Source organism: Zingiber officinale, chromosome 2B, assembly GCF_018446385.1.
Source record: "Zingiber officinale cultivar Zhangliang chromosome 2B, Zo_v1.1, whole genome shotgun sequence".
Classification (NCBI taxonomy): Eukaryota; Viridiplantae; Streptophyta; class Magnoliopsida; order Zingiberales; family Zingiberaceae; genus Zingiber; species Zingiber officinale.
Window position 1 is genome coordinate 105,822,643 of NC_055989.1, and position 70,658 is coordinate 105,893,300.

Genomic DNA, 70,658 nt, shown 5'->3' on the forward strand with positions numbered 1-70,658 from the left:
CTTCCTTATAAAGCCCATTGAGGGCGCCTTCAACCTCCTTGAGGGCACCCTCAACTCCGCTGATTCCGCAGCGAAGATAAGGGCTGAAGAAGTCACCGCTCATCCTCTTGAAGGCGCCTCTAATACCATGGAGGGCGCCTTCAAGCCCATCCGAGGTGCCTCAACACTCCTTGAGGGCGCCTCCAACTTGACTTCACGCGCTCCTTCTTCCAAAGCATCTGAGGCGCCTCCAAGCTCCATGGAGGCACCCTGGACACTGTTCATTCAGGGATTTGAGCTCTTTCTTCGTCCTGCAAGCTACGTTAGTCCATAAAACAACAACATATTATGCAAAACAAAGTTAGCACATAATAAGCATGATAACAGAAGTATTTGACAATCCCCGGACTATCCGGTTCTAACTTTGGATTTCCGACCGGAAACCCTAGGTTGAACCGATATCTACTGTTCCCTCAGCGGGGGACGCGTCCTCACCTACTCCACTCAGGAGAGTATACCTGTTGCCAGTTCGATCCTCCATATCAATTGGGCTTTTGTTCAACGCCTGAGTCTTCAGGTCTTTTTGTTGGACGTTCGCTCCACGACCCGCCCAAACTTTCCACCCGATCCGTGACACCAGAATTTTCACTTAGGGTATCCGACTCTAGGACTTTTGCCCGAAGACCTCGACCCGCTAAGGCTTTCCACCTAGGGTTACCACCCCCTAGGATTTTCCTGTCTGTCTGACCGTGGCTAAGACTTTTACCTAAGATACCTTAGGACTTTTCCTGCAAGCTCATTCAACACATTAGATCACAAATAATCTTAACTTTGGATCCTTTTCCATTATCAAAATTCAAGTTCGATCGTCGAATGCTTCCCGCACCAACAATAACAGCACTGAGCTAGCAACAAAATGCTCAAGAAAATAAGACACACTTGGATTTACCTTTTTCAGCTTAGTGCACTCCCGAGTGAAGTGACCCTTCTTGCCGCAGTTAAAACAAGTCAACTTATTTTTAGGTTTCTTTTCAATCTTCTTTACTATCTTCTTGATTGAGCCCTGTCTCATAGCAGCAGCTTCCCTCTTCTTTCCCTTCCCTTTCTTGAACCATTTCTTTTTCATGGATCTAGATGATCTAGCAGAACATACAGCCACATAGGCTTGTCCAGAAATCCTTGCAGATTCAACTCTCTCCGCCTCCAATTCTATATGGCGTGAGACGTCAGTTAAAGTCTTAATACTCTCACTGTGAGTTAGGATCTGCTTCATGGTCTCCTAAGAATCTGGAAGTGAACGAATAACTGCTTGAACCTATTGTTCATCGGTCAACTCATGACCAACAGTTTTAAGTTCATAAATCATGTTCGACATCTCCTTGAGGTGTTGAACCATTGATATATTCGGATGTTTCTTGTAACTGTCAAACTTGATTGTCAATTGTCGAAGCTTGCTCAGACTTACTCCACTGTATTTTTCTTTAAGGGCTACCCAGACTGCATGAGCTAAAAGATATGACTCATACTCAAAAGCTAGGTCGTCTACCATTGAACTAATCAATATGCCCTTTGTAGTGGAGTCCTTTTTCTTCCATGCCTTATAGGCATCAAGATCTTGTCTGTGTTGTGTAGTAGGACCATCTACAGGTTCTATCATAACCTGATTTACAACCTCCAGGACTTCTTGTACCTCAAGTACATACTGTATCCTGAGGTGCCAGATCTTATGTTATCCCCATTAAGTTTTTCACCCTTGTTGAGTTCAGCTCTAATATTTTTGGTTGTCATAATCTATCATAAATAAACACATTATTTAGTATTCAGTGTAAATCATATGCATGCAATTTATGATTGATTCAATATTAATTTGAGTTGGTTTACAAAATCAAGTGACAATCATGCTTTCACTCATCATTCGTATACCCAATCAAATCAATATTAATCAATTCTATTGCACATATCCCAACAAATGAACTAATCATTTATAATATCATGAATTCTTTAATTAAATGAACTAATAATTTAATATATCATGATTTATTTAATTAAATGAACTAATCATTTAATATATCATGAACTAATCATGCATCATGTCGAGTAAACAATATAAATAAATGAACATATCATTAATATAAAATTATGCTACATATTGTTAACATATAATCGACTGACATGAATGAAATGGACTAAAATTATTCACACATAATAAAAATAATAATAACAGAACTCTAGTAAACTAGATAGGCTACTACCACTCCCACTAGGACAGACCTTAGTGTAGTGGCCAACATTATCCCTTTCAGCCTGGACTCATTTGGTATAATATCAGGCAGGACAGTTCCAGGATTCTTTATTGGATCCTCTTCTAGATTCTCCTCGATCATTTCCGGGTCCTCTTTGAAATCTTCCGGATCCTCTTCAATCATATGGTGAAGCAGTTCCTCACATAATACTGAATATATGACACGCCCTTGATGACACCCCCAAATATAGTCTGCTATCATCCTAGGATTTTCTGGCAATGAACACATCAAAGCCCAAATCCTATAACTGTCCAGGACTGGAAACTCTTCTCGCTCAAGTTTCCAAAATAGATAATCAAGTCGTTCATCGTGTCCGTCGACTCCATAAGTAGAGTTATACTCTATCTCCTGAATTTCCTCCCTGAGTTGATTTCATCGCACTTCGTGACGAGTCAATGTGGTAATCGTCCGTGCCATCTGAAAAATTGAAATTAAATAAGTCGGTACAAAATCAACTAACCAGTACAAAATCGGCTTAATTAAATTTATATAGGCATAGTACCAACATAATCAATCAAGAAAAATAAATCTTCTCGATTTTCAGGAGTTTAAGTCGACTGATCCATTAGATCGATTGATTAGGAATTCAGATCCTAAGTTTGGTTCATTATCCACAATTAGAACTAATCTAATTGGATAAGGATTTTCTGTACCTATGTTCTGTTATTTTATAATTTAAGTCTATTTCAGTCAATTTCAGACTTATTGTTCAAACTCAGGTCCGTTTGATCAAATCAATGTCCATTGGTTTAAGTCTGACCAATTAGAACAAATCTAATCAATTTATCAAATCTCACCCAATAGAACAAATCTGATCATTTGATCATATTTGGTCCAAACCCAATTAATCAACCCAAATTGATTCGAGTTTGGATCAAATTGATTCAGTTGAATCAACTAATAATTTAAACCTGAACCGGGTCTAAATGGACCAAAACTAATCTAGTCCATTAATTAAACCCATTTTTCAATTAATTATTGAAAAAAATAATGCTACATAAGTATTAGTTGACAGAAAAAATATATAGGCTTTAATTAAGTAAAAAACATATTATTTTTTTTTACATGCATGCAGTAAGTAAAATTAATGAAATGGGTTTTTTTTAAAAAAAATATTTTCTCACGAACACTGTGCTTCATGTTCACTGCGTCCGTTTTCTTCGCTGCACGCCACCATGCCTCCCACGCCGCCTCAACTGTTCAACCACGCAACTGCGACAGACACGGTCGCCGGCCACGGAGGCCAATCTCCGGCCTACTGAGGTGGTTGCCAGTCCTTTCTAGCATCGGAATCCAGTCGCTAGCTTTTGGCACGACGAGGTCACAGGCGCCTACTTTGCCGGCCATCCGAGACACCATCGTCGGCAATGGAATGCCTCTGTCGGCATCTTGATTCTGTCGCCGACGCTCTCCAGCCACAAAAGTCGATTGCTAGCCTTGCTTGCGATAAACGGAGAGAACGCATCCCTCTGTTGTGATACATTCCCGACTTTAGGAGCAAAAGAACGATGCATGGCCGCGCTGGCCATGGTTCACAACGTCTATTACCTTGAGACGATAGTAGATTGCAACAAGTTCACAATCATCAAAGGCAGCAAAGAGGCACAGATAGTTTCATGCAAGCATTTAGAATTAACAGCGAGCTCTAATATCATTGTTGATAATTTTAAATGTATGAATTAAAATGAATTAATATGGTAAAAATTTACAATGATCTTCCGTAGATCTGTAATCGACGACGACAAGACTCGTTATCAGAAGAACGATCACAGGATCAGAAAGCTCTCCATAATTCCACGAATCAAATTTCATCGTCTCATATGTTCTCCTTCACTTATCTTTATTTTTTTCTCTCTTGAATTATCTTTATTGGACGTACCTTTTATAAAAGGAAATAACCCAAGGGTATAATGGACTTTTCCATTAAAAATAATAGATAATGTGGACATGTTCTCATATTTTTAATTACTTTCCTCATTTCCTATATCATCATCAATTAAGAATAATGTTTACAAATGATTCAATCTGTACAATCAATTACTAGAACTACTAGTTGTCATATTTAGTTTGTATTCGAGTTTGTTAATTATATCTAGATAAATTAGTTAAAAAATATAATTTATTTTTTACTTTTGTGTCCTACTTTTTACCATTAAAAAATTGTCTAATAGAGTGGTACTAATTTTCTAAATAGTTTAACTTAGTTTGATGAAAGCCATGTTACTTGATTGACTATTTAGAAAACTTGAATATTTTATTTGTATATAATAGGAAATGTAAACATATACACCAACAACCGTAAAAAAAACCCCACATATTAAGCATAAGTCAGATTGCAGGAGTAAATTAGGTCATTTTGTAAAATTCTTTTATCAAACTTTCCCAATGGGTAAGGATAAGGGAAAAGGGCATTCAGGAGTGAAACTCAATAAAAAAAAACACATTAGCATTATAATCAATAGCCCCTTTATGTCTTTCCTTAGCATACCAAAAATTTCACTTAGTAAATTACTAGTTAATATCTTTGAGAACTAGATTCAGAAGACAATTTTTGAATTTTTCAATGTAGGTGTGACATTCACAATCAAAGATGTAACACTATTGCTTGGAATCCTAAATAGAGGCATGCATGTAAAGATATATTCTAATGTTATTTTTTGAGAATTGTATAAAAGATATTTTACAAGAAAGTTAAAAAGATCTAGATTGGAACACATATTGAAGAAATATTATTTCCACGTGAAATTATATGAGGATGTTAGGTCATTTTATAAATTTTATATTTTATATATTTTTTTCTATTTTATTTACTTCTACTACTTATAAACTACCTATAGGAATTATAGATATTGTCGATAATATCGACAACCTAGGAAATTATAATTGGGTTGAGATAATATATAATTATATAACACCTCAACTCTTGATATTTGGAGAAGTGTTTGCCGCAAAGAGTCCTAGCCATATCGTCGCGATGTCGTATATAAAGAGATTTGTTGGTGTACTTGCTATAAGTTATGTAGTTATTTGCTTATATAAATAGCTAATATCATCCAATGATTTATTTATGACATATGTTTGATTTCTTGACCATGTCCCTATTCAACGACCAACCAGCATCATAGGATTAAGAATAAGCAAGTTGAGATCTACTTATTCTCATATTAATAAAACAAGAGCTAAATTAGAAGAAGTCTCACCTCTTCAAATAACATTAGGTGTATGTGAAATAATGCTACAATTATATTATCTATTTAAAGGTATTTAATTGAGTATTTATTATTATTGATTATTCATATTATTGTTGATATTCTCTCTACTCTTGAGTAAGTCTATTTACACTCCATCAGAGACATAAATTGTACTGTTCGCAAGAGAAAAAGCTCACATACAATAAGCTGAAAAGTTTGTCGGATATGAAACTCTACCTGAAAGGTTGTCGGATATGAAACTCTACCGAAGCGATGATTTTTACCTATGCTCCATTCCCCGTTTTCTCTTTCAATAAGCTGCATTGTTCATTAAAAAATATTCGACGCCGATCCACGTTTGTCAGCTTCTCTCCATTTGATTTTTTCGTAAAGCAAAAGATCTACATTCATTGAAAAATAAACTGCACCATTCGTAGGTCATCTCACTTTCTCCGAGAAGATGCAAGCATGGTTCAAAGTGGTCTTTGCTTCATATTCATGCGACATTTTTTATTTTTGGGAAAGGTAAAATAGGAAATGAACCCACATGAGGCTACGCGATTTAGATTGTAGAAATTGATGCCAAGAAAAAGTAGCTATCTTTATTGATGAATCCAAAAAAAGTTGTAAGAAAATAAAGAGTACAAAGTCTTATATAGTTAATTATCAAAAAACCTAAACCTTAAATTGAAAAGGTAAAAGACTAAATTACCCTGCTATAAACAAATAATTTTAATTATATAATCTAACATTCCCCCTCAAACTCACGATGCTATAGCCAGAAGCATTGAGAGTTTGTCAGATAAAAATTGGAAGTGCAAAGCGGAATGAGCCTTGGTAAGCATATCAGCTATCTGTAGTGAAGAAGGAATAAAAGACAATGTGATAGTGTCAATATATAGATGTTGATGAGTGAAATGACAATCTATCTCAATATGTTTTGTTCTCTCATGAAAAATTGTATTACGCGCAATCTGAATGACACTCTGATTATCACAATGAAGAGCAGTAAGTTTCTGAAGAAAAATTCTCATATCTGCAAGTAAACAATGTAGCCAAGCAATCTCACAAGTAGTGGTAGCCATGACACGATACTCAGCTTCTGTGGAGGATCTCGAGATAACATCTTGCTTCTTATTTTTCCAAGAGATAAGAGAATCTCCAAGAAAAATACAGAAGCCAATGGTCGACTTACGATCCATAAGGTCACCCGCCCAATCAGCATCAGAGTATACACAAACCTTTAATAAGGAAGTAGAAGGGAATAAGAGACTCTGAAACTGAGTTTCCCGAAAATACTAAAGAATGCGAAGAATAGCAGCCCAATAAACTGTGGTCGGTGTAATGACAAACTAACTAACCACATGTACAACATACGCAATATCAGGATGAGTCATAGTGAGATAAACCAAACTTCCCACAAAAGTACGGTAGAGGTTAGGATCTGGCAAAGTAGAACCATCTGATGGAGAGTACTTAGCATTAGTCTCAAGGGGAGTATCAACTACCCTGTTGTCAGTGAGACATGCACGCTCAAATAGATCAGCTATGTACTTTGACTGAGACAAGAGATAACCTTCAAGTGAAGAGACAATCTCAATCCCCAGAAAATAGCTCAGTAAACCCAAGTCTTTCATAGTAAAACAACGAGCTAATTCAAACTTCAAAGACTCAATTCCATCAAAATTATCACCAATAATTAGCATGTCATCCACATATAAAGATAAAATTATACAACCTGCACGTGTGCACTTGACAAATAAAGTTGAATAATGATTACTAGGATGAAATTCAAGCGAGGTAACCACCATAGAGAACTTGGCAAACCAAGCATGTGGTGCTTGTTTGAGTCCATAGAGAGCTTTGCGAAGCCTGCAAACTTCACCAGATCGGTGAGCAACTCCAGAAGGAGGCACTATATACACTTCTTCTTGAAGATCGTCATTCAAGAAAGTATTTTTGGCATCCATCTGAGATATCTTCCATTAACGAATAGAGGCAACAACAATTAACATACGAATAGTGGTCATTTTAGCAACAGGGGCAAAAGTTTTCTCATAATCTATGTTATACTCTTGAGATTAACTTTTAGCAACAAGATGAGCTTTGTATCATTCGACAGAACCATCAGATTTAGTTTTAATTTTATAGACTTAACGAGAACCAATGACACATTTCCCTAGTGGTAGAGGTACCAAATCCCAAGTATGAGTATGATGTAGAGCGTTAATTTCTCGTCCATAGAATTCTGCTAAAGAGGATTACCAATAGCTTCTCTATAGGACAATAACTCAGAAAGATGATGAATAGAGGCAACAAAAGAGGCAAAGGAAGTAAAATAACAAGAATAAATAAAACCAGGTAGTTTAGTAGACTTACAAGGACGTGTAGGCCAACAAATAGGATTGCTCGCAATATCTGGAGGTGAAGGAACAATCTTAGGAGGGGGAGGTGGAGCTGGAGGTGGAGCAGATGTCTCGAGAATACTAGATTCAGTGAAGCTATCATGTGGAAGAGTAGCCATGGGAGAGGCTTCGTCGGTGTCGGTACTGAAGGAATCAATGCGAATAAGATCTGCATGAATCATGTCATGTGATAGAAGAGGTATGAAGAAGAAAGAAATATGCTCAAAAAACATAATATGACGAGAGACATGTAATTTTTTACTAACTAGATCAAAACAACGATATTCCTTTTGACCAACACTATAACCAAGGAAGACACATAAAGCAGACTTGGAGGACAACTTATCATGCTCAACGTGTGGTTGGAGAACAAAACAAGTATAACCAAAAACATATAAAGAGGAATAATCAGGAGCATAACTATATAGTTTTTGAAAAGGAGACAAATCTGAATTGTGAGAAGTTTGAATCCTATTAATTACATGAGTAGTAGTAAGAACTGCTTCTCCGTAAAAAATACTAGGAACATCTGTAGACAATAAGAATGAACAGGCTGTCTCAACAAGATGTCTATGTTTTCTCTCTGCAACCCCCATTCTGTTCAGGTGTCTCTTGACACAATGTTTAATGTGTTAGGGTTGAAATATGCTAGAGGAGGGGGGAGGGGGAGGGGGTGAATAGCTCTTCGCGCTTGTTGATGTGCTTCTTTGATGATATGCAGTAGAATAAACAACAAGAAACACACTCGTAATGCTAACACTAAGGATTTACTTGGTATCCACCTTAAGAAGAGGTGACTAATCCAAGGATCCGGCCCTCATCACTCATCTACTATGAAAACACTCCTTTACGGTAACTACTGGAGGCGGAGAAGCCTTGTACAAGATCACACACAAAGATATACAAGAAGAACAAAATACAAGCTAATACAATATCAAATCTTACAAGATTTACACGGCATAAACCCTAGCTTGCTTTTCTTCTTGCTCGAATACACCTCTTAACTTGCTTGGAAGTGCAACAACACTCCTCTCTAAGCCTCCAAGATCTGGTGTGTGCCGGTGAGCTCAGTGGAGAATAGATTGTGAAGATCAGGGAAGAAGCGCTCAAAGCCGTGTGGAAGAAATCGCTCGCAACGGCTTTAAAGCTGCGCAACGGTCGGATCCCAATGGATTGAATGACTCTCAATCGATTGGGGAGGCTTTGAATCGATCGGTCGATCGATTCAGAGTGCCTCTATGCTCTCTGGAAATGACTGAATTGATCGACCAATCGATCCATCATTTCTTGCGTCTGCGCGTGAGAAATCCAATCCCCAATCGATCAACCGATCGATTAGAGATGCCCAATCGATCGATTGAGAGAGGTTCTGTGCTCACGACATTTGTTCCAAATTGATCACCCGATTGATTGGGCCAAACCTTCTTTGCGGTACACATCCAATCGATCAACTAATGATTGGACTACGATTCAATCGATCGATTGATCGATTGCCCCACCTTTGACTTGTCTAAACTCAAGTCCAAGGTACCAAAATCCAACATCCGGTCAACCGTGACCTGTTGGAACCTCATGCCTAACATCCGATCAATCTTGACCTGCTATGACTCCTTCACTAAGTGTCCGGTCAATCCCTTTGACCCACTTGGACTTTTTTCCTCGTGTCAAGTGTCCGATTAACTTTGATCCACTTGAACTTCCCAACACCAGGTGTCTAGTCCACCTTGACCCACCTGGATTTTCTACGTGTTTGGCTTCACTCACCAGGACTTTCACCTAGCTTCACTCACTAGGATTTTCACCTGGCTTCACTCACTAGGATTTCCCACTTCCCGGCTTCACTCACCGGGACATTCACCTGCCTGGCTTCACTCACCCAGACTTTCACCTAGCTTCACTCATAGGATTTTCACCTGGCTTCACTCACCAGGACTTTCACCTAACTTCACTTACTAGGATTTTCACCTGGTTTCACTCATCAGGACTTCCCATCTGCCTAACCTCTAGTTAGGACTTTCTCAGTCAAGTATCCGGTCAGCCTTGACCTTCTTGACTCTTCTTTATATCAAACTAGTCAAACCCTACCCAGAAGGGAAATGCACTAGCAATCTCTCCAATCAGATGATTGCACCTGCAATCTCCATGTATTGTTAGTCTTCATGTATTGTTAAATATCGAAACTCGAACATCCAGACTTAGGCTTGAGTCACCTCAAGCCTAGTCAGCCTGGTCAACCTTGACCCAGGGGATATTGCACCAACATGATGTATAGTACCTTCCGATGCAAGTAAAGGAGAAAAATTATTGGAAGTATACTCTGTTGGATTGAAAGGGCTAGAGGGGGGGTGAATAGCGCTCGTGGCTTTTACTTACGTTTCGGAAAACTTTCTAGCAAACGTAGCAGAAAAGTAAACAATAATGCAAACACGCAAACTCCAAGTTTTGTACTTGGTTTGGAGCCTGGGACGACTCCTACTCCAAGGCTCACGCTCGTTGAGTGTTTACTTTGGACAATCACTATCAATCTGGAAATATTACAGTTTAGATTTACAATATTAAACAGTAATGCAATTATATCGACAACGAAAACAGTAATCTTTGAAGCTTCTGGTTATCGGAGACTTGTTGTTGCTTCGCTGGATCGATCTTTGAGCAGCACACGGAAGAAGGGTTGTCAAATTGTGTTGCCCCCTTTACTGATGCTTGAGATAGGCTTATAAAGCCCATTGAGGGCGCCTCTAACACCATGGAGGGAGCCCTCATCCGCACCGAATCCGCAGCGTGGATGAGCTCTAACCACTTCGTAGCTTATCCGCCTGAGGGCACCTCCAACCGCATGGAGGGTGCCCTCAGCTCCATAGACGGCGCCCTCAAGCTCCATGAGGGTGCCCTCTGCCCTACTACACGGAGGTCATCAACCAGTAACCTGAGGCGCCTCCAAGCTCCATGGAGGGCGCCTCATGACTATTCATCTGAGGCTTTTGCTTCTTTTTCAACCCCTTGCAAGATGGGTTAGTCCAAAATACAAAACGCATCCTACAAGACAGAGTTTAGCACAACAAAATAAGTTAAACATAAAAATTTGACAATCACCGGACTATCCGGTTCTGACTTCGAATTCCCGATCGGAAACCCTAGGTCGAATCGACGCCTACTATTCCCTCATCGGGGAATACGCCCTCACCTACTCCACTCAGGAGAGAATACCTATTGTCAGACCGGTCCTCCAGACTGACTGAACTTTTGCTCAGTGCCTGAGCCTCCAGGACTTTCTGCTGGACGTCCGTTCCACGACCCGCCCAGTCTTTTCACCTGGTTCGTGACACTAGGACTTTCCACCTAGAGTCCTTGACTCTAGGACTTTTGCCCCAAGCCCTCGACCCGCCAAGACTTTTCGCCTAGGGTTACCACCCCCTAGGACCTAAGGCTACCACCCCTAGGATTTTCCACTTGCCTAATCGTAGCTAGGATTTTTACCTAAGTACACTTAGGACTTTTCTGCAAACTCATTCAAACACATTAGATAACAAGACAACCTAACTTTGAACCCTTTGACATAATCAAAATACAGGTTCGATCATCAGATGCTTCCCGCACCAATATATTCTTCCCCCAAATCATAATAAAAACACTTGATAACTGCTGAATGTTGAGTTTTGACAAGAGTTTTAAAGTTATTGAAAATGGTAAGATAAATCCAAGTATAGCGAGTGCAATCATCAATAAAAGAAACATAATATCTTGATCACCCCTTTGTAGTAACAGGAGAAGACCCTCATACATCAGAATGAACAAAATCAAAAGGATTAGGAGAAAAATATAGACTTTTATTAAAAGGTAATGCAAAAAATTTTACCAGTTTACAACCACTACAATCTGAAATATTATGACTTTTTAAAGTTCTTAATACTCCAAACAAAGCTAAAAATTGTAAACGAAAGGCTGGAACATGACCTATATAAGTATGCCACAAATAAAAATTATAAGAAGAACGACTCAATAAGAAAAATGAGAAATCGACATTAGAAGCTGCAACATCTAGTACTTGAATCTTATCCAAGACATAGAGTTCCCCTTGCCTACAACTTATCCCAATCACCTTCTGAGATCACGAGTCCTGCACATAACAATTGGACAAAAAAAAAAGAGATTAAATATCCAGACTTAGACAATTGACTAATAAAAATAAGATTAAGTGTAAGACTAGGAATATAATAGGCATCAGGAAGAGACAAGCAAGTTGTAACAACAGAACCAATACCTGTTAGGACCAAAAGTAGCTAGAGGGGGGGGGGGGGGGGAATAGCTCGTCGCGTTCGCTCGGTGCGCTTCGTTGCTTGGCGTTGCTTGGCGTTGCTTGTTTCTTCAAGAATGCGCAGCGGAAAATACAGAAACAAACACAAAACGCTAACACTAGGATTTTACTTGGTATCCACCTCACAAGAGGTGACTAATCCAAGGATCCACACCAACGCACACACCCTCCACTATGAATAACACTCCTTTATGGTAACTACCAAAGGCGGAGAAGCCCTACAACACTCTCAATACAAGAAGAAGAAAGGGAAATACAAGTTAAGCAAAAGCTTACAAGATGTGCAGTAAAAACCCTAACCCTAACTTCTTCCTCTTGCAATAGATCCGCCTCTTGACTTGGAAAGCCTCCAAGAACCTTCAAGAACTGGCGATCACGTGCTTGTAGAGAGCTGTGGAGGAGCTGGAATGAATCTGAGAAGAGATTGTAAAAGCATTGCCGAAGACCACGCTCGCCTGCGGCTTTAAACCCGACGCAACGGTCGGATCGATTCGAATGTTCGAATCGATCGGGAGGCTTTGGATCGATCCACGGATCGATCCGAGCGCCTGCTCGAGAAGCGCTGGATCGATCCACGGATCGATCCGGCGCTATCGCGCGAAGCAGATCGTCCCATCGATCGGCTGATCGATCGAGACCTCGATCGATCCACGGATCGATCCGAGCTTCTGTCACTGGAAGAATCGGATCGATCCACCGATCGATCCACATCTGAATCGATCCACGGATCGATCCGACTTGATTTTGCCCAAAACCAAGTCCCAAACCTCTCAAACCAACATCCGGTCAACCTTGACCTGTTGGTACATCATACCTAGCATCTGGTCACTCCCTTGACCTGCCAGAACTCCCCACCAAGTGTCCGGTCAATCCCTTTGACCCACTTGGACTTTTCTATTCGTGCCAAGTATCCGGTCACTCCCTTGACCTACTTGGACTTCCACCAGATGTCTGGTCAACCTTGACCCATCTGGATTTCCTCGTTCCAAGTATCCAGTCAATCCTTTGACCTACTTAGACTTCCCAACACCAGATGTCCGATCATCCTTGATCCATCTGGATTTTCCCTTGCCTGGCTTCACTCACCAGGGCTTTCACCTAGCTTCACTCACTAGGGTTTTCCATCTGCCTAGCTTCACTCACTAGGACTTTCACCTGGCTTCACTCACCAGGATTTCCTTCTGCCTAGCTTCACTCACTAGGATTTCCTTCTGCCTAGCTTCACTCACTAGGAACTTTCACCTGGCTTCACTCACCAGGACTTTCACCTAGCTTCACTCACTAGGGTTTTCCATCTGCCTAGCTTCACTCACTAGGACTTCCTTCTGCCTAGCTTCACTCACTAGGACTTTCACCTGGCTTCACTCACCAGGATTTCCACCTAGCTTCACTCACTAGGATTTCCTTCTGCCTAGCTTCACTCACTAGGACTTCCTAGTCAAGTATCCGGTCAACCTTGACCTACTTGACTCTTCTTCGATCAATATCTTATTGTCAAACATCTAAACCCAAACCAAGACTCAGCTTGGTTAACCAGGTCAACCTTGACCTGAGGGATGTTGCACCAACAATCTCCCCCTTTTTGATGTTTGACAATACCACAATAACACTTACAATCCCACATGTAAGTTAGGCTAATCCTATAGCCTTCTTCTTCATGCCACTAGGTAATGAACACATAAGTTAAGCTTTTCATTCTCCCCTAAGAGGGCAAACTCCCTCTAGGTAATGAAAACCTAACTTACTTCCTTTCATTCTCCCCCTATTGGCACACATCAACCCCCTACTCATAAAACACATCAACCCGTCTTTGGACACACATCAACCTATGCTCCAATTTTGGGCACACTTCAACAACTCCATTTGTTGAAGACTCTCCCCCTGAAGAGTTACTCATCGTGATCACAATTTCACTCATTGTGATCAACTCAATACTGAAGGTCTCATACCCTTCATTATTCTTACCCCTACATTCTCCCCCAATGTAGGCAAATGCCCATCCTTGAGCATTATCCAATGAAATCACTGAACAATGAGGATATACACTCCTCATTCAAGTTCAACCCATGCTCAACCTTGAGCATATTTTAAACAGAAGGTAAACCACCTTCCAAGGTTTATGAAACATAATTTTTCATGTCTTTAAAGAGTACCTCCCCCTAAAGACATGGTGGTAACTTCTGTCATTGCACCAACAATGACTTGGAATCCCTAAATCTTTAGGAAACTCAATTGTAGAAGTTTTGAGGTTCAAATATTCAAAATTTGAAACAAACCTCAACCTAAACTTCAACTTAGCCTTCCTTAACCAATCCATCCTTGTTTTCACATGAAAACACCCTCCTTATGTATACAAATGTATATTTAGGGGTTTGGAAAGGTTACATTGACTAAAATAGGTTCAAAGTGCTGAAATCAGGCTTTCCCAGCCAAAATCAGCAACTTGGATCGATTGGAGTTGGGTTCCAATCGATTGAACCTTGCTGAATCGATCCACTGATCGATTCAGCCTACCTGGATCGATCGGTTGATCGATCCAGCGAGCTTCTGAGAATCGCCTTCTGAATCGATCCATGGATCGATTCAGGCACTCCAATCGATCCATGGATCGATCGGAGCTCTGATAGTTGCTGAAATTCCATTTCAGTCAACTTCAGAAACCCCTAGAAAATTCTACAAAAATCCAAAAATTATGAAATTTCGTGTAGACATTAGTTAGGGCATATACTATCAAGGAAAAATAGTTTTCTATGAAAATACATCATATTTTCAAAGATTGACACAAACTTGAAAACTTCCAAAAACTTTAGTGTTTTCTTCAAGTTTGTGTCTAACTATTCAATGGTGATTACTATCAAAAGATAGCCTTCACCAAGGTTTTCCAAAATCATTTTGAAAACATTTTCAAAACCAATATCCCACCATGTTCCTTGGGCATAATGCACATGACTTGTACATTAGCTTTCCCAATGATGGGAAAACACATATCTATGTGTTTTGATGAAACTAAAACTCAAAAGAATGCACTAAATCAACATCTTGAGTTTTGTTCATCATCCTAACATCTCACTTGTATCTAATGTGCACTAAAACACATACAAGTCATCTTATAGGTCTTTGTGAGATGTAGATTTTGGTTTTGCCCTAATCTAGGGATCATGCATATCTATCTAGGCATTTTGGAGATATTAGACACCCACCTAGGATGTCACTTGTTAATAAGTGTTGTTGAATGCCTTTTGTCCTTAATTACAAGGAATTAAACTTAATGCATGATAATGTTATGACATACATCAAAAAGAAATAATTTTCAAAAGAAAATATCCTATAATTACATGATGTATGAATGTCATGACATGGTATTTTTGTATTTTTCATAATAAGTCATGAATGCAAAAGTAGACATGATGTCATGGCATATGATGGGCAAACAATCATGGCAAGATTTAGCATAAATAAAATATACCTAGATTAACTATCTAAGTATCCTTAAAACCTTAGCTAAACTTACAACTTAAACCTAGATTTTTTGCCCTAAAGTGCTTCAAGAAAATGTCAAAGCCTAAATTGGCATTTCTAATTCCCTTGATTAATTTATGCCAGTCGAAATTAAGCATATCCTCAAATGTTGGCATATTTCATTTTTCCACAAGAGTAGCACTTCAAAGTTAAGGCCCGGATTGCCTTAAATTTCCTAAGAACATACCAAAATCCCAACTTAGTAGCTCTTATGAATTTCCCAATATGTGCCTTTTAAGATTAAAATCAAATTTTCACCACTAGGCACATTTTACTCTTTCAAGGAGTAAATAATAGTTCCATTTCATTTTCAAAGGTTAACAAAAACCTTGAAAATGCTCCTTGAGTGTCAATTTCCTCAAAGTTGGGTTAACTACCCTTCTAATTGGAGTTGACACTCTCTAACCCATCTATGGGGTAGAGAAGATGCTCCTAGGAACCCAACACCTATTGGTGCTCCTTGGATGCTCTAGGTACTCACTAGGGATAACTTCCTAGATACCTTCCTAGTGACCTTGTTGGGCTTCTTAGAAGCCTTGGTCACATTTTCTAGGTCAACCCTAGGGATAGCCTCCCTTGTGACCTTGTTAGTGACTTTCTTAGACTTCTTAGAAGTCTTAGTCACTTTGGTTGCAAAAATACTCTTAGGGATGACTTCCCTAGTATTCTTGACTTGACCACTAAACCTAGGGTTTGTTCCATAACTATATGGAACCCTATGATAACTAGGCACATCCTTCTTAGCCTTTGGTTTGTATCCCAAACCTCTATGGCTATTTGATGACTTTGACTTTCCTAGCCCTAGGTTTTGCTCATTTTGCCCTTTTAGGATATTTTCCATCCTTTTTAGGGTCTTTTCAATTTTATCAAGTCTTGATCTCAAGACTTGATTTTCTATCATTAAATCCTTAGAATTTGGTTTTTCATTAAGTCCATGAGCATTTTTGTTTCTAGGCTTGTATCTACAATCCTTAGAGTTCTTGCCTAGACTTTTACCTACATTCCTAGCCTTAGGTGTAGTAGTTTTGGCATGTAGGGCCACATGCTTTTCCTTAAAGCCCTCATGCTTCCTATTCTTATGGTAAATCGCATTAAAATGATAAAAATTAGAACTATCATGCTTTTTACCATAATTTAAAGGAGTAGGCTCAATAAATGTTACCTTCTTCTTTACCTTGGAGGCTCCCCCTTGACTAATGCCTCCTTGAGCCTTGACCATCTTCTTCCCCTTGAGGCATTGACTCTGGTAATGCCCCTTTTGATTGCAAGAGAAGCATATAATATGCTCCTTGCTCTTCTTTGTGTTGGGGATGGTCTCCTTGGGCTTCACCTTGCCCTTTTGTGCCACTTGGCCCTTCTTCTTGGCTAATTTAGGGCACTTGCTCTTGTAGTGCCCATGTTCCCTACACTCAAAACATATTATATGATTTTTATTATTAATTGAAATATTTATACCTTTGCTTGTAGGGGTGGCACTTGTTTTGGATGTAGAAGCTTCTCCATTTGATTTTTCTTGACTTGTGGAGGTAGAAGCTTCTTCCTCCTCTTCTTCTCTTGACCCGGATGTAGAAGCTTCTCCTTCTTCTTGATCCGGTGTCACCAAGGATTGCTCCCCCTCAATCCTAGAGGTGGAGGCTTCATCATCTTGAATATGAAACAAGGAGTATGCTCCCTCCTTGTTCCCTTCGTTGCATTCCCTTGAGGATGAAGCTTCTTGGATTTCCTCTTCTTCGGAGGTTGAGCATCTCTCAACCTCGGAGTCCTCCTCTTGGTCTTGCTCCAAAGAGTCACCCTCTTTAGATACTTCTTGATTCGATGCAGGAGGGGATCTCTTCATGAAGCTTGGCCAATTTGCTCCATAAATCCTTTGCATCTTCAAATTCTCCAATTTTGCAAAGGATGGTGCTTGGCAATAGATTGACCAAAAGCTTGGTCACTCTGTTATTGGCCTCGCACCTTTGGACTAGCTCCGGGCTCCATTTGCTTTTCTTTAGAACTTTGCCCTTGGAATTTGTTGGAGCTTCGAAGCCTTCCGTAAGAGCAAACCATTGCTCTATCTCCATCATAAGAAAGTTTTCGATTCTTGATTTCCAAGAATCGAAGCTCGTGGAGGTGTATGGTGGAGCCACCCTTGTGTCAAATCCAAGTCCATCTTGGAATTGCATCTTGAAGTTGAGCTTGATAAAGTCTTGAACTTGAAGAATTTGCTCCAACTTCTTCACCCTCTAGCTTTTCTTGTTATGCTTGACCCTTCCGGCGATGATTCCGGTGAAGAGCGGCCTTGCTCTGATACCACTTGTTAGGACCAAAAGTAGCTAGAGGGGGGGGTGAATAGCTCGTCGCGTTCGCTCGGTGCGCTTCGTTGCTTGGCGTTGCTTGGCGTTGCTTGTTTCTTCAAGAATGCGCAGCGGAAAATACAGAAACAAACACAAAACGCTAACACTAGGATTTTACTTGGTATCCACCTCACAAGAGGTGACTAATCCAAGGATCCACACCAACGCACACACCCTCCACTATGAATAACACTCCTTTATGGTAACTACCAAAGGCGGAGAAGCCCTACAACACTCTCAATACAAGAAGAAGAAAGGGAAATACAAGTTAAGCAAAAGCTTACAAGATGTGCAGTAAAAACCCTAACCCTAACTTCTTCCTCTTGCAATAGATCCGCCTCTTGACTTGGAAAGCCTCCAAGAACCTTCAAGAACTGGCGATCACGTGCTTGTAGAGAGCTGTGGAGGAGCTGGAATGAATCTGAGAAGAGATTGTAAAAGCATTGCCGAAGACCACGCTCGCCTGCGGCTTTAAACCCGACGCAGTGGTCATCGATTGAATGTTCGAATCGATCGGGAGGCTGGATCGATCCACGGATCGATCCGGAGCGCCTTGCTCGAAAGCGCTGGATCGATCCACGGATCGATCCGGCGCTATCGCGCGAAGCAGCCCCGTCGATCGGCTGATCGATCGGGACCTCTGAATCGATCCACGGATCGATCCGAGCTTCTGATTGGAAGAATGGATCGATCCAGCGATCGATCCACATCTGAATCGATCCACGGATCGATCCGACCTGGATTTTGCCCAAAACCAAGTCTCAATCCTCCCTAACCAACATCCGGTCAACCTTGACCTGTTGGTACATCATGCCTCGCATCTGGTCACTCCCTTGACCTGCCAGGACTCCCCACCAAGTGTCCGGTCAATCCCTTTGACCCACTTGGACTTTTACTCGTCGTGCCAAGTATCCGGTCACTCCCTTGACCTACTTGGACTTCCACCAGATGTCTGGTCAACCTTGACCCATCTGGATTTCCTCATGCCAAGTATCCAGCCAATCCTTTGACCTTCTTGGACTTCCCAACACCAGATGTTCGATCAGCCTTGATCCATCTGGATTTTCCCTTGCCTGGTTTCACTCACCAGGACTTTCACCTAGCTTCACTCACTAGGGTTTTCCATCTGCCTAGCTTCACTCACTAGGACTTTCACCTGGCTTCACTCACCAGGATTTCCTTCTGCCTAGCTTCACTCACTAGGATTTTCCATCTGCCTAGCTTCACTCACTAGGACTTTCACCTGGCTTCACTCACCAGGACTTTCACCTAGCTTCACTCACTAGGATTTCCTTCTGCCTAGCTTCACTCACTAGGACTTCCTTCTGCCTAGCTTCACTCACTAGGACTTTCACCTGGCTTCACTCACCAGGATTTCCACCTAGCTTCACTCACTAGGATTTCCTTCTGCCTAGCTTCACTCACTAGGACTTCCTAGTCAAGTATCCGGTCAACCTTGACCTACTTGACTCTTCTTCGATCAATATCTTATTGTCAAACATCTAAACCCAAACCAAGACTCAGCTTGGTTAACCAGGTCAACCTTGACCTGAGGGATTTTGCACCAACAATACCTAATAATGACATTGGAGTACCATCAGCCGTCATAACTAATAAAGATGAATTAGAAGATAAGGAGATAAAAGATGATAAGTTAGGTGACATATGATGAGAGGCTCTAGAACCTAAGATCCATAAAGAGGATGATATACCTGATGTACCGGAGGATGACAAACCTATATGAGAAGAAGCAGACATGGGAGAGGGCTGTGAAGTAAACAATTGTTGAAACTGCTCAAGTATATAAGGATCTAAAGAGGGGGCAACCACTGCATTACTAGACTGAGATATTCCATTTGGCAACTGTTGTGGTTGATTACCAGATTTCTATGAAACATTCTGATGTAGCAATGGTGGTTGTTGAGGTCATTGCTGCTGATATTGCTGTTGTGGTGGTCATTTTTGCTGCTGCGGTAGTTTACCTTTGTTCAACAATAATGGACATTGAGACTTCCAATGTCCTTTTTCTTTGCAATAAGCACATTCATCACTGGAAACCTTCAAAGTCAAACTACTTTGATTATGTGGCATAGACCGTTGTAATGCTACAAAAACAGATGGCGTAGATAGTGCAACAATCCTCTTATCAACCTGATACTTAAGACGAATCTCCTCATCTAGCAATTCATGTACTATTGAATTAACGGAAGGGAGAGGATTACGATGCAAAATTGTTCCACGTAATCCTTCAAATTCATCACGAAGAGCCATCAAGAATTGGACCAGACGTTGCTCTTCTCTACGAGTGACACAAGCTGGAAATGCTCGCAATTCTGAGGATTTTATGAGTGCTAACTGGTTCCATAGTTCCGACATGGTAAAATAAAAATCTTGGATCCCCATATCTTGCTACCGAAGTACACGTATATCTGCTTCTAATTGATATTGTTTGGCAAAGTTAGACTGTGTGTATAATCTTGTCAGATGATCCCAAACCTCTTTGGTTGTCTTGTACTTGTCCAACTGAGCACCAATGGAGTGTGAAATAGAATTATTGATCCATGTAATAATCTTCGCATTATCGGTCTCCCAAACATCTAATGACTTTGCATAATCATCAACATTAATGTCCGTAGGTTGAACTCGCACACCTGAAATATATTCCCACATAGATTTTCCTCGTAAAATTTTTCATAACATATCCCCAATACGAATAATTTTTTCCATCCAATCAGACACTGATCAATTGAAGAGAATATTCTGTGCGACCACTCATGATGATAGAATAAATTGTGTTCAGTAATAACTAAATACCAAACAAAATCAAGTATTGTGAAAATAAAAGAAACTCAATCAAAACTGTACAGTTGCACCATACAGTTCTTCAATCTAATTATCAAAAATATAGAGATAAAGGTTCTAATATCATGTAGAAATTGATGCCAAGGAAAAGTAACTATTTTTATTAATGAATCCAAAAAAATCCGTAAGAAAATAAAGAGTACAAAGTCTTATATAGTTAATTATCAGAAAATCTAAATTTTAAATTAAAAATGTAAAATACTAAATTGCCCTCAAGACTATAAACAAATAATTCTAATTATTTAGGTACGTGATTTAGACAAGCCCAAAACACCTAACGATTTGAGTAAACTTATTACAAGCTATGCGGTTTAGAAAATCACCAAAGCATATGTGGTTGTAGCAGTGGAATTTTAAATAATAAATACAATTGAGAATGAATAATAAATAATATTGAAATTTACTAGTGTAAATGTGACAAATGATGACTCGCTTACCCAAGCACTCCTTCTAAAGTAATTGGAAGGGAGGTAAATCATGAAGACTAAGTGAAGGGATTTTATTCCCCAGGGTATTATTCTCTAGGGATTCAACTCTTATTTTCATATAACACTCCACTATCTGAGTGCTAATTTGATCCTCCGTTGTAACTATTTAGTAGTGTAAATGAATCAATGTTTGTCAGTAAATTTAATATTTGATTTAGTAAACTTTTGATTATATTTATTTAATATAAACAAAATTAACTAAATGAATAAATTTAAATGATGATGAATAAAAATTATAAATTATTCATAAATAATATAGTAGATTATATACCTCAATAAAATTCTTATTAAATTTATAAATAAATAAATTAATTAACAAAACAAACAATTAATCTAATAATATTTAATTAATTAAATAATTAAATAAATATGAGATTTAAATAATTAAATAAATTTAAATTGAGAGTTCAATAATATTTAAATAACATAAGCTTAAGTTAAAAATTAAACCAAACTCAAAGTTTATATAAACAAAATCAAGTTCTTTCAACGACTTAGTTTAATTCAATGTTATTAGACAAACTTAACAACATTAAAATTAGCTTGCTTCTGTTGTTTACAGCGCTATTGGAACTAAGCTGAAAGCAATAAAAGGCAATTTTATTATTCATGTTTTTGGGATAAGGAAAGGAAATGTCTATTATCATTAAACAATAATAAAACGTAAAAGGAAGTTAATTTATATGAATAAATAAATATTTCTAAAGCCCTCGGTATCAATCCATTGTCGTCTAGTCCGGTTAGGATATCTGGCTTTCACCCAGGCGACCCGGGTTCAAATCCCGGCAATGGAACTTAAATTTTTCACTACATGAAAAGATTTTTATTAAATATTAAAATTTCATCTAAATTTGTCAAATTAAATAGATAAAATAATCCCAGTAGGAAAATAGTCCCTTCGAGAAACTAATTCCTTTTTTGGGAAACAAAATAATTAATCAAGTTGGATAATGTTGAGCATGGGTGATCGGAAGTTTTTCATCGACCATAAGGGTAAATCGGGAAGCGTTCGCAACAGGTAGCTTAGAAGCCCAACATCTTTTAGTTACGTGTCTCATTTGGAAGAAAAAGTCCTACAAATTCACCATAGCTGGGGCTCGAACCGTGGGTGCTTGGGTGACAATTTAGATGCCCTACCGTTGCACCATAGTTCGGGACAACTAATTCCTTTTTTGGGAGCTCTATCAGGATGGGAGGGAATTATCCGATAAGGCAGCCAAGCAAATCCCCAGCAGCGGTAGCGGCCCGACGGTGGTGGTTGCGGCTTGAACAAGGTGATGGCTTTCTACCTCTTTCCTGTAACACGTTCCTTTCCACACCTCCACTCTTCCCCCCTTCCTCTACCTCCCTCTTCGTCGTCCTCACTCAGGAGGAGTAGAAGAAGCCTCATTTCTTTCCAAAGAGGACGACAAGGTCTATGCCTCATTTATTGAGTATGTCTACTTAGAAATCAAGAAACACAAAGATTGATAAGAAGATGACAAAGTCTATGCTTCATTGATCAATATAGATATCAAGGATAGAAGAACTGAGTCATACAAGATAATAGCTACGGAAATGTTAAGTCGGATCTCAACATTCTCATCACTTGAGTAGCAATGATGTCTTGCTAGATGTCACTCATTGCTTATGTATCTAAAATAGTTTTAGAGACATTGTCAATGCTATGAGAACCTATTGGGTCACACACAAAGAATATATTGATTTGGAAATATGTTCATTTTAGTTTGACTAAAATGTGATGAACCAATGGAGGGGATTATTTTAGTGATTAACACTTGAGCTAGTGGAAGATTGTTAGTATTAGTTCTAAGAGTCAATTATAAGATGATTGACATATCCGGATTAGAATCATTGAGTTAGATTCAAGTGAATCCAACCATATGAATTCAATCTAATCCGAATTATACTTGAGTTAGACTCAAGTTAATTCATTCACTAAAGAGGATTAATGAAGAGTTAATTTCGAAATTCATTCAATTTTGAAAATTGAATTCAAAATGAAGAGTTTCAAAATGGCCTTAATGGAGTGTTAATGCTCATTAAGTCTCATTAAGTGAATTAATGCTCATTAAGTATTTTCATTGAATGAAGTACAAAAGTATTTTTCTCTCATTTTTAGCATGATTTTTCATTCTTCTTCCTCTCTTCCCTTTCTTTGGCCGAAACTCACTAGAGAGTTGCTAGCAAAACCTTGAGTGTTGGTCTTTTCCATTTTCTTGTGTTCGTGTGGATACCGAAAGAGGCACAGACACGTGATCATGCTGAAATCCTAACTGTCGGGTGATCGAGTACACGCATCAAAGGTATAACTCTCTCATGTAAAATTTAGTATATGTATTTTTCCTTTCGTATGTATCTTTTGGATGAACTAGATATTTTCTGTTGCGCTTTCGCGTGTTTAGCACCCTAATTTCTTACACAGACAAAGGCCACTTTCTCCGAGAAGACGCAAGCATGGTTCGGAGTGGTCTTTGCTTCATATGCATGCGACATTTTTGATTTTTGGGAAAGATAAAATAGGAAATGAACCCACGTGAGACTACTCGATTTAGACAATCCCAAAACACCAAACGATTTGGGTAAACGTATTACGAGCTATGCTGTTTGGAAAATCACTGAAGTATATATGGTTGCAGCAGTGGAATTTTAAATCGTAAATACGACTGAGAATGAATAATAAATAATATTGAAATTTAAAGGTGTAAATATGACAAATGATGACTCGTTTACTCAGACGTTCCTTCTAAAGTAATTGGGAGGGAGATAAATTATGATGACCAAGTGAAGGGATTTTATTCCCCAGTGATCCTGTCCGAACGGTGAGTCGATGGACGCTGGGGACGTGATGCTCTCCGCTGTCTTCGATTGGCTGCACGAATCTCCGGCGAACCTACAAGGAAGTCGAGCCGGGAAGGGGTTCCCGGCGACGACCCTCCAACGCTCAAGTCAGGCAAGAGGAAAACGATGAAGTGGCTCCAAAGATCAGAGATCACGTACCTCCGGCGAAGTCTAAGGGCTCTTATATAGAGCTGTGGGGAGGCTTGTGCACATCTACCGAGGCATACACTTGTCATGTACCATACCTTAGTATGGGCTTGCCAGAGGAGCATGTCTGACACCATTCTGCTACAGTCTGAGCACCTCTCTGATGGGACATCAGAACCTTCCGTGGTACGATTTTGCGTATGGCCTGGTCGTCGAATATGCCTGCTGTCAGAAGATGATGTCCCCCCATGTCCCCTTGTCCTTGTCTCTTCTTTCCCCGAGCCGAGCGTCCATCCGCTCGGCAGGCATCGGTCCGACCGGGTGTAGGTATCGGTCCGACCGGGAAGGTTTCATCCCATCACGTGCTCGGCTGAGAACGCCCCTTCACAGCATTGATGCTTTACGCCTCGGCCGAGCGGGCTACTCGCTCAGCCCGGCGACCCTGTTCACCATGAGCGTCGGAAACCCGACTCCCCGTCGGGTTGTCTTTGATTCCGCCCGGACCCGTTCGACCGGTCGACCCAACCCTTCTCCAATCGGCTGGACCTCATGCTGACCCTTTTGACTTTTGACCACCACGTGGCGTTGACTCCCCTCCAGAGAGGGTCCCCCGTCCTTACTGCCGGATCACCCAGGATAGGGATTCGACTCCTATTTTCATTTGATAATCTACTATCTGAGTACCAATTTGATCACCTGTTTGGACTATTTAGTAGTGTAAATGAATCAATGTTTGTGAGTAAATTTAATATTTGATTTGGTAAGCTTTTGATTATATTTATTTAATATAAACAAAATTAACTAAATGAATAAATTTAAATGCTCATAAATAAAAATTATAAATTATTCATAAATAATATAGATTATATACCTCAATAAAATACTTATTAAATTTATAAATAAATAAATAAATAAATTATCAAAACAAACAATTAATCTAATAATATTTAATATTTAATTAATTAAGTAATTAAATAAATATGAGATTTAAATAATTAAATAAATTTAAGAGTTGGATAATATTTAAATAATATAAGCTCAAGTTAAAAATTAAACCAAACTCAAAGTTTATATAAACAAAATCAAGTTCTTTCAACGACTTAGTTCAATTCAAGGTTATTAGAGACACTTAACAACATTAAAATTAGTTTGCTTCTGTCGTTTACAGCCCTATTGGAACTAAGCTGAAAGCAAATGAAAGGCAAATTTGTTACTCATGTTTTTGGAATAAGGAAAGCAAATGTCTATTATCATTAACCAATAATAAAAGGTAATGTGGAAAAGAGTTAATTGATATGAATAAATAAATATTTCTAAAGCCCTGGGTATCAATCCATTGTCGTCTAGTCCGGTTAGGATACCTGGCTTTCACCCAGGCGACCCGGGTTCAAATCCCGGCAATGGAACTTAAATTTTTCCATACATGCAAAGATTTTTTTTTTTTTTTTTTTTTAAATATTGAAATTTCATCTAAATTTGCCAAATTAAATAGATAAAATCATCCTAGTAGGAAAATAGTCCCTTCGAGAAACTAATTCCTTTTTTGCGAGCTCCATCAGAACGGGAGGGGATTATCCGATAAGGCAGCCAAGCGAGTCCCCAGCAGCGGTAGCGGCCCGGCGGTGGCGGTTGCGGCTTGAACAAGGTGATGGCTTTCTACCTCTCTCCTGCAGCACGTTCCTTTACGCACCTCCACTCTTCCTCCCTTCCTCTACCTCCTTCTTCGTCGCCCTCACTCAGGAGGAGCAGAAGGAGAAGCCTCATTCCCTCCCACCCTGTTTCCTTCCCCTTCCTCCTTCATCTCCATCGGCATCCTCACAAGCCCCTCAACGTCTACCTAGAAGATCCCAACACTTCTCCTCCTTCTACTCCATCTTCCAATCCGACGCCCTCCAAGAACTCCATATGGGTCAACCCCAACAGCCCCCGCGCCTCCCGCCTCCGCAAGCACACCTCCGGCTCTCGTTATGCCCTCCTCATCCGCCTTGCTGCCTCCCTCGACTCTTCGGATTCCTCCGACCTCGCCATCTCCACCGTCCTCGCCTCCCTCGGCAGCGCCGCCTCCGAGCAGGACGCCGTCACTGTCCTTAACTCCATGTCCAACTCTCATAACGCCGTCCTTGCTCTTCGTTGGTTCCAGAGCAACATTAGGATCAAAAGGGAGGTAATTCTCCACAACGTTGCACTTAAGGTTTTCAGAAAGTCCAAGGACTGGGCTGGCGCGGAGGCTCTATGGTGGAACATGCTGGAAAAGGGAATCAAGCCGGATAATGTGACGTTCACGACCATGATTAGCTGTGCCAGGTTCTGCAACAAGCCCGAACAAGCAGTCAAGTTGTTTGAGAAAATGCCCGAGTTTGGATGCTGCCCAGATGATATCACCTACTCGGCCATGATTGATGCTTATGGTCGGTCGAGTAATGTGGAGATGGCTCTTGAGTTGTACGGTCGAGCTCGTGAGGAAAAGTGGCAACTTGATCCTGCGACTTTTGCTACAGTGATAAGGGTCTATGGCATGTCAGGTGATTTTGATGGAGCATTGAATGTGTATGAGGAAATGAAGGCTCTTGGTGTGAAGCCAAATGTTTTTATTTACAATACATTGTTGGATGCCATGGGCAGGGCAGGAAGGCCATGGCAAGTCAAGACTATTTACCGTGAAATGTGCAGCACGGGGTTGGCTCCTAACAGAGCAACATACTCAGCTCTTCTGCGAGCATATGCTAAAGCTAGATATGCTGAAGATGCACTCAGCGTGTATAAGCAGATGAAGAAAGAAATGGAGCTTGATGTCATCTTATACAATATGCTTTTGTCAATGTGTGCTGACGTTGGTTTGGTTGATGAAGCAGTGAAAATATTTAATGAAATGAAGGGTCTATCAGATGAGTCCAAACCAGATAGCTGGAGTTATTCAGCCTTGATAACTGCATACTCATGTAGTGGAAAAGTTTCTGAGGCTGAAACCATGTTGAATAACATGTTAGATGCTGGGTTTCAGCCAAATATTTTTGTGCTTACATCTTTAATCCAGTGCTACGGTAAAGCTGGAAAGACTGATAGTGTTGTGGAAGCATTTGACAAACTTCTAGGGTGGGGGATCAAACCTGATGATAGGTTCTGTGGATGTCTCTTGAATGTGGCAGCTCAGACGGCAACAGAAGAACTAGGGAAGATTATTGGTTGTATTGAAAGAGGAAATACTCAGTTGGGTTCTTTAGTAATGTTACTGGTGGATGAGGGAAGTAACAATGATACTATTAGACAAGAAGCTGAAGTACTCTTTAATAATGTGAGTAGTGAAGTCAAAAGAGCTTATAGTAATTGTTTGATAGATCTCTGTGTAAACCTCAACTATTTGGAAAGAGCTTGTGTGCTCCTCAACCTGGCAATTCAGCTTGAGATATACACAGATCTTCAATCTCGATCTGCTACACAGTGGTCCTTACATGTGAAGAGTCTCTCACTTGGAGCAGCTCTAACTGCATTACATGTATGGATGAATGATTTAACCAAATCTTTGCAGAGTGGGCAGGACTTGCCTCCGTTACTTGGTATTCACACAGGGCATGGAAAACATAGATACTCAGAAAAAGGGTTAGCATCTTGTTTTGAGCCTCACTTGAGGGAAATTGGTGCACCATTTCATGAAGCACCAGACAAGGCTGGATGGTTTCTGACCACAAAAGTTGCAGCTCAATCATGGTTGGAGTCGGGGAACTCATCTTACATAGCTGCTGCTTAGGCTACAGAGTTAGGTAAATGAAAACTTTCTGAAAGGAGATTGCTGCTCTTATTGTTTTTCCCTTGATTCTATGGTCAATGAGGTGTTAGTGCTGATTTCTAATGCATGCTACATTGCTAATAAATACTCTCTGTGCCAATAAATTATTTTTGCTTGATTCTGTTGTCCTTAACTTTCAAGGAGCAGTTGAGTGCTTTGATGAACTCAAGGTACTCATTCCCTTGTTTGAGACACCCAGAAATACATAATTAAAAGGGTCGTATCTTGAGTTTGCCTAATTGTATTTTTATTTTTATTTTTTTTAAAGAATTTAAATATGACCTTTCAATCATAATGCATATCATCTAACGATCAAGCATCATTCAAAATCTCATATGTAAAAGGTCTGCAATGTAAACTGTCAATTATTAAAAAAAAAAAAAACTTGGCTCTAGCTAGGACTCTTCGTAATGTACTAATGCCCTTCTCTGGCATATGCCTTGGGTGTACAATAACTACCCATCCTCTCATGCTTTTAAATTGTTAAGCCTGTTTGACGCCCTAGTCAATGAAGAAAATCAGTGGAAGGAGCCTTGATCCCTCACCTCACCTTGCAGTGGTGGAGGAGAACACATGTTTTGAATCAGGGAACCAATCATTAGGTATTTGGGTGTACATTAGTTGGAGGTAGCCTCACATTGAGGAGTGTCTACCTTGCAGAGGTGGAGGATAAAACACATTTTGATTCAGGGAAACAAATAATTAGGTATTTGAGTGTAGATTAGGTAGTGGTACCCTTATGTCGAGGAGTGTCCATTTTGCGTGCTATTCCACCAGCTGAATATATGATGCTTCTGTACCAAATGACACATAATGATCTTTTAAACCATGATGTTGTTAACAATCAAAACAGGTAAAAGGGTGGCCTGGTGCACGACAATGAAATGTAGAGCAAAGGTGTGGTGGATCTTATCTAGAAGATGATTCAATCGTGTTCCTTTGCATATGTTTTGCCTATCCTATCTGCATCTCTAAAGCATCCTTTTTGTTTTCCTTTTGGGTTTAAAGGTTACCTGGGCCAATTATTACTGGAATCAATAACAATAAGAGGATATTCATCCCCCTTCCACAGCCTAAGAGAGGTGCCTCAACAGATCCACAGAAATTACATCAGAATCAATCCTACTGCATCTATTTCTAAGGACCTCTTTGTTAGCCAATCTGCTTCAGTCTCCCTTAACATGTGGTGATAGGTGACATTCCATTCCCTGTATAGCAGCTTGACGATGGCTTTCAACTTGTTGGACCAATCTCTTCCAGTTTTGGTTTCACTATGCATATTCCTCCATGTCTCCTTGCTATCAGTGAATAGTCTCAATGCACTAATGCTCCTATCTTAGGCAATTCCTAATCCATTTCTGATGCTACTTAGCTTTGCATTCAAGAAAAGTCAGTTTTAGTGCCTTAATGAATACAACCGATATGTTTCCTTCATCATTTCTGAATATCCCTCCAACACCCACAATGTCATATGTTGTGACGAGTGCTAAATCCGTGAATAGATTTATGCCGTTAGCATATACTTTCAGAACTCCAATAATATCTTCAGCTCATTTTTTTTTATTAGGTGGGATGGCCTTGGAGTATGATGTTCTGCTTCTATGTCTTTCACTTGATTAACAACAACCTCCCTCAGTTGCATTGGCATTTGGAAATCTACTTCAAACCTCTTCTTGTTTCTCCACTTTCATGGGCTCCAGCATGTCACTAAGGTTTTTCACAATACATAACTGCAAAAGCAGAGCTAGTCTCCTTTTTATTCGTATTACATATGAGTAGTGATCTTTGTTCATTTCTAATAAATATGGTTGGATGTGTGTAAGCTTATTGATGAACAATGTAGTTTAAACTTGGCACTCAATTCAAGTGTAGGATTCCAAGTAATTTTCTGCCAAAATTTCCAAAAATTAAAGTTTTTATCAGTCAACTCAAGTTTAACTTAATTACTTGTTTTAGGTTAGTATTCACTTCACAATTGTTCGAGCAAAGGATGCATATGATTGGTTCCACTGAATATGTCCAGAGGTAAAGCATGTGACATTAGGGATCAGTCAATGAACATGATTCACAATTTTCCTTTCTATTACTCCATTGCAAATACAATGTTCAACATTCCTGGAACTCAATTGTATGTTACATGCACAGTGAAAAAATAATAAAAATAAAGGGTAGGAACTCCACAATCTTTTCTATTATGTGATAATTATTTGAAACTGTACATTAGAATCACCAGATACAACATACCATTAGATGGTATGCTCAACTTCTAAGCTCTGAATTCTTTTGATGCTTCAGTCACTTCACAAACCTGTTGAACTAGCCGTTAGATTTTAGCAGTGCAAGATAAAATAATGCACACACAACCTTATCTATAATAACTCTCAACTTTGGCATGTACTTATGAGAAAGTATAGAGAAATGTTACAATTTAGATTATAATTTATGTCTGTGTGTTTAAATGAATGTGGTAGATGGATAAAGTGAGTTTCACAACCCCTGAAACCAGTTTTTACCTACCTGTTTCAGATGCCAGTGTTTCACTTTTTATCCTCCAAGATAATCATCACTTCTTTTTCTCTAGCATTTCTTCTTTTCTTCTTGGATTCCACTTCTGCAGCCTTTGCTAGCACATCAACTTTCCTTAGGAGGAACTGAAAGAAAGAAATTATTTTAATTAAGCTAGAGCACTTATGTGTTAACCCTAGTAGAATGAACTGTTTTATATAGACCTTGATTTCGTCATCTTTCATGATTAATACACTATCCTTGTCCTTGTGAGATTCTCTCAGGTTTATAACTTCCTTTTGCAGTTTGTCATAAAGAAAGCCTGACACCATATCTTCGTAGCCATCTTCTAGGCTCTCATTCTGTGATTTGATGTCTTCATACTTTTTTTCCTTAACCTCATGGTTGACCTCTGTTCTTCCAGTAATAACATCATCTGCATGTCCATTGGGCCTAACATTTGTTTCTGCATTTTCCTTCCCAGTGTCATTATATGACCTGCTTCTCAAAGCTAGCAAATTCTTTTTCACAACATATGAGTTTAAGTTCTCTGTTCCTCTGGCATTATCAGCATCTCCAGAATTTGAATTAGGCTTCTGCAATACAGTTGCATTGTTGGATGCGTAAGGACTCTTCTTTAGGTCATTGGGTGATGGCAATCCACTCTTCTTTCTCTCACTGTGAAGACTTGAATGCTTCATGCCCTGTTCTAATGTTTTCAACCTCAAGCTTAGTTTCTCCTGCAATGATAGGGTGAACATTATAAAAAATATTGATTATTTTCAATTCAGACAAGAACTTGTCAATAAGTATCTTACCTTCAGTTGGTTCTCTGTCTTTGCTGTTCTCTCTGCTAAAGTTAACTTATCCTTTAACCTCTGTATCTCCCCCTACAATTTGCCAATATTAGGAGCTATCAGGAGAAATCATATATGTACCAAAACATAGTGTCAGCAATGCAAATAGAGACATGTCAGAAACCATGTTATTGCACTTGAACAGCAACACAAGTCCACTTATAGATGGTTTCAACATAACCTATCGAGAATATAAGAGAATTTTCATAGATTAGCAAACCTGAAAAACTCTCCTCTCTTCCAGCCACTGCTTGACAGGTATGACTTTGTCTCCATCATCTTTCCACTCGTTAGCTGCAGCTGTTGCTATCCTACTTGCTGAAACCTTAACTCTAGCCAGCTCTCTCTCAACCACCCTTTTGTCCTCCTAGAAATTTGTTGATTGTCTAAAATTTTAACCTCCAGTGTAGATACAGAGAGCCAAATTGCAAATACTTAATGGACTGAAACCTACATTTAACTCAGTGATCTTGCGCTGATAGTCCCTTATTGCATTGGCAGTCACACCTCCAGCTAGAATAGATTCCTCAAGTTCACGAATGGTTTTCATAAGTTTTTCTACCTCAACAACTTTCTTTCTATATGTTTTCTCTAGAATTTTGTTCTCTTCCTGCAAAAAAAAAAAAAAAACACTCATAAGGCCTGGCTTGGTACTTCATTAATTTGCCAAAGTAATAGTTTAATGCTAGCTAATTATGCCTGGTAGATCTCTATTTGCCTTTTTAATTCATGATTTTTGTTCTGCACCACCTCTACATTCCTTGTTTGTTCAAGTGCACTATGCAGAAGACTTTCTGTTTCCACTAGTGCTTCCTCTTTAGATTTTGTCAATCTTTCCAATGCTTTTATATCCTCTCGAAGCATCAGAATCTGCATGTGATTAGTTTGAAAAATCCCATATTTTTAGAATTATAATGCTATAATGTAGTCATACTTCCAGAATGGAAAATGTTAGAGAATGGTACCTCATTTCTGTATTCCTTGATTTCTGACTCAAATGGTGCTAGAAGAACCTCAACAGGAATGAATTCCTCATCCTTTTGAGTTGCGTAGACCCTTCTTAGAATTGCTTCAGCAGCAAACTGTGCTATCAGTGCCTCTTTCTTTTCATTGGTTAGTTTTTTTATGTCAAGATTCTGCAATGTAGGAAATGATGGTTTCGTCAACTAGCCAAGATGCTAATCACTCTGCAAGATTTTTGTTTGTAAAAAGTAGTCTCTCATAAAAACCTTCTGTTCAAGTTGTTTCTCGGTGGTCCAGAGTTTTTCGTCCATTTTCGTCAGTTCATTACTTAACTAGAGAACATGAAATAGAAAAGGTTAGTTCAAACTCAATAAGGATACTTGGTTGGGTTACTGATATCTCATGTTTCTTATTCTCTACTTACCTTCATAACAGCTTTATCCTTCAAGATTTCAGTTGCTTTCAAGGCCTTGATTTCATTTTTAGCTAGTCCCAACTCCCTTTCCTTCTCTGCAGGTTAAGCTCTGAATTTAGTCAAGTTAGTTCAAATGAATTTATGCTATCAAACTTATTGCCAGAAGCTAAACTAGCTTCTTTTTGTTTTTTGTTTATCATAAGAAAAAGGCGAAATGATGCAAGTGTAGAAGTATGATCCCTGCATAGACAATAACAAAACAGTTTGGATTAATAATTGGGATCCATGAAACTGATGCTCCATCCTTAAATAACTAGACCACTATCCTAAAGAAAATGATTACTAGTCAAAACCACTTTCTTTTGTACTTGGTCTTGCTTTGATGTTGTTGAAACTGAATCATTCAGATGAGAAACAAGTGGATAAGAACTCATGCAGATCATTTTCTTTCATACAGGTAAGCCAACTACCAACACAATCTAGCTAACAACTCTTGAGTGTCTGGCAGTCTTGCTTTAAAGGCTGTTACTAATAAGGCAATTATGATTATCAAGAAAACCTGCATTGGATTTCATCCAGAAAGAGTAAAGATTGATCTCATAGGTTATTACATGTTCAAGCTATCTATGTTGATCTTAACCATCCTGAGCATTCTAACAAGCAACTTAGAACCTGAACTCTTATGAATCATATATTTATCTTGAAGGTAATATGGACATCTGGATGGTTTGCCATTTTATTTCTAACAAAAGGTTTCACTAAGTCTCAGACCTCATTTGTTTGATCTTCATATCTGTGCTTACTGTTTGCCTGATTTCTAGCTTCTCAAATTTGGCACTTTCTATGGACATGAACAAAACTCTTTCTGCAATAAAACAATTTTCCAAGTTCAAGAAATTCACAATACACAGAAAAATGCCCTCTGTAATTTATATTCCAGCGTCAACAATAGAATAACCATCTTATTTAATGAAATCTTGACCGTACGAGCAGGAAACCATGGTTCAAGTGTCCCTACCCTTTATTTTATTTATTTTTGAAAATGGATGTCTGAACAATTAGGTCAGGGACCAAAAGTAGAACAGCAACTCTTGAAGGAAAAAAGTTCAAAGGACAAACATACCCATAATACAATTTTGCAACCTGTTGAGTTCAATTATTACAGGGTCAGAAGGGCTAGCAAAGAGTTCCGTGGCCCCAGCTGCATCTCCCAAGCTGCCCATTGCACCGCACACTTCTCTACTTCAAGCAGCTTGTTCCTCTTCTCACTTCCAGAGAAGACAACCGTGTCACAAAAACTGGAGGATTCATGGCAATTTATGATGAAGGGTATCTTGACAAACACTGCCCATTCTCCAGGTGGTATTCACCAGAGAAAGAGCAGCTGAAGCCGGCTACAACTCAGCTTGATAGCTATCATTTGTAGGTGCAACTCCTCAATCACTTTTGTTTTTTGAATTACATTAAAAAAAAAGTTTTTAGCGTGTAGATTTGACAGCATGGCCTACAACGGTTTTGTGTGGTTATACTTTTGATTGTTGTCGATAGCTATCAATCAAAGATTGTGTTAAATAAAAACGAAAACAAGGCAAAATCCAAGCTTCAGTCTTGTGACGGCGTCGAATACACAGGCTAATACAGAGAACAGATTTGTTATATTCTTTTTTCTTGTTAAGCAGATTATAAATGTGTGATTGTGATTATTACTGAAACAGGCAGAAAAAGAAGTAATGGTTTATCAGGCTCTGTGCAATCAATGTATCAAACTTAAGCCAACAAAGAAACGTTCTCCTGTTTGCACTGAGCCGAGCATATAAACCCAGGTAAGTTCATGGTTGAACAGACTCAGAGAGATTATTTTGATGCAGGAAAAAAAGAGAGAAGGCCTAATTCTTAGCTTGGAAGAATTTATATCATTAAGTTTTTTTTTTATTCTTTTGATCTTGTTAGAGGATAAAGACTCTTATCACCAGCCAGTGCAACATTACTTGCTTCTGGTCATTGAATCCACATTGCATTTGATGAGTTCAGATTTCAGCTTCACTATTTCCAACTAAAACTAGATTGTGATGTGAAGCTTATCCAAAAATTAGGTGATTCTTCTTCTTCTTTTTACATATATCATAATCTGTGTAGCCGGTGAACGCGGTTTACAGAAATCAAACACTGGACAAACTTCTTGGAAAAGATTCATAGGACTCATGTGAACTGTTCTTTTGTTTATTGTTGTCTATTTGGCTTAACAATTGTACTTCTTGTTGCGCTTTTGAACAGGTCGAAATGTGAAATCTGAAAGCAAAGCTTACAATTATAAGCCTTTGATCAAAATGTCTAGTGGCCCATTGATTTGGATTAAATGGTTGGTGAGAAGGTGACACAAAGTGGAAATACTATCTACTGAGGTCAGTATGTTTTTTTTAATCTATTGAATTCAAATATAAAATAGATAATCATACATCTTTGCTTTTTTTTCATTTAAATAAAATTTTCAGACAACTACTAACTTTTCATTGTCAATGTGTAGACAACTGCTTTTATTCTCTACTTTTGCAAATCTTTGAAATTTGGGTTGGAAATGTGAATACAATAAAGAGACGGAGATGAGACGAAGAAATTTTATTTTGCATGAGTTATTAGTTTCATATTAGAAGTCTCGTAGTTTTATTGTTGATTTAAATTATGGCACATACATTGATGTTGTAAACATATGCTTGGGGAGAGACTCTCTCACGCGTGGATGCGCAAGGGTGGGTGCAAATCTTAAGGCTCGGATTGTACTGAATCAAGGTTGACTCGTGTGCAAGCACAATCTACAGACGTTGAATGTCGGACTAGTCTAGGCAAGATTTGTCCAAGTGAATAAATCAACGTTTTGTCATCGAATCTCTTTTTCCCACTTGCTCAAGAGGGTAATGAAAGCATTAATATGAAATTGATGGTGATTTCATAACGGCTCGACATTAATGATAATATTAAATTCATTAATAATGACTTTGTAACGTCTCGGCATTAACGACGATATTAAACATATTAATAATGATTTCGTAACGTCTCGACATTAATCAAGACGTTAAATCCAGTATTAAATGATCATAATTTGATCATTCATTGCAGATAATGTGAGTTTCTATATAAGGAGGTTGGATCTTGAGCAAAGGAATAGAGTAGTGGATGATAAGCGAAAACGAGAGCGAAAGCAAAATAATGCTTCCATCTTCATTCCTCGATTCTTTTCTCTCAGTCGTGCATCTGTTCGGTTGAACTACTTGATAACACACGAGTGCATTCTCAGTTTGCCATGAACAACTAGTCTTGGTTGCGTGCGTGGTTTTGCTGTTGTATCATGAGAAACAAACGACTCGAGAGAATCTTGAAACACAGTTAGAGGTGGGACAAATTTGTTTCAAGGAAACTACGTTGAACGTAGGCCTCAATATTATAGTCAGCGAATTCTCTTTCTAATTTAACAATCGACTCCCGATTCTACTATACACCGTATCAACTCTTCAACTCAAACTATCGGAAGCTTGACAGAATCAACCCTGACAGTTTAAGATTATTCGTTCAGATCATCTCAATAAATAAATTAGAATTGATTTATATAATTTTATTTTTATAATGTTTTTAATATTTTCAGTAACATATTGTCTAACAATTTGTTGTTGATGATTTTACATCTAGACTGAAATGTGGCCTTCACTATTATAATTAATGTGTAAAAAAAGTGAGATGGGGGAGAGGATTAAAGGCTGTCTGACAGAAAAAGTTGATAAGATCAGGATCGAATAAGTTGCATATTTAGCAAAAAAAAAAATGAAAATATAAAAAGAAAATTGACCATAACATAATAGATAAACTCATGCTCTATGCTACAGATAGGAATCCAAATCATTGATGTAGTTGATTGGGAAGGCCTCAATAAACTTCAAATTCGAAGTATCTAGGGGATCATATTCTAATTTCAAATCAGCTGAATATCTTGAATTTGCGTAAGTCGTGTTCGGGATATACTTGGTAGGTGAACCTGAGAGAAAGGTTGTCTACCATAGAATTAGTTGGACAAAGTCCGAACATTTGTAATAGAATATATATTCTATTTAGACTTTTTTTTTATGTTTAACTTTATAGTATTGATAATTGATAAAATTCCTCATATTTAAATTCCGAATAAGTCATTAATGAGGAAACCAGTAATTTTAGTGGCTTATGGGCCTTAGGTCCAAATTCCAGGCCCAATTGTACATTTGTTTTTCCAATGTTTTGAGACTGGATTATATATTAAATATGGCAAAAGGTGAAAATTTTAGGATGCTTTTAATTTGTGTGTTTTTCATTTTCATTTTTTGAAAAATGTGCGTTTTTCAAAAATGGTGTTTGGTTTGTATTTTTCATGTTTATTTTCTAAAAAATTAGATAACGTTTTTTAGAAAAATAGAGAATGACAAAAAGTCATTTTCTGTTTTCTAAAAAATACGTGTTTTTTCAGAAAATGAAAATAGAAAATGTGTAAACCAAACACACCCTTAAAATTTTCAAAATTTTTAGTTTCAGATACATTATGTTATAAATAGATCAGAATTTATTTTCTTATTTTAATTCAAATATATATGTATTTTTAATAAAAAAAATGGAATATATCCAATTTAAATCACAGTGTTTAGAACGGATTCAAAAAGCTAGCTTTAAATTAAATATGCAATTTCATTGATTTTTATTTTGTAAAAGTTTCCCGTTTTAACTTGTTCTTCATTGTTCAATTTTTTTTATAATTAAATTGGACTAAATTATCAATAAAATATGATTTTTAAAATACAAATTTGACCAAGTTGAAATGGACACACAGGCGAACCAGTAAATTTAGTCAACCATCTACTTAAAGCAATTAAGCCTAACAACAACATATCCGAAATTCACTTCACAAATTTCATAAGTTGACTCGTCAGAGTAATTAACTAACACCTTAGATATGCAAGATCTAGTAAAGCACAATCTAAGGACTTTTTTGATTTTTTTTTAAAGCTTGCAATTATTTCAACAAGATTTTTACTTTAGGATTTATGCATTAAATTATAGTATTAAGTAATATATATATATATATATATATATATATATATATATATATATATATATATATATATATATATATATATATAAAAGTTTTTGATTATTCCAATAAAATTTTATCATTAGAATTTAAGGGTTAAATTATAGTATTAAGTAAAAAAAATTCAAATTAATTGTTAGGTGTACAAGATGTGCGATATAAGATCTTTAAGATAGTAAAATCTTTATATATATCAAACTTACATATTCATCATACGAACTCGTGCATTTCATTTGTTTTTTCTCCTGTAGGGTATTAAGTAAAAAAAATTTCAATTCGAATTTTTTTTAGTGTGCACAGGATGTGCAGGATGTGCGACATAAGATCTTTTGGTTAGCAAAATCTTATACACACTGAAGTTATCTTGCAGAATAAACTTAAGGATCTGTCATACGACCATCGCATTTCATTTCATTTTTTTTATTTTTTATTTTTTTTTAAACTTTCGGTTAATTCCAATACAATTTTACTTTTTAGGTTTAGGTGTTAGATTATCACATTAAATAAAAAAAAATTCAAATCGAAATAATTTTTTTTAATGTACACAGGCATACGACATACGACATACGACATACGATCTTAGGATAGTAAAATTATATAAAATAAATTAATTAAGGTGATCGAATAAATTTATATTATCAAATTTAATAATTAATTAAATAATTTTAAAATTATAAATTTTTAAATAATCAAATAAATTGAGAGTCTATAATATTTAAATGAATTAAATTTAATTTCACTCAAATTTATATAAAAAGAATTAAGTCAAATATAAATAACTATTTTAACTATTTGATTCCTTCAGCTGAAATTAAATTTATATAAAAAGAATTAAGTCAAATATAAATAACTATTTTAACTATTTGATTCCTTCAGCTATTTAATTATCTTATTAAATAAATTTAAATATTATGACTTAACTCCTTTACATCTCTATCTTTGGCTAATCTTTGAAAGAGACGGCGGCATGAACAAGAAAAATGGCATGCTTACTTCATCAAGCACGTGATAATTAATATTAAAAAATAGAGCTCATTGATTGATAGGGTGGGATATTTGTGTCTGCATATGGAATTTTCTTTATTTTATGCTACTATTGGTCTTTCTTTAGTAAATCCCTATTGATATAACAATATTTGTTTGTGGAAAACATGTAGCTAGGGTAAGAGAAGTTGACACGACATTGATAATTCAAAGGTTAATTGGCTGGTTTAGATTGTTATATATATATATATATATATATATATATATATATATATATATATAAATTTGTTATCTTGCGCGATGTCATAGTGCGTGACTGTACGCGTCGCGTAGATAACAATTGTTTTTATTTTTTTTTTAATTTTTTTAATTTATGAATTAAAAAAATAATTGAAAAAAAAATAAAAAATAAAATATTTTTTTAAGAGTTTATTTTTAGGATTCAGGCTTTGGTTGTAGTATTAAAGTTATTGTTTTTTTTAGATTTTACCTCTGGGGTTTAGGCTTCCCAATTAGGTTATAGTGTTTGGTTTTTTAAAAAAATTAAAATAAAATTAATTTAAGCATTTATTGAGTATTGTAATATGTTAAGGGGATATATTAAGGTATTAAAAATTTATATAAGGAAATATTTAATTTTTTAAATGATTTTTTAAATTTAAAATATTAAAAAAAATAAATAAATAAAAATAAAAAACTGATCACAGACCGATCAGTGCATATCCTGATCGATCTGTGGACCGATCAGGACATATGTCGCGCACAGTCGCGCGTCTTAAGTCCCGCAGCATATCAATCCTATATATATATATATATATATATATATATATATATATATATATATATATATATATATATATATATATATATATATATATATATATGATGTGAATAAATGTAAAGGGAAAGAATTTCTCTCATGTGTGGATGACTTAATTGATGTTGTGATGCATTAACTATTATTAATGACGTATCCATAACCTCTTAGTGAAATGACTGACGTTTCAATCCAGATGGTAATGACAGTAAATGGTCATTTAACATAGCCAGAGAGGAGGTGCTCTATATAAGGAGGCTAGATCTTAAGTAAAAAAAAAAAGATAACAACGAAAGCTATAGCAAAGACCCAAATCTCCATCCACTTGCATCCCTCTCCCCTCTCTCTTTTTCTTCGTCGTGCATCCGCTTGGCAGAATTACCTCGTCATAGCAATTGAGTACCTTCTTAGTTTGTCGTGATCATGGCCTGTCATTGTATCTTGGGAAATAGACAACCCAATAGAACCTCGAAGCACAGCTGGAGGTGGGATAAATTTGTTTTGAGAAAACTACGTTGAATGTAGGTCTCCACATCTTAGTTTTCAAGCAATAAAAAATCTTTCTCGACTCGACACTTTCATTTACCGACTTGGCATCCACTCAGGAGACTCATTGTCTACTCGGGAGCACTCTGTTCTCGACTCGATTGTACTCGGTATCATCTCTGTTGGTGCAACCTTAGGTCAAGGTTGACCTGGTTGACCCGACTCGAGTTGACGTGACTCGAGTTGTATTTTGATGTTTGACTTGGGAAGATTGTCGGTGCAACCTTAGGTCAAGGTTGACCTAGTTGTGTTGCATGTTGATGTTTGACACTCGTGAGAGAGTTCTATTCTTGATGTGGGACAAGAATAGATGTTTGGGAGATTATTGGTGCAACCGTAGGTCAAGGTTGACCTGGTTGACCTGATTCGGGAAAAGTCCAAGTATGGAGACTTGGCACGGAAAAGTCCAAGCAGGGAGCTTGGCGGAAAGTCCAAGTATGGAGACTTGGCGGAAAAGTCCAAGGGGAGCTTGGCACGCGAAAAGTCCAAGTATGGAGACTTGCGGAAAAGTCCAAGTATGGAGACTTGGCAGGAAAGTCCTGGGATGTTAGGCGGTTGGAAAGTCCCAGTGAGTGAAGCGAGGGGGAAAGTCCTAACGGGATGTTAGGCGGTGTGGAAAGTCCCGGTGAGTGAAGCAGGCGGTGGAAAGTCCTAACTGGGATGTTAGGCGGTGTGGAAAGTCCCGTGAGTGAAGCCGAGCGTGGAAAGTCCTAAGCGGGATGTTAGGCGGTGTGGAAAGTCCCGTGAGTGAAGCCGAGGCGGTGAGAAAGTCCTAAGCGGGATGTTAGGCGGTGGAAATCTCGTGAGTGAAGCGGTGAAAGTCCCGTGAGTGAAGCGGAAAATCCGGATGGATCGGGGATGATCGGACTTCGGTGTTGGAAAGTCCAAGTAGGTCAAAGGATTGACGGACACTTGGCGGGAGTTCTAGCAGTCAAGGGTGACCGGATGGTAGGGATGAAGTACCAATAGGTCAAGGTTGACCGGATATTGGTTTGGAAGTCTTGGGACTTGGTTTGGGCAAAACCAAGCTCGGATCGATCACCGCACCGATCCGGTGATACCTTGTTTGCTCGATCGGTGCGGTGACCGATCGATCAACAAAGCTCTGTTGATTCTTGATCGGTCGTGACCGATCGACAAGCGAAAGCGGTGATCGGTCCACGAGGCCATCTGATCGGTCAGGGATCGATCGAGACGATGTCGTGAATGAAAGCCAAGAGTAGGGATCGGTCGAACGTGCAGGACAACGTGTCGGTCCACGTCGACAGCGGACGCCCCGTCACGATCGGAACGGACGTGTCGATCGGACACAACGCGGTCGTCCACGGCTGCACGGCTAGTTTCTTCATTGCCTTCTTCGCGGTATAAAGGGGTCGAGGCCGCTGCTGCTACTTCTTCCTCTTCTCTTCTGCTAAGTGCTGTGGTGCTTGAGCTTTGTTGAGCTCTTCTTAAGCTTCGCGTGAGCTTCTCGGCGGGATATCTCGTCAGGTGTTGCGAGCTGCTGCTTCAACGAAATCCAGTCGGCGAGGAGGCAAGAAAACCTGTGTTTTTTACATTCATTGTTCTTGTCTTCTTGTATTTCTTGTTGTATTCCTTTCTTGCTGTTGCAAGAATATTGTGGCGAGGTTTCTCCACCCACAAGGAGTATATTGTATTAGCCGGTTCTCCGGGGACTCATCCACCGACGGATTGACTGGACTCGTCCACCTTACGGACACGCCGAGGAGTAGGAGCCCTAATCTCCGAACCTCGTTACATCGACGCGTTGAGGTTTGATCTTCTTGTTTTCGTTTCCTTGTTTGTTTTTCCGCTGCGCTAACGAATTGTAGGAAGAAAAACGAGAAATTGGGGTCGGCTATTCACACCCCCCTCTCTAGCCGCGTACAAAGGATCCTAACAAGTGGTATCAGAGCCAGGTTGCTCTTCGACGGATCAACACCCGGGGGAGCACGGGCTAGAGATGGATCTCTATGGAGAAGACGTCACCATTCCACCCTTCTACGAATGCGGCGACTTCGCGTATTGGAAGGTAAGGATGAAGTACTTTCTTATGACTAACATAATGAATTGGTTTTGTGTACAAGAAGGTTTTACTCCTCCGGTGGATAAGGAAGGAAAATCTCTTGAGAAGAAGGAGTGGACGAAAGAACAAATTCACAAATCCGAAATCAACGAAGAGGTAACGAGAATAATTGAATTTTCATTGCCTACTAACATCTTGTGTAAGATAGGTTACAACAATGCCAAGGAATTATGGGATAACTTGGCCAAGTACCATGAGGAGAGCTCCACTTCAAGCCATGAAGAGGAGACAAGTGAGTCATCAAGTAGCTCACATCATGGAGGAGAGGAATTAGAAGTTGAGGGTTACTCAACATCTAAGGACGAAGAGGAGGAGAGTTCTTCTTCAAGTTCGGAGCAAGAAGAAGAAGCTTCTACCTCCGAAAGGGATGAAGAAGAGAGCTCGCATCCACCCTCGACCCTAGGTAACTCAAGCAATTTAAGCTCAATTAAATTACACATTATGTGCTTTGAGTGTAGGGAACATGGACATTACAAGAGTAAGTGTCCAAAGAGGGTAAGAAAGACTCCACCGGCGCCAAAGGTCAAGGAAGCCGGAGTCCCGAAACGCAAGGGCAAGGAGCACATCGTGTGCTTCCAATGCAAGCAAAGGGGACACTATAGGAGCCATTGTCCGAGGGGGAGGCAACCTCACAAGGGCAAGAGACCGAGCACATCGATAGGGGGAGCTAAGGCAAACTCTAAGGTAACCTCTAAGGTTCATTTTTGCAATTCTAATAAAATGCATGCTAGGAATTTTATTGCACTTGTCGATAATTACAAGCATGATAACCCTAGGAATCAATACATGTGCTTAGGAGCTAAACATGTGAGTCTAGATAAGGATAATTCTAGAAAGGCTAACCCTAGGATCAACCCATCTAAGGCTAAGGATAACCTAGGTAGGAATCCCAAATCAACTAGACATATGCCTAGGAATACCTCAAGGAAGAGTGATAAATCAAAAATTGAGGTATTAGAGAAGGAAAATCAAGTCTTGAGGTCAAGACTTGATACTTTGGAAAAGACTCTTAAAAATTTGGAGAAGTCATCTCTAGGCTCTAAGGGTCAAAAACCAATGTTCAAGGACAAGAAAGGTTTGGGTCACAAACCTAAGTCCCAAGTGGTCAAGCCCACTTACCATAATGTTCCATTCGATTATGGAACAAAAACTAGGGCTAGGAAGACCATCACCAAGGTCACAAGGGGAGTCACCCCTAGAGTTGATCTTGATGAGTCCCAAATGACCAAGGCTTTAAAGCCTAAGAAGGTCATTAGGAGGGTTGCTAGGGAAGTTATCCCTAGTGAATATTTAGTGAACCCAATGAGCTCTAATAGGTATTGGGTTCCTAGGAGCATCTTCTCTACCCCATAAATGGGTTAGAGAGTGTCAACTCCAATTAGAAGGGTAGTTAACTCAACTTTGAGGAAATTGACACTCAAGGAGTATTTTCAAGGTTTTGATAACCTTTGAAAATGAAAAAGAATTATTATTTACTCCTTGAAGAGTAAATTGTGTCATATTTGAAAAATATCGATTTTAATCTTATTTGGCACAATTTAAGAAAACCTAGAGAAATACCATAATTGGGATTTTGGTTTCTCTTAGGGATATATGGGCAATCTAGGGTTAGATTTTAAGTTAACTAAGACTAAGGATACTTAGATAGGGAATTTAGGTATTTTATTTGAGCTAACTTGCCATGACTGGTTGCCCTCACATGTCATGACATCATGTTTAGTTTTACTATCATTTGAAATGTCATGATAATGCTTAGGCTAGTTTTTATGCCATGTTTATTTAAGTTTCAAACTTTATGCCATGACATCATGACATTGGCACATGTGTTCATTTATGATACCATTTTATGCCATGTCATCATCTCTTGCATTATAATCAATGAAATTGATTTAAGGACAAACATATAATTTGATATTGAGATCAAATTGGTGTTTAGAAAATACATGAGAACTTAGCCTAAGTTGACCTTAACCCATATCTCACATCAAATTGACTTGAATGTGGTTTGATACACCTTAGATGTGTGTGAGATATTAGGATCATGAGTTAGGATCAAGGTGCATAGTTCTTGTACCTAGATGAGCCTAATTCAAGAAATGGAGGATCATAGGGAAAGCTTGTGTACAAGTCATGTACATCTAGCCCTAAGATTATGGTCCTAAATTCAAATGATTTTAAAAGCATTTTAAAATTGATTTGAAAAACCTTGATGAAGCTTTCCTAGTGATAGCATTCATCATTGAACATTGTGATACAAAGTCGAGTTAAACTTGAACTATTTCAAAGTTTTTGAACTTTGTATCAAGATTGAAAAATGGAAACTATTTTCATAGAAAATTATTTTTCCGTGATAGTATATGGTATGAGGAGTGTATCCTCAAAATTTTACGATATTTGGAATTTTCTGGAATTTATTAGGAGTTTCTGAATTTCCGGGAAGGGAAATCAGAAATCTCTGATTTCAGAGTATGGATCGGTCACCGGACCGATCCAGGGAAGTTCTGATCGGTCTGGTGACCGATCAGTGACGATCCAGCGCGATCAGTGAAGGGTGGATCGGTCTGGGGACCGATCCAGGGGGATTCTGATCGGTCTGGGGACCGATCAGTGCATGCCAGTTTCTGATTTTCAGATGTTGGTCTGAAATTTCAGCTGGAAGTTGGGTTTTGTGGATTTCTAAAGGTGTGAAACTCGCCAAGACATTGTTGGTGCAATGGTCAAGGGGGAGTTGACCTTTAGGGGAAGTTTTACCTAATTGTCAAGGGGGAGTTTTTACTCCAAAAGACTTTTAAGGATTAGTGATATGAGATTATCACTAAGTTGATTGTTGAGTTTAGTATCAAGGGGGAAATTAAGAGTTTCAAATGAAAGGTATGGGACTTTCATTAGGAAGAAACTCTTGACCTTGATACCCTCCTTTTTCTTTTTGATGTGTGTCAAAAAGGGGAGAGTAGTCATTGGAGAATTATTGGAGAACCCAAGTTAGGTTATCGGGTTAACCTAAGCTAGGGGAAGAATGTCAAGGAATGTTCAAGGAAGAACATTGGAATTCTTTTTGATGTGTGTCAAAAAGGGGGAGAATTATTGGGGAACCCAAGTTAGGTTATCGGGTTAACCTAAGTTTGGGGGAGAAACGTTCAAGGGAGAATATTGGAGTTTGGAAAGAATGTTCAAGGAAGAACATTGGAAAACCTGAGTTAAGGTTATCGGTTTAACCTAACTTGATTATGGTTTTGTCAAACATCAAAAAGGGGGAGATTGTTGGTGCAACCTTAGGTCAAGGTTGACCTGGTTGACCTGACTCGAGTTGACGTGACTCGAGTTGTATTTTGATGTTTGACTTGGGAAGATTGTCGGTGCAACCTTAGGTCAAGGTTGACCTAGTTGTGTTGCATGTTGATGTTTGACACTCGTGAGAGAGTTCTATTCTTGATGTGGGACAAGAATAGATGTTTGGGAGATTATTGGTGCAACCGTAGGTCAAGGTTGACCTGGTTGACCTGATTCGGGAAAAGTCCAAGTATGGAGACTTGGCACGGAAAAGTCCAAGCAGGGAGCTTGGCATGGAAAAGTCCAAGTATGGAGACTTGGCACGGAAAAGTCCAGCAGGTGGCGCGCGAAAAGTCCAAGTATGGAGACTTGGCTGAAAAGTCCAAGTATGGAGACTTGGCAGGGAAAGTCCTAACTGGATGTTAGGCGTTGGAAAGTCCTGTGAGTGAAGCCAGCAGTGGAAAGTCCTAACGGATGTTAGGCGGTGTGGAAAGTCCGGTGAGTGAAGCCAGGCGATGGAAAGTCCTAGCTGGATGTTAGGCGTGTGGAAAGTCCGGTGAGTGAAGCCGGCGGTGGAAAGTCCTAACGGGATGTTAGGCGTGTGGAAAGTCCGGTGAGTGAAGCCAGGCGGTGAGAAAGTCCTAACGGATGTTAGGCGGTGAAATCTCGGTGAGTGAAGCTGAAAGTCCTGGTGAGTGAAGCCGAGCAAGGGAAAATCCGGATGGATCGGATGATCGGACTTGGTGTTGGAAAGTCCAAGTAGGTCAAAGGATTGACCGGACACTTGCGAGGAGTTCTAGCAGGTCAAGGGAGTGACCGGATGCTTAGGATGAAGTACCAATAGGTCAAGGTTGACCGGATATTGGTTTGGAAGTCTTGGGACTTGGTTTGGGCAAAACCAAGCTCGGATCGATCACCGGACCGATCCAGTGATCAGTTCTTTTTGCAGATATGACGAAGATAATGAAACTCACTTCATGTCTGAAAATTCTATCATCGACAAGCGAACAAGGCGATATAAAACCACCTGATTGTGATAAGAAATCGAGCAAGAGATAAGTTGTAGATACAGGGCGAGACAAAAGAAACCAGAGGAAAGTTTTGCATCAGTTTCTGTTGCTCCTCTTGCTCTCTAGCCTAGTGCCAGTCTTGATCATGTCGTGGGCATCACTATCCATTCCAAGACTCAGGAGGGCAGTGGCTTGGAGATGGTAAGCAGTAGGCCAATCTGGGAATACTTCCTCTTCTTGCATAGCATCTTCCAGAGCCTCCTGCACCATGCCATTCTTGAGCTCTGCTTCACAGCGACGCGCCATCTCAGTCGGGGATATCCTGCTGTTGTAGGTGTTCTGAGGAGCTGCTGCTTCAACGAAATCCAGTCGGCGAGGAGGCAAGAAAACCTGTGTTTTTACATTCATTGTTCTTGTCTTCTTGTATTTCTTGTTGTATTCCTTTCTTGCTGTTGCAAGAATATTGTGGCGAGGTTTCTCCACCCACAAGGAGTATATTGTATTAGCCGGTTCTCCGGGGACTCATCCACCGACGGATTGACTGGACTCGTCCACCTTACGGACACGCCGAGGAGTAGGAGCCCTAATCTCCGAACCTCGTTACATCGACGCGTTGAGGTTTGATCTTCTTGTTTTCGTTTCCTTGTTTGTTTTTCCGCTGCGCTAACGAATTGTAGGAAGAAAAACGAGAAATTGGGGTCGGCTATTCACACCCCCCCTCTCTAGCCGCGTACAAAGGATCCTAACAATCTCGGATGATACTGCTACTTCTTCCCGACTAGGGCAGTCAGCCGACTCAGCACTTGGATTAGACACTCAGACTCGGCAGTCGGTGACTTGGCAACACTTGGCAGAAACCAACTCCGTTGACAGCTTGAGATCATCCGCTTAGGTCTCTCAACAGATAAATTTGAATTTATATTTTGCAAATTCAGAATATTTCCCCAATACCTGCAACAAAATTATTCAACATAGGGTAATATAATTTTGTCAAGAATACAATTTTGAATGTGGTGTAATTTTTCTCTAAAAGAGAAGTGGAATTGGTCTTTATACTGTGTAAACTGTTGTAAGTCTTAGTTACCAAAATGCATAGTTTTGGTAGCAAAAATATGTACCTTTTGGTCGGTCCATATTCCTATCAAATAGAGGAGTTAGCAATATGATAGGAGTTAATGTAATAACCAAGAAAGTGTATCTGCTAAAGAATTATTAATTCCTTTTATATGTTTCCAGTGAATACATAATCCTTTATTGATAATAATATATGTGAATTTCATCCAATGCTTGGTGCTTAATTCTTTTCTTACTCCTTTTGTTTGTTGATTGTATTTTACTATAGCTTCACAATTCGTTCTAATAGTAATTTTTTATTTATTGTAGATAAATAATATGAATGCGCTCAGGTAATAAATGACAGCTAAGATTTCATAGTTTAAGGAAGTTAAATGCCCTTTTTCTTGATATTTTCCAAAGGCATATCGACATAAAGTTCCAATAATTTTAGGGTCATATTTGGAAGTTTTTCTGAATAAAATTCCTCTCCCTCCCGTCTCACACCTATCTATTTCAATAACTAAGTAGTTAGAATCAAGTGGCAGGGCTAATATAGGAATAGTTTTTACTAAATATTTAATTTGTTGAACTAGTGTTATATCTTGTTGATTGAAATATTTTTTTCCTGTTAATGATGTCTTATTATATAAAGGGTCACTTAGCTGAACTATGTCTTTTAGGTAAGGACATGCATAATTAAGGAGACCTAAAAAAAGCTCCTGGAGTTTTAGTGTCTTCCATTTTATCAGAAAAAGTAAGAATTTTTTGTTGAAATATGAGCTTCAAGTGCTTTTTATCCTTGGCCTATTTCTATACCTAAAAAATCTATATGGGCAGTTGCTAGTTGCATTTTCTTACAAGAAATAATAAGACCATGTTTTTTAAATAGATTAAAAATAATATTAAGATGAACATAATGTTCTTGTTTAGATTTAGAGAAAACTAAGACGTCATCAATGTAAACACAAGTGAACATGGAAACATTTATAAAGAGATCATCCATTTTTCTTTGACAGATTTAAGGGGCAACCTTAAGACCAAAGGGCATAACAAGCCACTCAAAATGTCTTTCAGGGCAAGAAAAGGTTGTCCATTCAATAAACTCAGGGTGCATTTTGACTTGCCAAAATCTTGATTTCATATCAAACTTAGAGTACCATTTAGAGTTTTGAATTTTATTTAAAAGTTGGTCCTTATCTGGAATCTTATAGTCATCTTCTTGACAATTATCATTAAGTTTTTTGTAATTAAAAACCATTCTTGATTGATCATGTTTCTGTTATGTTCCTTTATTAACTATAAAGGCTAGACTTCTGTGTCTAGATGTTGATCTCTGGATAGCTCCTAAGGTTAGTAGTTGGTTTATTCGTCAATTTCTCAATTTGTATATCTTAAGTCTTGGGCTTTGATTGTAAGATCTGGATTAATTATTCGTAGTTTACAATAGACGTTGTCTCTGCCCCAATATTTGGTAGGATTTTCTCCAATAATTTCTAGTTTTTCTAATCTAGAAATGAAAGAGTATAAATTAGGTTGATGAGTGTCAATTATTTAAAGTAATTATTTTGGGAATATTATGGGGAATTAATACATGATGTTTATGGGCATTAGAGGTTAAAGAGTTCAATGACTGAGATATTGTTGGAACTCTTTTTAATATATGACAAAGGGGGAGAAGTGTTAAGTTTAATTGGGAAACCTAAATACCTTTGCAAGAAATCCTAGCTCAAGAGGGAGCTTAGGTGAAAGGGGAGCCTAAGATTAGATTCCATGATTTATGTATAAGTAAATTGCATGTTTATTTGCATATGTATTGCATTATTGTTTCCCTGACTTAAACGGGTTGCCAAATATAAAAAAGAGGAGATTGTTGGAGCAATCTGGGTGCCCTAAGTTTTGATGTTTAGGCAAAGATTTAAGTTATATTTATTGTTATATTTGATATGCATTGTGAGTGTGCAGGATACAGGTACAATAATGAAAGTCCAAGTGTGACTTGAGAATGGTTGAAGTCCCAGAGGTGAAGAGTCTCTTGGCAAAGGATGACATGATAACAGGGACGAGGTCAAAGGAAGCTCCAGAAGACAAAGTGTGAAGAATGGGGAGGCATCCGAGAGACGCGGGGCTGATGGATGAGGCTAGAAGGCTAGATTTAGGTTAGTCGGGTAAGGACAAGTGCATGAGTGATTGTACTCGGGGGTAAAACCTTAAGTTAGGGTTACTAGTCGACTGGTATATGTCTCAATTAATTGGTGGTTGAGAACCAACAACTCATAATGATGGAGAATTTGTTGTTGCAGAGTTACCAGTCGATTGACACAAGTACCAGTCGACTGGTAGTGAACATAATGCTTCTGTTCCCTTAGCCCCATGAAAATTAGTCGATTGGTAAGTATGACAGTCGGCTGGTATCAAACTATTTGAATGTAATGGTCAATTTTTTCATAGAGGTCAGTCGACTAGTGACTTTACTAATCGATTTGTAACGAGAAAATAGCTTAGATGTTTTTCCCTAAGTTGTATGTAATTGAGCTTGGGATAACTGACTTATACAACAATAATAGAGGTGGTTAGCCCTTATTAGAGTCTCCATAGCTCTCCTTGTGATCCAAGTGCTTGTGGTCAAGAGTTGTGGTGAGGTTTCTCCACCAACAAGGAGGTTGTGCTAACCGGAGTTTGCCGGGGATTGATTCACCGACGGATTGAGGTTTCATCCACCTTATGAACACGTCATGAAGTAAGAGCAAGTTATCTATGATCCACATAAATGAACGCGTCGTTTGGTTTGTTGTCTCTTTATCTTTATTGTTTATAGGTTAGCTTTCATTTTGTTAGTTTGTTTTTGTATTTCGTTGTGTACTAACAAGTGTAAGAAGCGATCGAAGTGGATGATCGGCTATTCACCCTGCGCAAAAGGAAAGTCTAAGTGTGATCTTGGCAAAGGTGAAGTCCAAGCATAGGAGTCTTGGCAGTGTTAGTCTAAGCTTGAGGCTTGGTCATGTAAGTCTAAGTGTGACTTGACAAATGAAGACCCGACGATAAAGACAAGGTTGGAGGAAGCTCTTGAAGGCAAGGTGTGAAGGATTAGGAAGCATGCGAGGGACGCAAGGCTGATGAAGGAGGCTAAAAGGCAAGTTTAAGGTTGTTATAGCAAAGGAAGATCCGAAAATAAGGACAAGGTCGAATGAAGCTTTTGAAGGTAAGGCGTGAGGGATAGGGAAGCATCTGAGGGATGTAAAACTGATGGAGGAGGCTAGAAGACAAGGTCAAGATTATGCGAGCGAGGACAAGTGCATGAGTGATTGTACTCGGGGGTAAAATACTAAGTTAAAGTTTACCAATCGATTGGTATATGTCTCATTCGACTGGTGGTTGAGAACCAGCAAACTCGGAATAAAATTTTAGGACTTGTGGTTCTAGGGTTACTAGTCAACTAGTAAAGTTACCAGTCGACTAGGAGCGAAAAAAATGCTTCTATTCACTCAACCCATGTGGTTCAGTCGACTGATCTATGTTTAGGCAGTCGGCTAGAATCGAGTCATTAGGTTTTAACAGTCGAATTCCACAGAGGTTAGTTGACTGGTAAGTATTGGCAGTCGACTAGTGGCGGAAACACAGGTTGGGTGTTTCCTCACGAGCTCTATATAATGGAGTTCGGGTGCTGACTTAGGTGATGAAAATAGACTTGGTTAAAGCTCATTAAAGTCTCTAAAGCTTTCAATGTGATTTTTGTGTGTGATCAAGAGATTGTGATGAGGTTTCTCTACCAAGAAGGAGGATTGAGCTAGTCGGAGTTTCGAGAACTAATCTACTGATGGATTGAGAGATCGACCACCTCACGGACATATCGTGGAGTAGGAGCATCATCTTCGAACCACACTAAATCAACGTGTTAGTGGTTTGATTATTTTCTTTCTTATTTTTATTATTAGCTTTTATATTCGTATTAGTTCTGTATTTCTATTATATATTAATGAATATTCAGGAAGCGAACAATTTGAATGACCATCTATTTACCCCTCTAGCCAGTGACTAAGGTCCAAACAACAAAGGCCTCGGAAATTATTCTCTCTTTTTCCATTAGTATGTGTTTACTTTTGAAAATTCATGAGGAAGAAAATTGTAAAAAATGAAGAATGGTAAATAAATGGTAAAACAAACTTATCTCTTAGGAATTTGATTTATTAACAATTAATAATTAACACTAATGACTTTGAATACTGATCAAATCGATAGTGTGACGTGTCATTTATTTCTCGATGTCTTCAAGGTTGAAGTTTGATTCTAAATAATAAACGTGTTATTATTTAACACAAATCTTAAGTCTAGAACTAATCTCACTTATCTTTTATTAACATGTCAGACAATTTTACATTCTAGTCCTTTATAATTTCATATTTCTTTTTTTTCATGCTGCATTATGAAAATTTTAGAAAATAGTCAGCTTCATTCTTGTATAGCAAAAATAATATAAAATTAGTATTTTTATTTTTTTTCCACACTAATATTTAGATAAAATTAGGAAAATAATTAATTATTAATTAAAATGGAGATTAATTATTATTATTACCTTTTTTTTTAGAAGATCAGCATGGATGGTGACAGGCAATATAAAAATCTTGGAAAGGAATGAAAAATCAAATTTATAGGAGGTCATAATTGTAAAAATGACAAATGGAAATTAAGTAAAATAATTAGGAAAGTTTATTGCAATTCAATATTTAGCAATCAATAGAAAGACACCTCAGAAAATTTTTATAATAAACATATTTACGATTTCATGTATTTAAGAAAATTATATTTTAATAATTTGTAGTTTAAATATTTTGAAAAAAAAAAAAAAATTCCCAACAGATGTTTATTTTCTTAACATATATAAATGCAACCCGAGAGTAATTGCTGGTTCCGTTATTATGCGGCCTTCAATTAAAATAAATAAATGAGTCAGGTACATGGTTCCTTCCGCATACATTAATTATACGTACGCGTACGCCAAACGAGCGCTTTTTAATCTAAAGTGCGCCTGTTCGGCCTCCATAGCGCAACCTGAGCGAGCGAGCGAGCGAGATCTCCTCGCCGTCATTTGGAGTTTGCGCGAGGTTTTCCGGCCTGACGCTGCGCCGGCGAGATGGGTACGCGTTTCACTCTGCTCGACCTCGAGCTTTTTTCCGTTCGTTGGATGATTCGGCTTTGTTTTCTCGTTTTTCTCGAGGAATTTGTTTCCTTGGTGGTGCCGGATCCCCTTTTTGTGTGGCTTCCCGCTGGATTTGGATTGGATTCAAGTAGTTTGCGGTGCAGAATTAGTTTTTGCCTGGATTCCTATTCGTTCAGTTTTCTCGATTTTCTTTTTGGTTAGTTTTTCCCATCTGGCTGTTCGCCTTTTCCCCTACCGAAAGCCTGATTTGTTGCGATTTCGCGTCGAATGCGCGCTTCTTTGATGAAAACGAAGGAAATTTTGAACTGGCCGTGTGGATTTACGTGTGGATCAGGCTACTAATTTCTCGAAACGCCAACCAATTATGCAGACGGAGATTTGAGTTCCTCCTGGTACGAGAAATTCATCCGAGGAATGAACCCTCCACGGTATCTAAATCTTTTACATCGAGTAATCGCCTTTTGAATTCAGAACTTTCTGATCCTTCTTCCTCTCGTTAGGGTTGTTATCGATAACAGTTGTTGCCCAAATGCCACTGTTATTAAGGTAATCTACAATCTTCTGACCCCCCTTCTTGGGTGTTTGCAATTGTAACATATCTTGGTTTTGTTCTTTCTAATTCACACAGGTTGATAGCGCAAATAAATATGGCATCCTTTTGGAAGTTGTTCAGGTCCTTATAGACCTCAATCTCATTATCAAGAAAGCTTACATATCATCTGATGGAGGATGGTTCATGGATGGTATGTCATGGATTTCGATTTTTTTTCTTATTTATGCTAATTAATTTGATTTCTTGCTTCTTGGACTGCTGCAGTTTTCAATGTCACAGATCCGGAAGGAAAGAAAATTGAGAGACAAAAACAATTGGATGATATAAAGGACTACATCCGTAAGGCATGTACTTTTCACTCCATCTTCATGCGAACAGCAGCTGACATGACCTAACTTTGGTTTATTATAGTCGATAGGGGAAGGTTTTTCTTTTGTTCCATCACAAAGTAGATCTGTAGATTTTGCGCCGTCATCATTGGATCACACATCGATCGAGCTGACTGGGACGGATCGCCCCGGCCTTCTCTCTGAAGTTAGTGCAGTTCTTACTGATCTAAAATGCAATGTGGTGAATGCCGAAGTGTGGACGCACAACGCTAGAACTGCAGCAGTGATGCAGGTGACCGATGAGGAGACGGGTTCAGCTATCACAGATCCCCAAAGGCTCTCTAAAATCAAGCAGCTCCTTTGCAATGTTCTGAAAGGGAACGACAGACACAGGAGAGCGAAGACTGCAGTCTCAATGGGCATCACCCACAAAGAGAGGAGGCTCCATCAGTTGATGTTTGATGATAGAGATTACGAGAAGTCTGATGACGACCATGAGGCCGAGCATTGCCGGCCAAAGGTTTCTGTTGTTAATTGGTTCGACAAGGATTACTCGGTGGTCACAGTGCGATGTAAGGATAGGCCGAAGCTTCTTTTTGATACAGTTTGCACTTTGACGGATATGCAGTATGTAGTTTTCCATGGAAGCGTTAATGCAGAAGGCCCAGAAGCTTTTCAGGTACTTTCTGTTATTGGTACACCAAAAGGAAAGACATTGATGAAAACGCTATGGTACTGACTGTTGTATGTATGTTCTTAATTTTATCACCCTGAAGGAGTACTATATCAGACATATAGATGGTTCCCCAGCTAACTCAGAAGCCGAGAGACAGCGAGTTGTTCAGTGCCTTGAGGCAGCCATAGAGAGGAGAGTATCTGAGGTATAACTGATTTACTTGAATCTCACTCCTGGTCTCGTTTTCAAACATTTGATCCTTTCATTTATTCGATACTCCCAGGGTGTTAAGTTGGAGTTATCTACGGGTGATCGAATGGGCTTGTTATCTGACGTGACAAGAATATTCCGCGAGCATGGCCTGATGGTCACAAGAGCAGAAGTGTCCACAAGAGATGGCAAAGCTGTCAACACATTTTATGTCCGTGATGCTGCTGGTAACACCCTCGACCTGAAGACCTTGGATGACATACGATCCGAGATAGGGCAGACAGTGCTTCAAGTAAAAGGCAATTCTGACGATCTTAAATCCCCGCAAGAATCTTCTACCCGATTTCTGCTTAGTGGTCTATTCAAATCAAGATCACTTTACAATCTTGGATTAATTAGATCTTACACTTAGGCTTCTTTGCCCCCTCCCTCTTGTATATAAATTATTCGTCATTGTTTCATCATGCAAAATATGTCCACTTTGCAACAAAGGGACTTTGTCTTTTAGATTAGGAAACAGGCTTGTGGATCCTTATCATGTACATACGATCAAGTCTATTGTATCCATAATTATAGCTCATTTCTGACTTCTCATCTATCAATTATACTGAGTTTAATATTAATAATCCAAAGTGTGCCAAAGAAACTGTTGCTGACTTGAACTCGAGTTGCAAAAGTTGATGTTGAGGATGTGTATTGACTAGGAATTACTTCTTCAAGTCCAGAGAGCTAATTTTGTCGACACAAGCTATTGGAAGACAAGTGGTGTCCAGTGACTCCCATCACGAAGAATAATTGGGGTAATGGGGTGTGACACTGTGAACAGGTCCATTTGGTCATAAGTTTTTTTTGTCTCCTCTACTGTCACCCAGTTTTCTTCCACGTAAGAGAGAATTGGATGCGGCTTCAATGTTTGGTCAAAGTCAGGCGCTGGATTTCAAGCATCTCACACATGCCTGTTTGTCCTTGAGTCAGGCTTCATTCACATGAGATGATGCATGCCAACTAAGGCCAATTAATGAAGGCTGAGCATTTCACGACAACTTTTTAATTCATATTAATATATATTTTCTTTGCCAAAAGGTGTCCTAGGTTTATATAATCTTAGAATAAAGGCGAAGGAAACCATCTGACTCAAACGTGGTACTGCAGGTGCTTCACACTCTTCTTGTTTTTATCATCTCCATTGAAAATCTTGGAAATGAAGGGAGAATAAAACAGCAAGGACAGCTGATTAGATTAGGCATCCTCTTTTCATGCTTGGGCACACACTTTACAGCAACAAAGAGGATCATCAAAAATAAATTCTCCTCGTGAACCTCTCTGTTTTCATGCTTTAATTGGACAGCAATTGCATGTGCATTTTCATTGTTAATCTATGTGGAGATATGAAACGTACTATGCAACATTATTCTTAGGAGCATTGATAACTCTTTCCTTGCCCATTACTTGTCTGAGTTGTAATGTATAATGAGTCAAATTCTCTTTTGAGATATAGTGTCATTTGAAAGAGATGGAACACTTCAAAATATATTGAAGTAAAAAGATTGTCTTGGTAAGTAGATTGATTATGCAATGAGAAGTGATAAATAAAAATTAAGGTCCAAATTCACATATCAATATGAAAATTAGACCATTAAAATAGATGCTTGCAAAAGTCACACAAGAGAGTTGCTGAAGCTTTTTTCTTTTTCTACTCATCAAACAGTTACTTCCAAAGTTAATGGATAAAATTTACATGAAGTTCCTTTGACCAACTATAGCAGTGAAAATAAAATGATAAAACTGTAACATATACTAAAATAACAATATATACTAAAGGTAGAAGGGTAGATCTGAGGTTGTGAGGTGGCAAATAAATTGGTTGATTCATGCTGTGTGCCTTTTGCTCAACAAGATCAAGCAAATCAACCGCACTTCTCTATAATTAGTTGGTGTCTCCCCAATTCTTTTGCTCTACTCAATCCTTTTTACTCTCCTCTATGTGGCAAAAGACGATTCCCTCGCTTCTAGCGCCTCCGTCAATCCGTCCCTAGGCCAATACGGAGGATGTAAATCACGGGTGACTACTAACCATTAGTACAGGTGGCCAAGGTATGGGGGAAGACATGCTCGGACACATCGAGTTTCGACCTCAAGACTTCATGTAGTAACACCCCATGCCTTAACCACCGCATCGCCCCGAGGGAATCTTTTTACTCTCCCCTATGGTTCTTGTTAAGGGAGATGAGTGATAGTGTTTCCCCCCTTCTTGCCTCATCATTTCATCATGTACAGGAAGACATTATGTAAATATGATGACATAAAATGGCTCAAACTTGCACAACATGCCAACAATGGTTCTAGCAAGAATTATCTAACTAGCCAAGTTAAAACTGTATAAAAATGGATCTAGTCATGGGCTTCTAATCGACCCTGTCGACCAAAATTCTCCATAGTGAAGCCATAGCCATTGCAGATTTTGTTCACTACATAGTAGTTTTCTCAATTGAACCAAGAATAATCATCATGGGCACTAGGGGCTTAAAGTTTGAGATGTGAAATAGATGAACAATGAAGAGTAAAATTATTATTTTTGTCTAATTTATATGATATATTTTATCTTTTCCAACACTCCCCATCTTTCTTTGCTCAGACATTGATCATAATTCAAAATTATCACAACAAACCTACACTAAAAGGGTAGGTACGGTTCTCTGCCGCCTTTACACGATTGGCAGCTAGATTTTGCTTTGTTTTTAACATTAGTTATTCAATCTGAACTATGTCAGCTCTGCGAATGAGGTTAGGTTACTGCCTCGAATACGATTCATTCAAGAGCTTTCCTTGATTGAATCCCAGTGTTCAAAATGAGATTGTCTGGCTTGGATATCCGATTTACCTTGATGTTTTGCGCGTCCTCGGAGGTGAAGGAAGCCATGGCAAGCGTCTCCTCGTCCACGAAGACCGCCTTCTTTGCCAGGATCTTCAACAGGGAGTAGAAACTCGCACCCACATCCGAGATGTCGACGAGCGCTGCCTTCTACCTCTCGCCCCGGAGGCGAAGCCGACACCGACGGCCTTCTCCGCCATCGTCGATCTGTCTGCTTGCGTTCGACCGAAACCTTCGACCTCAGCCGGCTCTTCTAATAAATGGGAAGAGAAAAAAAAGGGAAAATATATATACTTTGATATTAAAATATTATCCAACGGCCATCAATTATCCAAGAAGAACCAACGGTTACGATGCCACCGTATAAAATATTGAAATATCTAGAACATTCTACGAGCAGTTAGCGTTTTGGGCAGGTTTGAGAGTGGGGAGCAGAGGAGCACTCACCGGATCCTCCTGAGAAGGGTATCTAATTTTTGCCTCTCTTCTCTTTCGTAATTCAGCCTTTTATCCTGATCGATTGTTATTACTCCTTGATCTGCACTATAGAGTTTCTTGTGTTTTTTCCCGATTGTTTATGTTGTTTGCAATTTTTAGGTTTACTCACTGTTCACTCTGAAACGTCAGTGATGCTTGCCCTAGTTCTTCCGCGTTGACGTACTAATGTTTTGATTTTGAGTTTGCTATATGCCTAGCTAGAGGGTTTTGGTCAACGAGGGGTTTAGATCCGAGAAATTTGCAATTTTTCCCCTATAATTTGGAGCTTGTATCTCTCAATCTTGAACTTTGAGAAACACGATAGATAAATACGGGTTCACTTCAGATTCAGTGTTAGATAGTAAGTGACTACAATAATAATCATCAAGCCATGTTACGCTTAAAATTTGGATGTAAGCTACATATATAGATGTTATTCTTCCATTGAACTCTATGCTTTATTATAGTTTGCCCATATATAGTGACGGTACAGAAGAGTAAACATTGTCTGTCCAAACATAATGAGATGTATTGTTATGATTAACGATTTTTGCATCAAAAGTCTGTTATCAATGCTATGTTTGTTCATTGTTTGAATATATATATATGTTTAACTGAGAAACAGTAAATTTTCTATGTTATGTTGATTGTTTTTAATAATCTTGACATCTCAAACTACATAAATATGTAAATTTGATCTAGCGCTAGGAATAAATTATATGTCTAACAAAAGATCCACCTAAAAAGGTGAATTCATATCCAATTTAGTATGTTATTGAGAGTATGAGAACTGAAATGCATCCGATGGATGGTACAAATTATCTAGTCTTAAGTGAATAAATAATTTGTTGGTATAAGGTGCTTTTTTTTTTCTGGCAGGAGTTGTTATTGTAGGATCGAGATCGACGCTAGAGGGGTGAATAATGTAATGAATTTGTGCAATAAAAATAATGAGTAGAATGTAACGGAATTAATCATAGTACATTAACTTAGACTAATTCAATCAAGTAAGACAAATGCTATATTGAAATCTAACGGTATAAGCATGCAAATTGATCAATAAAGTCAAAAGTATAGACATGCAGCAGTTAAAAAAATTTGATTCTTATTTCTAATTTCTCTTAGGTAGAGAAACCATACCCAAAAAAAAAAATCTAAAAATTAAGCACAATAAAAAAAATTAAGGCAACACGAAAACAATATGAAAATGTTACTCTAGCTGTTGTCGATCAGAAATGAAGTGGGTGTCGCAGCATAGAAAACGAAAAGAGCACTCAGAGCATTAGATAAAACTAGATGATTGAGCAAGGGATGAATTGAAAGCTCTAGCTTGAAGCTTCTTATATAGTACTCTCTTGGTCTCCTGATCGTAAGATAACGTTAACAAAGCTCCCGAGTCGCTCGTGCACCACCTTGTTGCCGAGGTAGGGTCAAACTTCATCTTGACCATTGTGTTCAGGTTGTTGATAACGTTGCTCCACGGTCGCATGAAATATACCCGGACGCCTAGACCATATGGTCGCCTAGACTCTTTGAAATCCGTTCTTCGAGAGTTATCGCCAGTTAGTCGCTTTTGGACTCCATCCGGTTGCCTGGAACCGTCTAGTATGCTTTCCTGCAATTGCTACACGTAATGAGTATAATTTAGAATATTAAGTTACTCGCACTTATTTAACTAGATTAACCCGTCTAGTTCAGTTTTGCCTAGCAATCAGCCTCCAGCTGATTCTACACACTTGGACTTTTTGCCAAGCAATCAACTTCCAGCTTATTCCACTTACTTGGACTTGAGTCACCTAGCCTCCAGCTAAGAATTTGTCAACCAAGCTTTCTAGCTAGGAATTTGTCTGTCGAACCTTAATCACTTGGACTTGATTCACTTAGCTTCTAGCTAGAAATTTGTCTACTTGGTCCCAACCAAAACTTTAGCACATCCCTAGATCCACTAGGACATGATCACTGCCTTGTTCACAACTAGGACTTTAACACCTATCATAACTAGTTAGATGCACCCTGTACCAACAATCCCCCCTTCCTTTTTGATAATATAAAAACTAAGTTAAAGTTAGTAAAGAATCAAAAATAAAATTTTAAATTATATATTCACGATATGACAGGAGACGGAGTTAAGTGCAGTCCTACATGAATAAACTAAATAAGAAAATAACTCCCCCTTAATTAGATAAGGAAAAAAAAAGAAGTAATAATTTAAAAATAATTTTTAACCAATTCCAGCTTATTCCACTTACTTGGACTTGAGTCACCTAGCCTCCAGCTAAGAATTTGTTAACCAAGCTTTGTAGCTAGGAATTTGTCTGTCGAACCTTAATCACTTGGACTTGATTCACTTAGCTTCTAGCTAGAAATTTGTCTACTTGGTCCCAACCAAGACTTTAGCACATCCCTAGATCCACTAGGACATGATCACTACCTTGTTCACAACTAGGACTTTAACACCTATCATAACTGGTTAGATGCACCCTGTACTAACAATCCCCCTTCCTTTTTGATAATATAAAAACTAAGTTAAAGTTAGTAAAGAATCAAAAATAAAATTTTAAATTATATATTCATGATATGACAGGAGACAGAGTTAAGTGCAGTGCTACATGAATAAACTAAATAAAAAAATAACTCCCCCTTAATTAGATAAGGAAAAAAAAAGAAGTAATAATTTAAAAATAATTTTTAACCAATTTTTCAAAGTTAACTTTAGTCTTCTCCACTTTTTCTATATATCAAAATGGGTTAAAGCATAGGTAAAACATGACATATAGTAGCCTAATCCGAGTCAAGTCAAACAAGAATGCAAGCCAAAAAAAAATAAGAGGTAAAGATAAGTCAAGTCAAGCAAAATAAAGCAATTGCAAATCAAATCATAATAGTGCAGATAAGTTAAGATCCAAAACTACTAAAAAGGTAGCTAGAGTCGATACTACATGCCCAAAATCCAAATATAGCAAAATAAGTCTAAATTGAATCCACCAAGCACAAGAATTGAGTCTAATATGAAGAGGAGGGAGGAGGGCGCTGCTAATAGTGTGTACGCATCATGACCATCATCTCTCATATGTCGGCCCTCATGTCAGTGACAATACCCTTGAGGCTGGTCAATTTGTCCTCTACTATCGGTGGAGGTGGAGGAACTGAAGGATCTGGTGACCTATTTGGAGCATCCTCAAGTATGACCATGATATTATTAATATCCGGAGATTTGGGAGCCGTATGTCTTCCATCCTTCTAGACCAAAGTGTAAAGTTTCTAAGTCCTACCACGTCAAACTTGTACAAGGCAGAAAGGGAAGCTGAGTAGTGTCAATACCTAGAGATGAGAGAATGCAAGTCAAGATGTGGTAGTAAGGCATATGGACTCGTCGACTAGTAGATATGCTTGAATGATAAGTGATGGATCTAAAGATAATTAGGCTGATGTCGACCCATGCGGAGGTTTCGGTCCAAGACCGGAACGATACGGTTTCGGTAATTTTATTTAAACATTAAATCAGTAAAAAATATAAAATAATTAAAAAATATATATAAGAATATAAATTTGATTTAATAGAATTTTTATAAAATTTTTTATTTTTTTAGAATTTTAAAGAACTTTTAAAAATTTTAAAATAGTAAAAATAATTTCAGAATACTATTTAAGAAAATTGATTATTTTATAAAATATTTTAAATATATTTTTTATATTTTATTGGGATAATTTAATTAGGGTTTATGAAAGTCTCTTTATAGGCTGATGTCAAGTCTGTGTCTAAGGGCATACAGGATAAATGAATGGAATGGCCTAACAATCGCAAGATCGTGGGTGTTGATGGGTAAGATACACATATACACGATCTTGTAAAGGACATAGTCTGTGGCTCTGAGCTGTGTGGAGCTAAAGTTGATGATGGTTGGTGTCCGCTCGCCACTGAAGAAATAAGTATAGATGCGGTTCAGAGTGATGTCAGAGTGAGGCTCAGGAAATGATGGAGTAGGGCATGGAAAACAATCATAGGTGGAGGAAGAGGGACGCAACTCAAGCTACTCCTGAATCAAGTCAGGTGTGAAAAGAATGCCCCTACCTCCAACTCTAGTCGTGAATGCAACGTGGTTGACCTTAATCAAGTTGTTATAAAACTCGTCACAGAGGCCAACGTTTACTATTGAGGCACAATAAACGAGTGATGATAGACTATAGTAGTCTATGATCTCTATAATGTCTAAATAGTGGGTGGTAAAGAATGCCCTACTCAAATATCAGGTATGCATGGTAGAGTAGGTGTGTCATGCAAATCTATGTCTAAGGTTATCAGAGGGGAACCTAGGGTTGTCAGAAGAGTTCTGTGAGGAACTGGCCTCAGTCCTACATTTTTGGTTAACATTTAATATAAATAGTATTAATATAAGAAAAGAGGGCATATAATGTAAAAACAAATAAAATTGAGGGATAGAGTTGAATTGGTTACTAAGGCATGATGAAATTGAGAAAGACTTGTTCTTTAGACAGGAGTCACAAACGAAGTCGAAAAGGCCTGCAAAAAGAGTTTGGAGGAAAAAGAAAAGGTGATTTCGGCGTGGTCTCAGCCACTGCTCATGGTTGCCTTTATAAAGGCTTATTGAGCGATGGGTAGGTACCCAGTCGACCCCATATGTTAGATCAGGGTGCCTATTTCGAGGTTACGTGGGCGACTGTGTAGTTATATGAGACTGTATACCAACTTTTCATCTACTACAGTAAATATCATTTAATTTTAGGTGGTTTGTTGCTGGTTGCCTGTATACTTGTTCAGGTGACCGGGAGTCAACGATGTTTACTCTTCGGTTTTTGTCTCTCTAGCTAAGTTCTTCACTCCTGGCTTAGGTTGATCAAAAATTGTGAAATTAAGTCGACATGCAATAAAAACCAGTGATATTTTATGAAAAATAACTAGGTTTTTATTGAAAATAAGTTTTTCAAAAACCTTTATGAAATGTCCAACTTGATTTCAAACTTGACTATCTATAGGATAGAAGCTGACAATCGGTTGGTCAAGTTAGAGAAGGGAGTTTTCAGTTCAATCTTATGAAAACTAAGCTGTTAATATGTCGAAATTTTCTAACTTGATCGATTTAAAAGTTTTTAGCCTCAATTCATGTTGATGCATTGATATAAGTATCTGGAATTTAGAGGATGTAACTCTATGCATCTCACACTATTTTATGTTTCACAAACACAAACAAGTTATCCCTTAGTGTGTTTGTGAGCTGTCGATTGCCTAGATTTATAGGAACATGCTGTCTACGATAAAATCTAGACTAAGTCCATTTATGCATGACATGAATATGATAAGAATAAATAATTTTAAAACCACTTTTTAAGGGAAGAATATTTAATTTTGAAATCAGAGTTTGAAAATATGAAAATATGGTTAGAGCCTTCAAAAATTAGCTCCCCCAGGTTAGAGCTCTAACATATTTCAACTTGGCAATGGTTGGTATAAGAATTGTTAGCATTTATCACATGAATATGTTGTTTGGGTACCCAATAATAGTTATTTTCTATTTAGTTAACTAAGCATGATTTTGGAACCAAACAATCTTATTTCTAACATTTCTTTTGACTAAGGAAATATAAGAAACATGGTTTTCACTCAAGTTAAATCCAAGTCCAGTCTTGTTATAACGGGTCTCAATCATCATATTCAAATACGTAGACTCAAACGTGAACTTGCTCAAAGTAGACTTTAACTCATTGATTTGGTTTTCAAATTAGAATTCTCTTTCTCAAGTTGTGACAATTGAGTTGAGATTCCAACTTGACTATTCTTTCCTTAAGGTCTTTGACCTCCTTAAGTAAAGTCTTAACTTGCCTAAGTTGCTGATCTGATTTGAGTATGATGTTGAGTTGTACTTTTGACTCTGATTCTAAACTTGAATCTTCTTAAATTGCCGTCAGTGCCAGTAAATTGACATGATCTGAGTCGATAATGACTCATTCCAATTTGCCTTTACGGCCTTTTTTTTTTTTTTTTTTTTTCAGGTTCTTTCTCCATCTCTTCAAGTAAAATGCCCTTTCTTGCATTCGAAGCATCGAACGTTCGCTAGGTATTTGTTCAAGATCTCCTTTTCACGAATCTTCGAGTGAATTTCTTTCGACGGATTATCCTTTTAACTAAGTTTACGACTTCTGAAAAAAGATTATCGTCGTCATATGTTGATTCAGGTTTAGATTCAAATCCATATTTAGGATCGAAAAGTGCTCAAAAGGAAGGGGGTGGGGGTGTCGAATAGTGCTCGTGCCTTTTTCCTGTTTTTCGTTAAAACAAAACTCGGAGTAAACGCAGCGGAAAGTAAAGTAAGGAAAAGAAGTCGCTATCACTTTGTTACTTGATTCGAAGTCTGTGACGACATCTACTCCAAGACCCGTGGTCTTTGATCGCTTCCGTTGGACAATCCATTAGAACTTCAAATGATTATAAATGTATTGAATTGAAAGTACAATAAACAAAACAATTATACCAACAACTTGGAGTAGTATATTAGGCATTGTTGTTGGAGCAGCGTTTGTGTGTCGTAGAGGGCTTCCCGGAACCACGTGCAAGAACGAAAGTCGTATAAAAAGTTGTGTTTGAGGTGCTAGTTGAACCCTCTTTTTATATCCTTGTCCGGGTGCCCGGACTGGTCCCGGGCGCACCTACAAGGCTGACGTGGCGTCACCTCGGCGAAACTCTATCCTGCGAACTTTATCCATCTTCGTGCCTGGAACGTGTGCCGACTAGTCAGTGAACGCCACCTTAGCTGCACTCGAGGCCTAGTTCGGCCAGTCCGGGCACCTGGACCCAGTCTGGGCACCTGGACCCCGTCCGAGCGCTTAAATGTACATTTTCCAACCAATCTTCTAGCTTTGTTTTCCTGCACCACAGAGTTAACACAACAAGCAAAATATATCATTTTGAATGAATTTGACAGTCTTGGGACGGTTCTGATTTTAGAATTTCAATGAAACCCTAGGTCGAACCGGTACCTACTGTTCTCTCAACAGGGAACACGTTCTTACCTATTCGTCGAGAGTTTACTTGATGTCAAACCGGCCATCTAGACCATTTGGACTTTTGCTTAGCATCTGAAGTCTGCTGGATGTCTGATCCCTCACCCGTCCAGTCTGCCTCCTGATGTCCGCGACCTCTAGGACTTTCACTTACTGTCCTCTACCTGTAAGATTTTTTGCCCGCTGTCCTCAACCTGCTAAGACTTCTGTCCAGTCCTTGAATAAGGACTTCCTTATCTAGCCGCAACTAGGGCTTTCCACCGGCCTAGTATTCACTATGACTTTTATCTTGCCGAAACTCACTTAGGACTTTCCTGCACACTCAGTCAGGTTTATTAGAACCACAATAATCCTTAACTTTAAATCCTTTGTCATTATCAAATCTTGGGTTTGATCATCTGGTACTTCCTGCACCAACACGATCTTTGGATTTGGATCTTGGTTTGAATTTACCTTTAATCAAAGTTATACCCTTCTCTTTCTCACTAAGATTAGTCTATTCATGAACTTCAAAATCACAAAAGAATTGATCTAGTTTAATAATAGACAAGTCCTTAGATATTTTGTATGCATCCATCATAGATGCCCACAAGGTAGTCCAAATGTCTTAAGTGCATATCTGATCAAATCATGGTTGTTTACCTGGTCACTAATTTCGTGGATGCCGTTTAGTATTTCTTTAAAGCGACTGTGTAACTTACCGTTTCGACATCTTTCATCTGAAAGTTTTGGAGTTGACTTAGCAATAAGTCCTATTTAGCCATTTTGAACCTTCATGTAGTTTAATTAGTTTCTCCCAAAGCTATTTAGGCGTTGTTAAATTGGCCGACTTTGGTCAACTATTCGTGTGTTAGCCCGCACTACAATGTAATTGTTGCTCTAGCATTGACTTGAGCTTTTTTCTTTTTGTTGCTTGACCAATTTTCAAAAGCAACTGGAGTGCCATCTTGAGATGTTGGCAGCTTAAAGCTTATCTTGATGATAAGATAATTTTTTATATCATTTATCAGATAGTACTCCATTTTACTTTTCCAATAGGCAAAATTGTCGCCATTGAAAAGCGACGGGCGGATTGTGGTGAATTCTTCCTGCAAAGACATATCTACAAATAAGTATTTGTTCAAGTTGTATTAAGGCTTAGGACTGGATATGTGTTTGGTTTGGGTTTGTTATGGTTGTAATTAGGCTTTGGATTTGGGTATGAGATAGACTCAGATTATTAATCAATTTAATTTTTTGTCCCTAATTCTGAGCGCAAACTTCGACTTAGGTTAGATTCAGGTTTTGTTTTGGGCGAATTTAGTAAGAGTTTCTAAAATTGTCTTCTCGTTGCGAGACACAAGGTCATCTTGAGTATCAGAACAACGACCACAGACAAAGCCTTTTTAAGAATCAGGAGCTAAATTAACTGTAATACAAAATCATGGGCTAACTAGTCTAGAGTGAGGTGAAATAATTTATGCTAGTTCCACTTGACTATAAGCACTAGGGAAACCAGCCTAGACATGTTTTCCTAGTTTCTATCAACTTAACCCACTCTGATACCAAATTGTAGGATCGAGATTGATGCTACAGGAGTGAATAATGTTAAGAATTTAATGATTAGATACTAATTGAATTAATCAGAGTTAACACATCGGAAATAATAAATTAACTTAGACTAATTCAATCAAGTAAGACGGCTATATTGAAATCTAATCATATAAGCATGCAAATTAATTAACCAAGTCAGAAGTATAAACACACAGTATGTAAAAAATTTAATTCTTATTTTTGATTTCGTCTAGGTGGAGAAACCTTACAGAAAAAAAATCTAAAAATTAAGCATAATAAAAAATTAAGGTAGTACTAAAACAATATGAAAATATTACTCTAGGTGTTGTCGATTAGAAATAAAGCGTGTGTCGCAGTGCAGAAAGTGAAAAGAGCACTAGACATAACTAGATGATTGAGCAAGGGATGAATTGAAAGCTCTGCCTTGAAGCTCCTTATATAGTACTCTCCTGGTTGCCTGTAGCCCTCTCGATCGCCTGTACAAGTGACGAAGCTTCCTTGTGTACACCATCCGATCTTCATCTTGACCGCCGTGTTCGGGTTGCTGATAATGTTGCTCCATAGTAGCTTCTTGGTCGCTCGTATATTCGGTCGCCCATACCTATACGGTCTCCTGGATCCTCCGAAATCCTTTCGTCGAGAGTTATCACTAGCCAGTCACCTCCGGACTCCATCTAGTTGCCTGGAACCGTCTAGCATGCTTTCCTGTAGTTGTTGCACGTAATGAGTATGATTTTGAATATGAAGTTACTCGTACTTGCTTGGCTAGATTAACCCGTCTAGTTCGGTTTTGCCAAGCAATCAGGTTCTAGCTGATTCCATTCACTTGGACCTTTTGCCAAGCAATCAGCCTCCAACTGATTCCATTCACTTGGACTTGAGTTACCTAGCATCGAGCTAGGAATTTGTCTGCCTTGGACTAGATTCACCTAGTTTCTAGCTATGAATTTGTGAATCAAACCTTAATCACTTAGACTTAATTCGCTTAGCTTCCAGCTAAGAATTTGTCTGCTTGGTCCCAACCAAGACTTTAGCTCATGCCTAGATCCACTAGGACTTGATCACTATCTGGTTCACAACCAAGACTTTAATACCTGTTAAGTATCCTACACCAGCAAACTTGACACACTTCGTTAGATCACAACTAACGTAACTTTAACTTTAGTCATATATCAAGTTACATATTGTGCACCTTGTACCAACAATTACTATGTTGTACTTGGTTGGCAAGTTGCCAAACTTGTTGGTGTCAAATATGTTTGATGGTTTCAATTAGCATTTTTCTAGGGTCATAGGATTAGAAGGTATTTAATCATGAGTCAAGTTCATCATTGTATAATCTCTGAATTGGCATGAGCTTGACTCAATCTTTCTCATTACTCGTGTTCATTATATTTGAATGTTGGACTTGTGCCAATTGAGGCTTACTTTGGCTTGAATCAGCTGCTTGGAAACATAAACAATTCAACATAAAACTTAATTTGTTGTCCTAATTCCATTATATTTCTCCATTTTCCTTTTTTAAGTAGTCACCATCAGCAATTTGCTCATTTCTCTCTCTTTTCACTCTCCAAAGCCCAGGCTTTGGCCTGTTAATAACAACGCACCCGTTGCAACCTTGTTGCCACTGCCAATAACTATGGCCTGTTGCCATGACTTCCCCTTTTATTTCATCTTCCAATTGCATTTGCTTCCACCTTTCCCCTTATCTAGCATAGAATTATGTCAATAACTTTGATACCATTCATCATGATCCAACAATAACAAATCAACTCATTAATTTTGTTCTTTGAAAGCACAAAAACCTTGATTCCTATTTAAAATCTCTATGCTGACTTAAAATCTCTATGCATGAAAGGTATATTAATAAAGAATCCATGACAGATTTATACACAATTTCTCAAGTAAACTAAATTAGGGAATCATTCTGATTTTTAACAGTCTTTTAATTATTTGTGTCTAACATTACAGTCGGAGAAGCTGTGACTAGCAGCTTTACTCCAATTTAAAATCTCTATGCCTGAAATGTATAAAAACAAAGAATCCATGACAGATTTAATCACAATTTCTGAACTAAATTGGGGAATCATTGTCATTTATTAGCAGTACTTTATTTTGAATATTTGTGTCTAGCTTTATAGTTGAAGTTGCATTTGCCTTCTTGTCCATATCATTCTCAGGTCTCTAAGATGGCTTTTGCGAATAAAATTGGAAATCTCTTAAAGAAATCCGTGAAATCCAGTCCATCATTATTTCAAGCAATACGATGCATGTCATCTTCCAAACTTTTTGTTGGAGGTTTGCTATAATACCCATCAGAATATTTTGTGGCCTCGCCACTGAGTCAAGTTGTGCAACTTCTGATGCCTATGGCACTTCACAGGACTTTCATATGGCACTGATGATCAGAGTTTACGTGAAGCATTTACAAATTATGGTGAAGTAGTTGAAGGTAGGCTGTGATTTTCTTTCTGATTTATCATAAAATTTGAACTACATGCTTATGAATTCAAATATATATTTGTGCAGCTAGAGTCATCTTGGACAGGGAAACTGGAAGATCTAGGGGTTTTGGATTTGTGACTTTTACTTCCAGCGAAGAGGCCTCTTTTGCCATAACTGGCATGGATGGGAAGGTGCATATGTGATGTCGTTTTTGTTTGTTTACTTGAAATTAATGTTCGAATAAAATAGATTCCAGATGTTGCCACCTAAGAAATTTTAAATACAAAATAAGAAAATGCCATATGTAGTCTTGGAAAGATATAGAATTAGCATGGTAATCTTTTGTTTGTGATGATGAGCTATGAATATGTAGAAAATGACACTGCTGACCAACCAACAATGATGTGCCATTGCGTTTAATTTTGAGAATCAATATGACATAACTAACATCAGATGTCTTTTGATATCTAATTGCACATTCTCAGACAATGCACTATTATTTGATAGGTTTGATGACAAATCATTTTTTTTCGAATTGGTATTGGATCAAATTTTGCTTCTTCTACTCTATCGCTCATTTTAGGCCTTCTATTGTCACCTGAACAATGCTTACCCCAGTGCAGCTCTACACTGAATTTGTAAGTTATTGTCATTTTGGTTTGGGAGAAAAATACCGTCTATCACGTAGTGTTTCAAATGAAGTTTTCCCAGCAAAATGCAAATAACAAGTGGATAGAGGCTGTATAATTGTAACCACTGAATGTAAGCATATGAGCATTATAGTGAGATGAAAATCTGTATTTAAACTTATAATACATGCATGATAATGATTATGTTAAAAGCAAATCTTTAATTAAAACACGAGGATACATTGTGTTAACTTTAGAATTACATTTATTATGTTATGTGTTCTAATATCAATGGTGATGATTATTATGCCAGGATCTTCATGGAAGGATAGTTAGGGTAAACTATGCAAATGAACGAACTGGTGGATTTCGTGGTGGTTACGGCGGTGGTGGTTATGGTGGTGGAGGCGGTTATGGAGCTGGAGGCAATTATGGAGCTGGAGGCGGAGGTTATGGAGGTGGCGGTGCAAGTACTTATAGCGGAGGTAACTACAATACTGGGAGTGGCACTGCTGCTGGTAACTACGGAAGCGGTGGTTATGGTGGTGGTAATGGAGGCAGTGGTAGGGAATTCGATCGAACCAGTGCTGGTGCTAACTATGGAGTTGCTGGGGGTGTTGGTGGCATCGACAATTACCAAATAGATGGCAGCTCTGGTGGAGGCAATGGTGGTTATGGAGGGAACAGTGGGTTTTATGGTCGTGGCAGTGATGACAGCACCTTTGGCAAGAGCACATCCAGAGGATTCGACGGCACCAAGTTCAGCAGTCACCTGAACTCCAACAATGGTGGCAGCTATAGTGATGGCAACAATGAGGATGACTTATTAGATGACAAATTCAAAGATGATGACGACGATGATGAACCAGATGACTACGCCAAGCGAGGGTAATGTATGAACATGCGATCTAAACAATGAGCATCAAGTATGCTAGACAATAAATCTGTGAACTTTGGTACT

At 38.4% G+C, this 70,658-nt stretch overlaps 4 protein-coding genes and 2 non-coding genes across 17 annotated transcripts in view; 5 read left to right on the plus strand and 1 right to left on the minus strand.

Annotated features, from left to right (window-relative positions):
• Positions 1–22,118: 22,118 nt before the first annotated feature.
• On the plus strand, positions 22,119–22,192 carry TRNAE-UUC. Its single transcript has one exon. It is a non-coding gene; the product is annotated as a tRNA-Glu (tRNA).
• A 3,526-nt stretch (positions 22,193–25,718) lies between these two features.
• Positions 25,719–25,792, plus strand: TRNAE-UUC. Its single transcript has one exon. It is a non-coding gene; the product is annotated as a tRNA-Glu (tRNA).
• A 100-nt stretch (positions 25,793–25,892) lies between these two features.
• On the plus strand, positions 25,893–35,536 carry LOC122046661 (pentatricopeptide repeat-containing protein ATP4 homolog, chloroplastic-like). 9 transcript variants are annotated; one of them, XR_006130345.1, is made up of 5 exons: positions 25,893–28,144; positions 30,127–30,195; positions 33,368–34,336; positions 34,626–34,733; positions 34,861–35,536. XR_006130345.1 is itself a non-coding variant. In XM_042607446.1 (2 exons), exon 1 carries the CDS (start codon positions 26,035–26,037, stop codon positions 28,129–28,131), a length of 2,097 nt encoding a protein of 698 aa, XP_042463380.1. In that variant the 5' UTR covers positions 25,893–26,034; the 3' UTR covers positions 28,132–28,144; positions 34,076–34,373. The 9 variants fall into 9 exon arrangements, 2 of the variants coding, with proteins under 2 accessions (XP_042463380.1, XP_042463381.1); XR_006130343.1 differs by lacking the exon at positions 30,127–30,195 and having other exon boundaries at positions 33,368–34,332; positions 34,861–35,003; positions 35,185–35,536; XR_006130344.1 differs by having other exon boundaries at positions 34,626–35,536.
• On the minus strand, positions 30,232–34,173 carry LOC122046662 (microtubule-associated protein 70-5-like). Of its 2 annotated transcripts, XM_042607449.1 has the most exons (11): positions 34,034–34,173; positions 32,920–33,005; positions 32,762–32,827; positions 32,498–32,668; positions 32,232–32,402; positions 31,987–32,142; positions 31,753–31,899; positions 31,494–31,565; positions 30,900–31,415; positions 30,688–30,821; positions 30,232–30,478 (listed from the first exon to the last, which is right to left on the minus strand). In XM_042607449.1, exons 1-10 carry the CDS (start codon positions 34,131–34,133, stop codon positions 30,708–30,710), a joined length of 1,599 nt encoding a protein of 532 aa, XP_042463383.1. In that variant the 5' UTR covers positions 34,134–34,173; the 3' UTR covers positions 30,232–30,478; positions 30,688–30,707. The 2 variants fall into 2 exon arrangements, with proteins under 2 accessions (XP_042463383.1, XP_042463382.1); XM_042607448.1 differs by having other exon boundaries at positions 30,688–31,415.
• Positions 35,537–52,762: 17,226 nt separating the features above from the next.
• On the plus strand, positions 52,763–55,326 carry LOC122046663 (ACT domain-containing protein ACR4-like). Of its 2 annotated transcripts, none has more exons than XM_042607450.1 (8): positions 52,763–52,912; positions 53,306–53,363; positions 53,436–53,481; positions 53,564–53,678; positions 53,753–53,832; positions 53,900–54,496; positions 54,594–54,698; positions 54,777–55,326. In XM_042607450.1, exons 1-8 carry the CDS (start codon positions 52,909–52,911, stop codon positions 55,113–55,115), a joined length of 1,344 nt encoding a protein of 447 aa, XP_042463384.1. In that variant the 5' UTR covers positions 52,763–52,908; the 3' UTR covers positions 55,116–55,326. The 2 variants fall into 2 exon arrangements, with proteins under 2 accessions (XP_042463384.1, XP_042463385.1); XM_042607451.1 differs by having other exon boundaries at positions 52,800–52,912; positions 53,270–53,363.
• A 2,621-nt stretch (positions 55,327–57,947) lies between these two features.
• LOC122046665 (glycine-rich RNA-binding protein 2, mitochondrial-like) overlaps positions 57,948–70,658 on the plus strand; it is a 12,803-nt gene continuing 92 nt past the window's right edge. The window contains exons 1-6 of one of the 2 annotated variants that reach the window (XM_042607453.1): positions 57,982–58,040; positions 64,062–64,126; positions 68,804–68,921; positions 69,007–69,075; positions 69,153–69,259; positions 70,011–70,658. The exon at positions 70,011–70,658 is cut by the window's right edge and continues 92 nt beyond it. In XM_042607453.1, the coding sequence (XP_042463387.1) occupies positions 68,813–68,921; positions 69,007–69,075; positions 69,153–69,259; positions 70,011–70,589 (864 nt within the window). In that variant the 5' untranslated portion in view covers positions 57,982–58,040; positions 64,062–64,126; positions 68,804–68,812 and the 3' untranslated portion in view covers positions 70,590–70,658. Of the gene's footprint in view, positions 58,041–64,061; positions 64,127–68,803; positions 68,922–69,006; positions 69,076–69,152; positions 69,260–70,010 lie in introns of both variants that reach the window. The other variant, XM_042607452.1, reaches the window with a different exon arrangement.

What these genes read in the sequence shown, in the direction of transcription:
- LOC122046661 (XM_042607446.1), top strand. Translation starts at nt 26,035, where the DNA reads ATGGCTTTCTACCTCTCTCCTGCAGCACGTTCCTTTACGCACCTCCAC.
- LOC122046663 (XM_042607450.1), top strand. An exon ending in AAGGCCCAGAAGCTTTTCAG is followed by an intron (nt 54,497 to 54,593) that starts GTACTTTCTGTT and finishes ATCACCCTGAAG; the next exon opens with GAGTACTATATCAGACATAT. An exon ending in TAGAGAGGAGAGTATCTGAG is followed by an intron (nt 54,699 to 54,776) that starts GTATAACTGATT and finishes CGATACTCCCAG; the next exon opens with GGTGTTAAGTTGGAGTTATC.
- LOC122046662 (XM_042607448.1), bottom strand. Translation starts at nt 34,133, where the DNA reads ATGGGCAGCTTGGGAGATGCAGCTGGGGCCACGGAACTCTTTGCTAGC. An exon ending in TCAAGGAATACAGAAATGAG is followed by an intron (nt 32,403 to 32,497) that starts GTACCATTCTCT and finishes AATCACATGCAG; the next exon opens with ATTCTGATGCTTCGAGAGGA. An exon ending in AAGAGAGGAGAGTTTTTCAG is followed by an intron (nt 31,566 to 31,752) that starts GTTTGCTAATCT and finishes GGCAAATTGTAG; the next exon opens with GGGGAGATACAGAGGTTAAA.